Source organism: Thalia democratica, chromosome 2 (genome assembly GCF_965202585.1).
Source record: "Thalia democratica chromosome 2, ktThaDemo2.hap1.1, whole genome shotgun sequence".
NCBI classification, from domain to species: Eukaryota; Metazoa; Chordata; class Thaliacea; order Salpida; family Salpidae; genus Thalia; species Thalia democratica.
In genome coordinates this window covers 9,155,069-9,227,157 of record NC_139166.1, presented here as the reverse complement: position 1 = coordinate 9,227,157, position 72,089 = coordinate 9,155,069, and positions in this window count along the sequence as shown.

The following is a 72,089-nucleotide window of genomic DNA, read 5'->3' as shown; positions in this document are numbered from 1 at the left end:
GTGTAAAAGTAAACCGTCGTGGAAAGCGTCTCGTGCAAAGCATCTTGTCCCTTCGTACGTGTCTAATTCTTACCCATTTACAAAAGCTATCTTATTTAAAAAAATTTTAAGTAGTTAGAAAAATCTGTATACAGACTCCGCAAACGAAGTAGTAATTAACATAGTTTTTAAATAGATTACTTGTATAAAAAATAAACAATCTTTAAGAATTATCATTTTAAGCAAGTGAATGTATAAAATTAGATAAAGTAAATAATAAAATGAACTAATGCCCTAAACTCCTTACTTATCAGAAACAAACTTCAAATAGTTTATTTGATCGAAGTAAACAAAGTTTTGTAAATTAATGTAACTTTAATCTGTTATTCACTACAAAATAAATAATACTATATCTGATATAAACTTCAATGGTTTTTAATATGTTAGGAAAAATCTTATTATATCTTTATAATTATTATAAAATTATTTTTTTAAACTTTTATAAGCGTGTTTATACGCTAAAAATATAAGACCTATAGACAAATAATTTGTAGCTAATCCTACATTTTTTCAAAACATTTCATAGAGGTGAATATTTGTGTTCTGATATAAAACGTAACAAAAAGTTTTTCTTACATTTTCACTACTTTGTTGAACATCTTGAGAGTTATCAAAATATTTTTGTTTTCAATCTGAAGCATGTTTTTATTATCAAAGTAAATAAAACAATACTTTCCAATATATATTATTTTAAAAACTTATAATATCAAAATTGAGTATGTAGTTTTATTCAACTTTCATTAATAACTCATGATTTTCTTAAAAAACCTTTTTATTATATATTTGTCTCAAAATTTAAACAGTAATTTAAAAGTAATATTTACTCTTTTTTTGATAGGAATAACTTGATGTTAATTATTTATAATAAAGAGAGTTAAAAAAAAATTATATTGTAAATTCATATATTTTTGGGGAAAAAGTAAAACACAGCGAGTATTTATTTTGATATTTTAGAGGTACTTTTATATTGTGGAATTAAACTTTTGATTATTGTTTAACAACTTTTTAGTATGAAATATTTATAAAAAAACCAAACAAGTAGAACTAAGCACTTACTTAAAACAACTTATTATTATTCAAACAAAGGTTTAGTTAAGTTGTTGGTACAATAGTTTATTTTTTAATAGATACTGTTTTTTGCCGATAAATTTCTCGGTTTTTTAGACAAGACTGACTGTTAAATACTTTTTTATGTATAAGTTAGTAATTTGTGCGTTAACTGCGATTAGCAAGTTACGCCACTTAACTTGTAAGTTCAAACCTGTAAAACAGAAAATCTATTATATTTTATACTAAAATATGAAGAAAGTTAAGGCTTTTGCAGTTTATATTTAAGATTGTTGAAAATAAGCTTCTTTGATGACAGAATTATGATAAAAAACAAACAAACAGTATAAATATGAAAATGACTTTTTAAATTCTTAGTGAATGTTTATTTCGATATATTTTTGTTTCAACACAGACTACTGCAATTAATTGTACAACTTAAAGTATAAAGCTCGCATAATTCAATAACCTGTTTAAATAAATAAGGTGTTTATCAAAATCAAGGTCAATAGAAATATTATACACGCTAAAAATTGCTTAGTTTTAATAGCTTTAAAGGTATGCGAAAAAATTAAATTTATGGTTGTTAAAAATCATTTGTTCTACTTGTTTAGGTTAACTTTTGTTAAAGTTTTAATAGTACAACTAATTTGTTTAACTATACATTTAATTGTAAAATACTTATAACTAGTATAACAGTTTTCGATATACATATGAACATATACATGTAAACAGTAAGTAGCATGGTAATACAATTGCATTAAATACACAAAGCTTTATTTTAAAACTTAAAATGATAAATTAAAGAGCTTATATTTGAAGCAACAATATAGCATTACAAAACAACTTTTCAAGTGTTTTAATTTAATTAAACATAATTTAAGTTTAATTCTATAAATTCTACACAACTATACAATTTTATAATGTTACGGATTGTGATAATAATGTAAATAATTAGTGCAATAATTTTCATATTGTCATAATGATTCAATATTCCTTAATAAAAATGTTAAGCTTAAAATAGTCTAAAGACATACAAGTTTTTCTGATATATGTATTAAGTTTTACTTGCTTTTTGGTATTTAAATTAAGTTAAGTTTCTCACTTACATGTAGACTATATAAGTTATTAAATTATACGAATAGTTTAAATTTTTTAGAACTTGATTTATTGTTAGTTATCTAATATTCAAAACCTGTAAAATAATTCTAATTTTAAACAAGTTTTGTTATTTTGTTTAAAGTGATATTTCAAAGTTTTAAAAAAGGCTGGTTAAATAAATTATAACTTAGAGAGTTAATATAGAAAATACGGTTAGTTCTATACGGAAGGTTTAACCTAACAAGTTTAGAACAAATACTCTAGTTATATAAAGCTTGAACTTTTTCTTATACTATGTTATTTATTTATTTAATCTGAAATTTTGATTTTTTTTCTAAAACTTCTAAATAAAGTTTAACGCTTGATATTATTTCTTTTTAATTAACTAAATATTTTTTAAGCATCGTATTTGAACCTTATATTGAAAAAATATGTTCTAAACTGAATAGCCTAACTTAGCCTACAAAACCAGTAGACTATAAGAATTTATTGAGTAGTAATAATTTCAAAGTTGTTTAATTTTAAGCGCTAAAATGTTTTAATTTCTTTGTTCCATTTTGTGTTTAAATTCTGCTATATAAATTGAGGTTGAAAGTGGTGAATTTTTAAAAACGTTATAATTTATATTTATAAGATGTAACGTTATAAGGCGTTAAATCCTGGAGATCCTGATAAGCTAAGCTTATCGGAATGTATATCACAGATGTTCTTGTGCTAAAACTTTATTCCGACTAACGGCGTTTCACTGCTCTCAAATAAATTTAAGAACAGATCTACGGAGTCTATAAAATGTTAACACACATTAGAAAAAAAGCAGAAAAAAGCATGTATAATTATGTATAGTGTTTATCTAGGTAGTAACTATAAATGGACTTTATGGTTTAAAAACAAAGTTTGGGATAAAAGCGTAAAATTATAAAATTGTCTACAAAAAAAACAAATTTAATAAAAGTAGGCACCAACCTCAAAAAGCTCTAAGAATAGGCAAATTTTAAAAATGAAAATTAAATTGAGTTGTGCAGAAATGTTACGTCATAATAATTTTAACAAATTATTCAATAATTTATACAGCTTGAAAACATGAAGTATTAAACTTGCAAGAATATATAAGTTTTGTGAAATAAATTAGTACATAAATAGACAGAGTTATTTAAAGTAGAATCGTCGGTTATGGGGACAGATATTCGATAAATCTTGCCGCTTATTCAGAAGTAGGTCTTTATCTTCTGCTGCAATTACTGCTCTTTCTGTATTGCAAGTTGGGCAAATTCTACTTACTCCGTTGGATGTATGTTTTATCTTTGAAACAATACTCCACTCCATGTTTGGCCTTTTCCCGTACCTGTGAAAAAAGCTCCAGACATAATCCGATAAACGCGTGCTTTGTTTTTTATTTATATTTTTAAAAATATGTTTATGATTAGCATATCTATCCTTGAAACTACCTGCTGTACTTCCGATATAAATTTTATCTGGGCCCTTACTTTCAACTTTAACTTTATAAATTACATTTTTAATTAAGCAATTACCTTTTAATGGGCAGTTATCTTTGTTTAATTTACGGCAATTACATGTTTTAGGCATATTACTTAACTTATTACTATTAGGGTTAGCTGGTTTTGAATATTTATTTATAGTTTTATTGTTATGCATTTTGCTTATACTTTTAGCGCTATTATCACTTACTTGTTCTAAGTTTTCTTTTATCATTTTAGAAATACTTCTAGTTATACGTTGATTATTATAATCTACATTATTGTTAGTATTATTGATATCGATATTTTCATTATCATTAATATTAAAGTTATCATTATAGCTTATATCTTTAATGTTTAAAGTTTTAATATGTTTTACATTATTGTTACCATAATTAAAGTTTTTACTATTAGGATTATTATTATTATTACTGTTATTAAAATTATTATTATTATTATTATTACTGTTATTATTAATTTGATTAGTATAATTAGAAATATTGTTCATATCTACGTTATTACTAACTTTATTACTAGAGTTATTATTTGTATTAGCTTTGATATGTCTATTTATAAAATTTGAAATTACTGTTTTGTTGTGCGATTGTATTAAAGTTTTAACATTACTCATGCAACTATAAGAAATTTTAACTGTCTTTCTATTAAAAATTTTGTTATAAAAGTGGCTATCGGGGAAGTGTTTATCGACTAGCTTTAAAAATTCTTTACCTAAGTTTATATTAACTGAAGAGCAATATGGAGGATTATACCACATTATATGTCGGTTACGCGGTTTTTTGCGTTTTTTATCTACATCTAATTTTTCATACTTTAATTTACATTTAAAACCTCGATTTTTTAATTCATTTTCGTACGGTGCTTTTATTTCGTTAAATATCTTTTCGTTCGAAGAGAGGGTACTTAGACGTTTTTGTGTCATTACCGGGAGACATTTTTTTACATGGTAAGGGTGGTCAGAATTAATATTGATAAAGTTTAATAAAGAATTCGGTTTACGGTACGGACGGTAAGTATTATTAGATAAATTTAAAGTAACATCTAAAAAATTCGTTATTTGCGCTCCTATTTCTAAAGTTATTTTAAAACCGATATCAGACATCAATCTAAACGTTGACTTTTTAATTTTTTCGTAAACAAGAGGTTTTGAAAGATCAATAACACCGAGTCCATCATCTCTATACAACCCACAATTATCAAAAATACTTTTGAGTTTATCTAGGATGTATAAGCCTACAAGATCGCATACCTCCGCTCCATGAAAACTACCCATTGGTATATCAAAAAAACTATCGGTATCATTTTTCTTCCATACATCATCACCCGAAAAAAGCAAAGAGTCGCACGAATGGAATATAATGTCTGTATCAGATTTATTAAAATTAGAAAATTGGGATGCATAATCTAGTGCGTTAATTAAGTGCGCTTTCGTAATAGACGGGTAAATTTCTTATAGTTGCATGAGTAATGTTAAAACTTTAATACAATCGCACAATAAAACAGTAATTTCAAATTTTAAAAATAGACATATCAAAGCTAATACAAATAATAACTCTAGTAATAAAGTTAGTAATAACGTAGATATGAACAATATTTCTAATTATACTAATCAAATTAATAATAACAGTAATAATAATAATAATAATAATTTTAATAACAGTAATAATAATAATAATCCTAATAGTAAAAACTTTAATTATGGTAACAATAATGTAAAACATACTAAAACTTTAAACATTAAAGATATAAGCTATAATGATAACTTTAATATTAATGATAATGAAAATATCGATATCAATAATACTAACAATAATGTAGATTATAATAATCAACGTATAACTAGAAGTATTTCTAAAATGATAAAAGAAAACTTAGAACAAGTAAGTGATAATAGCGCTAAAAGTATAAGCAAAATGCATAACAATAAAACTATAAATAAATATTCAAAACCAGCTAACCCTAATAGTAATAAGTTAAGTAATATGCCTAAAACATGTAATTGCCGTAAATTAAACAAAGATAACTGCCCATTAAAAGGTAATTGCTTAATTAAAAATGTAATTTATAAAGTTAAAGTTGAAAGTAAGGGCCCAGATAAAATTTATATCGGAAGTACAGCAGGTAGTTTCAAGGATAGATATGCTAATCATAAACATACTTTTAAAAATATAAATAAAAAACAAAGCACGCGTTTATCGGATTATGTCTGGAGCTTTTTTCACAGGTACGGGAAAAGGCCAAACATGGAGTGGAGTATTGTTTCAAAGATAAAACATACATCCAACGGAGTAAGTAGAATTTGCCCAACTTGCAATACAGAAAGAGCAGTAATTGCAGCAGAAGATAAAGACCTACTTCTGAATAAGCGGCAAGATTTATCGAATATCTGTCCCCATAACCGACGATTCTACTTTAAATAACTCTGTCTATTTATGTACTAATTTATTTCACAAAACTTATATATTCTTGCAAGTTTAATACTTCATGTTTTCAAGCTGTATAAATTATTGAATAATTTGTTAAAATTATTATGACGTAACATTTCTGCACAACTCAATTTAATTTTCATTTTTAAAATTTGCCTATTCTTAGAGCTTTTTGAGGTTGGTGCCTACTTTTATTAAATTTGTTTTTTTTGTAGACAATTTTATAATTTTACGCTTTTATCCCAAACTTTGTTTTTAAACCATAAAGTCCATTTATAGTTACTACCTAGATAAACACTATACATAATTATACATGCTTTTTTCTGCTTTTTTTCTAATGTGTGTTAACATTTTATAGACTCCGTAGATCTGTTCTTAAATTTATTTGAGAGCAGTGAAACGCCGTTAGTCGGAATAAAGTTTTAGCACAAGAACATCTGTGATAATTTATATTTATATATTTTCACATGCGCTAGTTATTTAATTTTTAAAATTTCTTAACAAACTAATGAGTTCAGTAGAATAAACATTTCAGAGCTTTTCAAAAAAAATTTTATTTAAAACGACTCCAGTTTTTGTAAAACTGTGAATGATAATAAAATGATTACATAGTAGTTTTACAACTTTTTTTTACAAATCGTAAGATAACTATAAGCTCTAAATCAACTAAAACATAACACTTTATTAGCATAAACTTCGATATTTATTGAAATGAGATATAATTTTGTACCATATTGAAAAAGTACATGGAATTACCTTGCAAAAAAAAAACGTTTTTGAATTTAATTATTACTAACTACTTACTACGTAATTAGTTGATACTAAGCAGTTAGCTTCTTTAAACTATATACACTATATATGTATCTTTTTAAAATAATGTTAAAAAGTAGTTATGTTATTATAATAAGTATCGTAATAAACAAATATTATAGTAATTGTTTATTTATGTAGTAAGAAATATGTTTTAAAAGATAAAAATCTTAAACAAATAATTCATTTACTTAAGTTAAACAGTAATGAACTTAATTAAATTGTCATGCTTTAAAACTGCTAAGATAGGTAGGATAAAATAATCAGATTTAATGTTATTTTTAATGAGTATATTAAAGTTTTACTTCATCATTTTGGTTCTATCTCTTATTTTTAGTTATTAATTTTAAAATGTGAGACCTTTTAAAGAAATACCACTTAAAGTTTAAACAGATATTCAGCATTTGTATTAGCTAAATTAAAAAACGATAAATAATGTTCATTGTTCTCAAGATTATTCTTAAAACGTTGTTAATAAAAACTACTAAACTGTTAACCTTTTTTTTAATTTTTTTTTATTGATATGTTTTACAGAAAAAAAACAGTTGTTTATTTATAAAATTACTTACTTGTTAGTCAATGGATTTAATAGAATAAACTGTAATAAAAAGTTTATAAGTTCTTTTAATTTAGTGACGCCAAATATATTTCTGAAATTTTATGAAATAATGTTTTAACTTTTGAAACTATATTTAATTTTATTTTCTGCATCTTTGTTAATAAGACTTAGAGTACTTTAGTAATACTGCAATTTAAAAAAAATAATTCTACACTGGTAAAACCCAATTTAAAATATTTTGAGCACATAACTAAAATAAAAAACATTCGAAGAAACTTGTGTCGCCTTAAGTTAGGAAACAACAATTACAAAGTTGAATTTATTTTACAAGAACCTAGTAAAATTTTCAATTAATGTTTATAAGCGCAGTAATGCTCTATATAATAAAAAGTTCAAGAAATAGACATTAGCCTTTGACTATTAAATTTAATAAAAAATCAACAATTTAAACTTTTACTTCAAATCAATACGTACGTCACTAAAAATATCTTTTTATAGATAAAAACTGACTACACATAAAAAAACTTCAAATAATTGTTTAATTTAAAGTTACAATCCGTACATTTTATATAAGCGCCTAAAAATTAAAGCGGATAAAATGATATTTAAATTTTTCTATAATACAATAATTTATCCACATAAGCAAGTTTTAAGTAAAATGTTAAATTTTACAAGTTTACTCAATGCATTGACTAGTTTTTTTTTAATTTAAAAGCTTGAAAATTGGATTATAATATAACAATAACTGTTTTGTAATTTAAGTCGTTTTGAGTCACAATTAATATTAAAAAAAAATTTGTTTAACTAAAAAGTAAAAAAATTAAAGAAAAATTACTGATTAAAACACTTTAATATATCGTTAGCATGCATCTTTGTGACGCTAAAAATTCATGCGAATATTACTATGTAAATTTTAACCTTTACGCTTTATTAAGTTTATACTATTAAAACAAATGTTTGCAAAATAAAACGTGCGACACTTAAATGTTTTTAGTGTTTATCTCAAAAATTTTAGTATCATTTAACAAGATTTACAAGTATTTTACATGCTTACTTGTTTTTTTAGCTTTAGCAGTTAACTATTTTATTTTGATAACTTTTTATCAAATTATAAAACAATTGGTTAATAAATTACCCTTAATATTAAAAATCAATTGTGAATTAGTTTAAACACTTTTTTACTAACTTTTTTATTTTTTTTCCATTTAACTTTAAACTAGATTTACTTTAAAACAAAGAAAACAAAAAACTATTTATTGTATTGTTTATTTTGTTTATATACTATATATCTTTTACAAAATACTATATTTAGTAATATATTCTAATTAATTTTGTTATGCATCTTTGTTACGCTAAAAACTCAAGCAGCTCTTGTCAGTTTATTTGTCTAAAGTTTTACATTTAGCTGACATTTTGCTGAAATCGATGGTAAATTTCTGCATACTTTGATTTATGCTTTTTCTGCGGCAAAATTATACCCATAAAAAAACTTACCCCGTGGTAGGTCTTTTTATGGGTATGCTTTTAAAAGTTGTACAATTTTATATCGATGTGATGCAGGGAGGTGGCTTGGTACGTTTCTGCAAATCTACAGAAACGTATACTTATGTGCGAAAAAACTTTCTTTTATTTCAGCTTGAAAAGTCTCTGCTTTCTTAGCTTTTAGTATTCATTTATGCTTAGTTATGCACTCCTGAGAGATAATTTTGACATATATGTACTCTTTAGCACTTTTAGTGTCGTAAAAAAGTTGAACGAATTAAATACATCCAAATTGTAACATTTAGCGCGTTATAGCTTTGTTGTGTCAAAAAGCTACAATGCAAAATTATACCTATTGGAAGCTGTAGCTTCAAAGATTAAAATCATACAATTTTATGTTACAAAAATTTGCATAAATTGTTGTTACTATTGACTACGTTAAATGTTTGATTTTATACGTTTAAATGTTTGAATGAAAACAATATTAATCTTTGAGTTAAATTGTGATTTTTTTTAATGAATGTTTTCTCGATTTACACCAGTGGCATGACGTAAAGAGTCATATGGGGTGTGGAGCAAAATAAATTGCTTTTTATGCAGTTATCACTCGTACTTCAATATTCAATTTTTTGATGTATTAACATAACAGCATATTTTCAGATTAAATTTAGTAATATTAGAAGTAGTTTAAATTGCTGTATTCCCGCTAGGACGTGTTATTTCAGATGTTTTAGTTTTTGCAGATTCGTAACTTTTTTGAGCTAGCTACGTCCCTGATGTGATGTATAATAAGTTTAGTAAAACATTAGTTAAAAACTTACTACAAGTCATAGTGTTTTTAAGCGCTTTCAGCGCTGAAAACTAGAACTGTTATTCTTGAGAGCATAACTTTAAACTCTGCATTAATCTATACATAAAGTTGATTCTAACATTTATGAGTTTTTAAAAGCGTCACTTAGCTTAATATCGCAAAAAAACCTAAACTATGGACTTTTTATACATATTATTATTTATTTTTTTCTTGAAACAAGTAAATGAAACTTTTTTAAACTGCATAGTATTTTAATAATAAGTATTAATGTATTGATATAATAAAAATATTTTATTTAGAATTGTATCTGTGAATATATTAACCGTAAAACTAAAACAACTCTTATATTTTTACAAAACTACTATTTGTAGTAAGCATTTCATTTTTTTAGTTTGCATAAAATAGTTCTCATAAATAAATATAGATTTTAGGTCTTTTATTTATACTATTTTCTTTATATTTTTACAACTGCTTAAGGTTTTTACAGTAAGTTAATCTTTTTAAATGTTAGGATATTTTCCATGCACAATATAAATCTATTTCTCAGACTCTTGTGTAAGTCTTACATTGGAATTTTTAACTTCTACTAATATGCACGAACGTAGCAAGTATCCTTTTTTGCTAATAACTTTTTTGTTTATTGATCTGATTGAAATTGGTGTAACTTAATACAGTACACCTCTTATTAATTATAATGCTTTTTTATTACAAGTTTAAAGTTATATTTCAAATCAAAAAAATTGCAATTTGATCACATCGTTTTTCGATTAATTGTCCGTACTATACCGGAAGTTCGTACCTAGTAAATGTGTGTCTAATTGCCAGGTTATTGTATTTAGAAAATACTTTTTCAAGCTTCTTCTATACTTTTTTACTAGTTTACACACTAAGTTTTACATTTTGCCGTAGTTAATTTTTTATATTTAATTTCTATTGTTTAATATTCAGTTGATGGTTTGAATGACTTATGTTTCATTAAGGTAACGCTATTGTTAACAAATAACATTGCAGCAACGATATTGAGTTACAATTTATCTTAGACAACAGTCATAAAAGTATATTGACGTCATGTAACAACTGTTTCCTTAATTTTATTGTATATAATAACAATTAAGTTCAAATAAAACTAGAAAGCAATATATTTTTGAAATTTTCAGCGACGTAGAGCGCTTACAATTAAATGATCTTGATCACTAAAATATAACCAGTTTTCAACAAATTTTAATAACTTTAAACCAAACTTTATAACAGACTTTTATAATTTTATAACAAACTTTTAAATTTTTAAAAATACATACAGTGTGCACACAAAACATTTAAATACAAAACCAAAATAAAATATAAACAACTTATGATACTAACAGCTTTGAACAACCTAAATAATTTGTTTTTGCAAAAATAATTTTAACTGCGCAAGTATTTCAATATTTAAAAAAATGTTTTGTTGCAAAAAAAATGATTGAATTATGATCCTTCGTAGCATTATTTTATTAAAATAACTTAAAGTCGTTATAGAATATTTACATTATTTCAGAAAATTTGAATTAATTTGTAAAGTTTATAGTTTAAATCTTTAAAAAGATAACGAATTACGACTGTGGAAATAAACAAAAAACTGTTAAGTACTTTATTGTAAGTGTTAAAATTTTTTAATTTCTTTCATTGTTAAAAAAAAGAAAAATACAACTTTCAATATATACCAAAACAATGCAACTAAACTACAGCTCCGACTACAATTTTTTTTTAAAGTATCTTTTAATCGATAGTATGTTAAAATGTTCTTATTCTTGTTTTTAAATAGTATGTTGAAAGAATAGTAAAAATGAATGTGCTTTTTAATAAATAAAAACTAGAAACTTCGTTTAGGCCAATTTAGTAATTATGTATTAAGTTAATATACATACAAATTAAATTATTTTTTGTTGTAACAAGAATTAAGGTGTCACTTTAGATTTTATTTCAATTTCACCTTAATACAAACTAGTTGTAAAACACTTTCATTACCTCAAAACTATATTTTTCACCAGAAAGTTTTTTAAAATTTTTTTCAAGTTTAAACCTAATACCAAGTAAGGAGTCTTAGAAATGTCTTAGATTTTTTAATTGCTTAAACTTCATATACAACTGTTTGAAATGAACAAATAAAATTTGAAAAAAAATAATAAAACAAGTTTATTTTGTAGATTTTTAATAACCAACTGAAACTTTAAAATTTTTAGGCTAATATTTATCAAAATAAGCGCAAATAAGTTAAAACAAAAAAGGAGCGTGTTTCTTCACTATCTTTTAAATGTTTAGGTTGTTTTATATACAACTATCTTTAACTTTTATTTTCTTAATCATTTAAACGTTCTTCATTCAAGTTTTTACTAGTTTACAAGTTTACATGTCTTACAATTTGCTGTAGAAAATTTTAAAAAGAAAATCTTTAATTGTATATTTACGAAAACTTATGTTTTATATTTCAATTAAGGAAACACCCTTGTTAACAAAGCTGTAGTTTTTTAAATATTGAATAGATAAATACATTTTGAATAACTATGAACGTTTACTGACGTCATGTCACAAAAGTTCGCTTTATTTTACTGTATATAGAAATACAGAGTTTATCACATAAGCTTAAGGGGTAATCATTGGTTTTTAGCGCAATAATGTGCTTAGAATTTATTAACTGTTAGGTTTTTTTTTTAATAAATTTATTTTGATACTATAAGTTAATTACTTGCTGGTTGGTTGGTTGGATATAGCGGAAGCTTTTAAGTAAGGTATAACTTTGTAAGTTTACCTTAAAAAATAGGTTTTTATAGAGTAAATACAGACATAAAATACAATTCTTTTTAAACTGTAATAAAGATAAAAGGTTTGATTGAGTTAAATAAAATAAAATTAAGTCCTAAACAGAAGGGCATAGGGGTCTACCTTGAGTTTTGGAGGTTGATTTTAATTTTTAAAAATAAATATGAGCTATCAGACGTCTTGAACTACTTAACAAATCTCAAAATAACTTTAAAGATATTAGCGATCAAAGTTGGTAACCTTAAATAGTTTCCTAATAGAAGGCTCAAACTAAAAATATGGTAAAAGATAATAACACTAAACATTTATTATCTCATCCGTTTTTTAGCCAATCTTCTAGTATTTATAGATTTTATAGTGAATTTATCACCAATTTCTAAGTCGATTTATTTCGGGACTGTATATTTATATATATATTTTTTCATAATTTTTTTAATTTTTTTTATATTTTTCTAAAAACCTAAAACTAAAATTTTATAAATTGTTAAAGTACTTTTTTTCCTTTAACGTACTTTAAAGGAATGTAAAAGAAAGTTTTAGGTCTTAAATTCCTATAAAAATGATCTAAACTTTTGTAAAAAAAAATGTCGACCTCCCTTTATGCCCTATAATGTTTATTGAAATGACATCTCAATCTTAATAAATTAGCTGTTTTATCTTAAAAAAGTAGCTAACATTTAAGCAAAATGAAACCTTTGTTTTTTGTTAAAATTAGTTATTTAACCTTGTTGAAATTTAAGAAGTTTTAAAAGAACGAACTTTTTTACAAAGTGTAAAAGCAATCAATTTTGTTATGTGATACTAATTTACAATTGAACAAATATTTTTGTCTGCATTTTTGTTTGCGATTAATTTAATTTATTCGAAGAATGACCGCTTTATAAAACTAATCGTGAGTATATGTATTTTCATAGAATAATTGTTTACGGGATACATTTTGCTGATAAATATTATAATTCATTACGAAAACTAGTTAAGTATTCTAAATTCGATTTTTTTATTGCTAATAGTTTATTAAGGATCAAATATATAAATATAAAATATGCTTATTATTTATAAAAATCAACTAACAATAACTTAAAATCGGTTGCTTAATGATTGCATGTATAAAACGTTTGTAAATTAATGGCCGCAAGTTTTCAGTCGTAACTGACTGAGAAACCCTAATCAGGACGATACCAGACTCAGTCTACCGAAGGCTGCTTAAGGTTTGATGATGAAAATAAATGGTTAATTCTGTTATTAAACTTGAGCTTGTCTCACGGCATACGAAAGTCCAGACTTCTGCTTTGATAACTTTCGCCGATTTTTTTTTGATTGAAGATCACTTACAATTATATTTTACTTTAAAACTTTTATGACAGTCGTAGCATGTAGTCGATATAATACGACCCAATGATATTAAAGTACATTTCTACCCAATGCCAGTATACATTGTGTCCACAGAAAAAGTGCGTAAAGATATGAGAGATCGTAAAGATACGAGAGGTACCAAATATACTTACTATAATGGTTGTTTTTTTTTATTGCTCCTAGTTACGAGCAGACTTGGGATTTTCCCACTTTTAATAGTTTGTTTACTTAAGTTATAAATATGAAAACAAAAGATAAAACTATATATATATATTTATAAAAAAGATGTAATTTTATATAAAATAATAATACTTGAGGCATAATTTTACTAATTTTAATAATAAATAGAGTTTTTCTTTATCTGACTTATTTGATACTTAACATTTATATACTATTCTACTTAGCAAATTCAATTTATAGTTAAGCATTTGTTTACAATCAAAAATGGTGTGGTGTCTAGATTATTTTTTTTTTCTATAGCCTTCTACAAAAATATGCATTTGGTGCTATAACTAATTTCTTTTTTTAAACAAAAATATGTAAGATATAACAAAAATGTTTAAAAATTATTGTTTATGTTACTACAACTTTTTTACAAAATGTAAAGATTGAGGTGAGTTAGCATTTAAAAACATATTTTTAATTAAAAATATACAAAAACCTTATTTATGCAATAATGAAAAAAACAAGTTTTTGTTTTTTGAAATTTTTAGAATTCTAAAATGCGTAACTAAACGAGAGTGCGTAACGTCACGAGTGCGTAAAGATGCGAGAGGTTACTATATTATTATATGTAAGTTTGTAGGGTTTAACTTTATGATTTACGTCATTAGAGTTATGATGTTGTACGTTTAAATTCTAATATCAATGCCTAATATATTTTTTAATATTAAAATAGAAATTCATAGTCTTAGGAATATGTTAGTTTTAAAACCAGTCAGTTTTCTAACAAAGGGTATATTAAAATTAAAATAATGTGAAATAATGAACTGCATATTTCTTAAACAAATCAGTACCAATACAAAACTAATTAAAGTTATAATTTGTTAGAAATAGTAATAGATAATTCAAAAAGGGGTAAATAATTAATAAGATTTATGTAAGTGCTAGAAATATTAAAACGTTAACAAAGGTAAGTTTTCGTATTCTTTTAAGTAAAACAAAATCAACTTAATATGCTTTGAAAAGAATATAATTTTATAAAGTTTAGTCTGATAGACTAGTATTTTAGTGATTAGTTAATTATCATTTGTTAAAAAAATGATTTTACACTATAATTATCATTACAAGAATAGTAGTACTTTTAAATAAAAGTTGTACTATTTTATTGTGCAACATAGTTTTTTCATATGCTTAAAAAACAAAGTTAGCAATTTGAACGCCACAATTGTCCATTTAAATTTCTCGTATATATAAATTAAATATATTAAAGAGGCATGAGTTGACATCGCAGTAAATTTTCAGTGCGGTAAAGCGCTTACAAAAGTATATGCGAATCACACAGTGTTTAAAGTTTATAGTTTAAAAGTATTTATTTAACTTATAAGTAATGGTATTTCATTGTGTAAAGTAATAATAAATATACAATAAAATGCGTTATTATAAAAAAAAACTGTATATTATTTTACAGCAATTTGATGCTCTATACATTAAAAATTTTGTTAAAGCAGTTCTAGTAACCAAATACTGGCATATTTGTATATTAGAAATTGAATTGAACTTTTGAGTGAATGACAATTCAAATTCTTGGAAAAAATTTTAAAAGGCCACAACACCAAAAATAATGTATACTTGAATAAGATAAAAACACGTACTTAGATCTTATTAATACCTACAAGCAATTTTTTTTTTCAAAAGCTTCAAAAGACTTTTGGATATGGCTAAAATAGGTTTTAAAATATAGCTATATTATATATTTTCTAATTAATTAAAAAAATATTTGAATTTTTTCAAAAGATTATGAACTGATTCTACATAATATTGAGACTTACAAACGTATATTTTTCTTCTACTGTCTATATTACTTTTATATATATATTTTTTTAATATTCTACGTGGTCTCTTATATATTTAATTAAGAATTTGAACAGTCGTTATATATGTTGTCCGAATTTAGATTGTCATGTAATTAAATGTTTACTGTAATTTGCAAGTGACGTAACTTTGTTAAAAATCTACTTTGCAAATTCTCATACTAACGAAAATTTTAGACTGAATCATTTAATAGAAAAAATGCTAAAACTACACTATTTTAGTGACAAATCTAAGATAAAACAGACCGAAACAAACTATGAATATGGTTTATTAAAGGTATAAGTGTCTGTTTTTAAGCTGAATTAAAAATATGTATTTTAGGTTTATAAACTTATTTCGTAAACTTTTTTTTGGTTTTTAAAAGTAAAAAATTAACTTAAATTGTTCTACTAACTCTTAAAAAAATATTGATTTTTGACAATTTTTTGTAGTATATTTTATTTCTATAGATACTAAAATTAAAGAATTTGTCTTGTAAATGTTTTATAATTGTCAATTGTTTTATTAATTAATTGACTAAACTATTAAACGGTAAATGATGCTAAAGCTTAGTAGTTAAATATTGTTGTCTAATAGTTCTAAAGTAAAACTTTTCTTATGTGTTGCTTGCTGAAAATGTTTTAAATAAGTTTTGAATTTTTAATAAAGTCAGTAACAAACATTTCTACAACTTTCAGTGACGTAGCATAAGACTGTTAAATGTTTTGATACACTTATTTGTTTGTAATGATGTAACTTTATAAAATGCTTTAAATATTCTGAATTGTAACTTTTTAGTACATGTAAAAGCGTTTAAATTGTATTCAAATTCTAAAAAGAGAGTTTTTTCAACGAGTTAGTTTAACACTTAGAAACAGGAGAGCAGATGTTTTGTAATCAATTAAATAGTGCTACGTATTTTAATCTTAAACTTTTTATAGTAATAACAGAACTGTAGAAGTAAGTAAACTAACAAAAACATTCAAGTTAACAAATGTTTTAATTCTTTACATGATGATTGTTGGAGATAGATGTTATGTATATGTGTTTTTAGTACTAAAAACTTGAAGTTAATTTCTAAAACAAGTCTTGTAATTTAAACTCACTTAATAAATAAGTATTTGTAATAAACGATTGCAATTTAGAATTAAGGCCTTAAAATGGTTTTTAGTTAAAGCTAAACCTCAAATAGATGTTTTTTATCACTCATATCAAAGTATATTTTTCTCTTAGTGCTTTACCATGAACTTTAATAGTTTATAGCATTTTTATAGTTAAAGAGAGCGTAGGCACAAAACTTAATTTCTGCAAGTTTTTACATCCTGTAATATACTTATTTATGGTTTATTTCAAGTTAAAAAACTTTAAGGACTCGACTTTGTTGCTTCTGCACTCATCAGCTTCAAAATAGGTTCAAAATAATCTTGAAATAAACATTTTTTATTAATAAAGCCCTTAAGGTGGGCTCAGTGTGAAAGATTTGATTTATCAAGTTAAATAACTTAATTTTATACATATATCAGAGGCGTGTCTAGACTTTTTTCGAAAGGGGTCACAATTTTTTTTTGGTTTTTAGTTTGCTACTTAAGTACGCATTTTTTAGGTATGCAATGTTAGTTAAGTACGCAATATTTAGCCGAAAAACTTTGTGTTTATAATGCTTTTTTTCTGCTTAGAAATAAAAAAAAAACATATAAGTAGTAATAAAAGAATAATATGTTTTCTATTTATTATACTGAATTAAATTTAGATAAATTAAAACTTTAAGAAACAGAAAAACGTTATGTACAAACAAATTGTCGATTAAAATTCAAATCTGTGATTTTTAACAAAAATATTACAGATATAACTACCTTACTCTATAAAAAAAATTTTTTTCATCAGGAAACAGCATTATAAAACAATTAAAACTAAAAAAAATATATAAAAAGAATTTCAATCTTAAATTAAATCTAAATATAGATGGAGTTCTTACGGATTTGTCTTTTTAATTTTAAAATATTTTCATTTATATATCAATTTTTAATAAAAATATTTCTTTAAGTAACTTGATCTATAAAAATTGAAATTTCATTAAAAAAATGTTTAGACTTGTACAATTAAACTAAAACATTTTTATAAAAATTCATTCTTGTTTTAATTTTAATTTTAAGTGGTTTCCTGATAAATTTTTTTTTTATAGAGTAAGTTAGTTATGTCTGTAACAGGGGCGTGTTTTGACTGGTTTCCTATTTCCTGTGAACCCCCTGAAAAAAAAAGAAAAAAAAATCTCAGAATATGACTAAAAACATGGTTTATTGACTTTGTTTTGGTTATTTGATAAACTTTGATAATGAGTGTTGAGTTTATAACACTGGAAGATTAAAAAGTTTCCTTAAAAAAATGCCTGTTTTGCCCAGCTGAAGTGGATTTAAAAATAAACTTTAACTCTGACGTCCTAATAGGAAGTTTTAAAGTAGCATTTTTTCTAGGAAACTTTTTACTAAGATACTCTCAGTTCCCACTGTAAATTGTTACTTAAAATAAATAACTTTTGATACAGTATTTTTTTGAACTAGTAAGTACAATTTTACTTAAAAATTTTATGTCCAATATAATCACTAAAGCTTAATTTTACCGAGTTGGTTGTATATAGTAATGTTGTGTGAATCTTTTGTACTTTAAAATTTATATTTTTTGTTTATGTGTCAACCAACTTAGTTTAAACCTTGAAAAGTTCAATTCAAAGAGTTTTTTAAAATTATCTTCAGACCACTACACCACCTGGAAATTTATTCTTTTGTTATTTAATGGTATTTTAATATTTTTTATTTAAGTTGTTTTAATTTTGTATATTAGTGGCCAAAAAGTTGGTTCTTGATTTTTTTTAATTTTTTACTCAGAGAGATTTCAAAATCATTATTATAGTTCCTGCACCATCAGGCAAACATTTAATTATAATTTAAGATATTTTAATTTAATTGCAAAAGTCTAAATATTGTTTGGTAATTACCTAGGATGATGTCGCACCAATATTAAGTTTTATTAATAATAAAATTTTGTTTATTTCGTATCAGAAAGATTTAAAGTAATGCATATTTTTGTATAAATCGTTTGAGTTAGCTTCTCTGAATTGTAAGATACGTCACTAAACTAATTTGGTGGTAAATTTTAAAGATAATTCGCTTTTTAGATATCGTACTAATACAACTACTTATACTTTACGGTCATATCAATTAACCAAGAAATGAACTTCTGCAGTAGCTTGTAATAACGAAGCATTCGAATGCTATTGTTTTGACAGATTCATTATGAGACACAAATAAGCAATTCTACTGACGAATATTTTAAACTTGTAAGTGTATACTTTTAAATTCTGTAAAATAAACTACTGCATTTAAAATAACATTTTAATTTATGTATGAAGCTCGTATCGGAAAAAAAAATTGCAAAAAAAAATATTAAAAGGTATTAAAAATGTTGAAAAACCAAAATTGCTCTTAAACTAATAAACATTTTGTTTTTTTATAACATTCAAATAAGTATCTTTTTTAGTTTTAATACTATTTAGATACAATTTCTACCGAAAATTTGTAAGATCTTTAAACTTAAAATTAGAGTCGAAAAAATAATGTTCAAAAACGAATAAATTAACACATAAAACCATAAAATATCTTCTTTTAAGCTGCTCGTAATAATTTATTTTTTCGTAATATAATTACAGAAAACCTTATTTGTTTGCGCTTTTTTACGCACTAAATATAAAGCAAACATTCTATGTTTCAATCTTAACTATAAAACAATTTTAAATCTCTTTTCCTATACTTTAATACTTTTGTGTTCAGTAGATCTCTACTTGGCGGGTAATATGCATTTCATAAAACTATATAAAATCTATTAGTACTAGAAAAAGCTACATTTTACTAAAAATGTTTTCCAATGCTCTAAACATCAACTTAAGTGTTTAACAGAATCTATTTAAGTTAAGTTCTTAAACTAAACAGATAATACACAACTTTACTCATTTTAGAATTGTAAGCGTATTACTGCGCTGAAAATTAGATTTAAAGGTAGAACTATAGTAAAAAACTCTGTATATTTATGTAAAATAAAAAGAAATGAGCTATTGCATCGTGATGTCAGTAAACTTTTGTATTCATCTTAAAGACAATTTTCAATATCAAAAACGTTATAACATTGGATAGTGAATAAGTTTGTTCAATTTAAACAAGAATAATATTGCAATATTAACTTATTATTAGATTAACAAATAAATATGTTAGTTTTAAAAAATTATACAGAAAAGTGTTAGAGTTAACTTGTACATTAGCAAACAAAAGTTTAAAAAAATTAGGTGTTTAAGCATTAAACTGAATAAAAAGTTTTATTATTTTTAGAATGTCAGCTTTGAAAACTTTTAAACTGAAAATTCAACGAAAAATCTTTTTTTTAATGTTTTGTTTTTATAAAGCAAAATATTATTAAGACATATTTAATAAATCCTTATATTGCTTTATTATAATTCGTGATGTTTCCTTCACTCTTTGTTTATTTTGTATTTAAACTCTTTGTGTATTTCACCAATCTGAAGTTTTGTTAACTTTTTAAAATAAGTGTATCTTAAAGCGATTTTTGTACATTTCATTAGTTTTTTATGTTCTTATAACATTCAATACATCATTCCAATATCTGAAGTAACTTAGCTAGATAACGACAACCTTAAGTTATTAATTATAAATTTTAAGTAAAGTACTATATATTTTCATTTATCTTATTCAATTTTTAAAAATTGTTTGCTTAAATAGTAAGCTTTGCTAAGATAGGTGTTTATTGTTTTAAGTTTAAAATTTTTTATACATTTTAAAAACTAACTAGCATTTAAATATTTCACATAGTAATTTCTTTAACATAAATAAATTTCCACAACTTTATTTTTATTTGAAAACTTAAGCATGTATATGTTATTAACTAAAATTATTGAAAATTTAATCTTTTGTTAAAAACTTTTTATACATATTGGGTACCATGAGATTAAAAGCGCTTTACAGCGCTGAAAATAAGAAGGAAAGCTTTACGTTTTTAGTTCAAATTTTGCACTAATATATAGAATAAGATTAAACGACCAGTTGTAACGTGACGTCAATAAAATTTTATATACATTGAAAGTGCAGTTATTATTTAAATGTTTTAAATCCAACAACTTTTGCTAAAAATTTTTATAGAATTCACAATAACAACAATTTATTGAAAAACAAAGCACTTAAAAATCTTTAAGAAGTAGGATGCGCTGAAAACTCTAGTACTATCAAATACTGTTTGTAAAATTTAATCAGTCTTCCAATTAACTATTTAAATATACTATGTAAAAAACATAAAAATTACTCATGATTTATTTAAGGGTTAATTAGTTAGTCCAAGTTATACATCAAATTCTCACAACTATTTCATTATAAAATACAAAAAAGCTTGGTTCATCATTATAACTAATTCATAGAGTACCATCGGACTCATTGTTCTTTTTTATTACAATTAATAGCGCAAATTAAAGCGTTTTTTACTTCTAAGCAACAAAAACTACCATAGTTTAGTTTTGTTTATGAGAATTGTGAAATTCTACAACTTATTTATATTTTAGTTTTTGAGTTTGTAACTTTCAAGTGGAGGTAGCACAGTAAATTAAATTGTTCTAAGCATTTTCGTTAATCAAAACGACTTATTATTGTTATAACATTTATAACTAGTCAATTATTTTTAGTTTTAAAATTTATAAATAAAATCGTTTAATATTACTATTACTTTGATGTAAATGTTGATGTAAAGACTACACATAAAGCTTGCTTTCTTTATAATATATGGTTCTTGAAAGCTTTTTGTTTTTGTGGTTAGCTGGATAAAAATAAATGCACAAATATAAATTTTATAGAATAATTTTTATATATATATCGCGTAGTAGACTAAAAAATCTTTAAAGTTTTATTATAAATCATACACTTCTGTCAGTTAACTGTATAAAAACTCTTTTTAAATTTTTTCCGGAACAAACATTATTAACTCTTAAAACTAGTGAATGTTAAAGAACACATTATACATCTTAAACGGATTTGTATTTTTAATGTATCTTAAATACTTTGATTTTTAATAATAATGTAACTTTTTTAAATTAATGTATTAATGTTTTGCTTAAAGTTGTAGTTGTTTTTGAAATAATTAGTTTTGGAATAAAAAAATTCCTGACTTTATTTTAGAAAATTTTACTTAGCTATTACTCAAAAAATTTAAATGGTTATATTTAGCAATTTAAACTTGGTAAAGTAAACTGCTTATTTACAACCTTAAAATGATAAGTATAGCTGTTTCTACCTTTTAGAAAAAAAACGTTCAGTTTTATGAAGTTTTATATAAACGGAACAAATTAAAAAAATAATTTATAAATACTCTTAAGCTAACAAAATACGTCTTAGTATAACACTAAACGATATATTTGTTTTAATTAGGAATTTTCGTAACTTACTGTGGACTTCAATGTTTCTGTTTAAGACTTAAATTTTAATTTAATATAAATTATCCCGCTTTTATGTTACCTACAGTTTTAAACAAATTAAAATTACAAGAATTTATTCATATTTAAAGTTTTTAAATCATTTAAACATCTAGCTAGTTAAACTTTTAGCATCGTTTTCATTTCAGTTTAATACTTATAATAAACAATATCTAATATATAACTGTAAGCACATTAATGTGCTGTACAATTTCAAAACTCCGTACATTACCAAATATCTGCACTATTATATGCATTAAACTACGTAAATAATTGCGGCGTGACGTCAGTAAACTTTAATTTGTTCTTAGTCAATAATGTTTTATCCTTTGTTACTAAAATTATTTAAAAGTGTGAAAAATGGTTGAAAACTAATTTTATTTTTGTTAACATACCTTTTGAAATAAATAAAGTAACTGGTGTAAGTAAATTACAAAAAATATACACTGTATACAATTTAGTGCTTCCATTTATTAAATTGAAAACATAGTTTAATTCTTGATTTTTTCCTATGTTAAAATAGTACATATTTAAGTCATTTTACGTAAAATCAAATAAAACAGTACTTTATAAAACGTATTAAAATTAAATATTTTATTTGAAAAGTTAATATATAGTTCTAAATTGAATATCTTGGTAAGATATATATGGTACAAGTTAAACTTTTTAATTAAAACTTATACTTGTAGTTATATTTTATAAGTGTACGCACTTTAATGCGCTTTTCTTTTCTACATATTAAGCACTATATTTAAATATAACACTTAGTGAAGCAAACAAATTTTAACTAACTTATTAACTTTTATTATACTAAACATATTTTCAAATGTGATTGTATTTTAAATATTAAGAACAGTGTGACATTTGTAAACTTTTTTTTTCTTTTTCTAGTTTTTAAAATAAAAAGAGTAATTCTTGATAGTTTTTTTATTTAAATTAATTAAAACAATTCTTTTTAGGATGTATCGTAATTTTGGATTAAATTTGATAAATTTTTAGAAAAAAAATAGTTAACTCAGCTATAAGAGATTGAATACTATTAATCAAAGTGTTATGTTTAAAACTATTATTTGGCGAAAAAATATTATTATAAGCGCTTTGACGCGCAGAAAAATTTAAAGCCAATGAATGAAGTATAATTGTTGAGAACTTGCTGTTTTATATACAAATAAGAGAAGCGAAAATTTGTGAGTTTTAATTGAAATATTTGTTTTTATTTTTATTTTCGCTTTAAAAAAAAAATATCTATGTAGGTTCGTTACGTGCATGTAGCAAAAATTTAATTTGAATACTTGTTTACAAAAACACAGTAATAAAATATATATAGAAATCAGTTAATATGTTAGCTAATAACAGCTTCTACATAAAAAATGTATAACAAGTATGTTGTAAGATCTACAACACATTAAGTATATTTGTTAGTATTTTTTCAAACTTAAATGACTTTAAAGAAAAGTTTTATTTTATCAAAACTTTTAAAATTTTATAAAGATTTGTTTACTACTTTATAATAAAAAAAACTTGAAAATGAACATTTGTTATAATGATAGTTTAATAGGAGTTTGTTTTTATAAATCCTTAGTAATTGAATAATACATAACGAGTACATTATCCTTATTTTTAAAAGTTGTTTTGATCGCCTAATTAGACTATTGCTTTTTGTTCATGCATATTTTAATGTACATGCACAATGAATAGAACTAAGTTCTTACTTTGAAGTGAACTTGAGTATTTTAACTACATATTTAGTAAAACTTGTTAATAAATTAAAGCTTACTTCAACCGATGGCCTATTTCGCTAACAAATGTCCAATGTACCAAAATATAGCCATCAAATATAACTTGTTACTAACTCTGTCGTTAACTTTGGTTTAATTTTCAGCGTATGGAAGGGCGCTTTAATTTTTGTTAGAATATATTTAAAATGCAATACAAATAATCAAATATTTAGTGGACAAATAAAAGTCTAAAACTATTTTGTAGCTTGTTACACTATAAGTAGATAAACTTTATATTCAAATTAAAAATTACAATGCAAAACATTTTAAAAATATTATGTAAAATCAATTTTATTTAATTTAAAAGCGTAAAATAACACTGAATAGATTTGATTGATACTTACAATTTACCCCAGTTTTAAATAACTAAACAACAATAACTTTATGAAAAAAGCTTGAAAACTTTTTAAAAAAAAATATATTAACCTTGACGATAAGTAAAATAGGCTAGACAATTTTTCTAGTTAGTGTAGTTTTCACTGATTTTTTTATCATTTAAAGGAAAATTATAAGTTAAAGTTATAAAAAGCTATTTTTTTTTTATAAATGTGTATGTGAAATATGTTTTGAGCAATTTTAGAAAATAAAGTTCATAAAATTTACAAATAAGAATGTTTGTCGAACAGTTTTGATTGAAAACACTTTAAATATTTCTCTATCTTAAATACACAACTGTTTCTGTTTTTTACTCGTTTGTAAATTGAGTCTTATATTATGAGTTGTAGGATTTATTTTATTGTAGGCGCATTAATGGGAACTGAAAATTAAAGAAAACTGCCTTTTAAAATAAATGAAAAAAATTAGTATATGCAAGTTTATGACGCTAAAGCTTACGGTTTACGTCACTACGATTATAAATATTTTATTATTTATTTTCTGTATCAACTTACTAGCTTTCTAATATTATAACACTCTGCGTCGTAAACTTTAGTGTTTGTTAAAAAATTGTTCCACTAAAGTTTACTATTTATTATTAAAAACAACCTTTCATAAAATGTCAAATAAAACTTTTAAAGAGTACTTTGATTTTATTTAATTTTAAAGAAAATGAAGCCTTAAATTACATAAAGGTTTCTATTTTTTTTTAGTATACTTATAAATAGCTAGTAAAAATTTATTTGTAACATAAAATTTTTTTTTTACAGCCAAAATAAATTAATAACTACAAGCAAATATTATACAGATCTGAATCATAAATATACTGCTTTGACACGTAAAGTTTTATAAAAGTGTGTTGATACGAAGAAAATCTATGGATTTATCAAATTTTTTTGACTCTAAAATTTATATAAGAAGAGTAGTTTCAAAAGTGTGCACAAAATTTATTTTGTTGAGCCCGAAATATGTTTTAGGGTTCATAGAAAATTATCTTTTAATTTTAAGTATTCTGAAGTTCTTGATGAAGAAAAACAAATAATGTTTAAGTGTTTTTAAGGTTAATTCGAAACATTACATTACACACTTTTGATGAAGAGCACATTGGGGTGCACAATTAATTCGATAAAACTTATTTATTCAATACTTCCAATGGTGTAACAAAAGATTGACAGTGTAAAGTAGTTTAACACGATAAGGAATCTAATTACACAAAATTAATTTGTATTAACAAAAATACATACTTTTAGTAACGTGGATTGCAAACTATTACATCAGTTATTTTTATTAAATACGTAATTTGTCTCAAAAAAACGTTTAGGAGACATTTTAAATTTTTAAGCGCATTTAAAGGCGCCATCAACATCAAACGCTTTTATTTTTTTCTTCTTAATTGTTTAAGTCTAAACATGCATAGCTGTATTAAGCTGAACAGTATACAATAAACTATTCACGAACAACAATAGTTTAACTAAGCAATCTGCGTCTTAGAGGCCAACTAAAGCATTCAAAGCCAAAGCCTGCAGCCTGCAAGGCACTTTTCAGCTTAAAATATAATTTTTCGAAAACAGTAATAAAAGATGTTTTTGTTGTAAAATTACAATAAAACTTAATTTATTAATTTTTCGTTATAAGTGCTCTACTATTGTTTATTTTATCATATGTTTAGTTTAAAGTTTAAAGTTTAGTTTATGTTGATTACTTCAGGTATTTTGAAATAACTGCAGCGCTCGGAGTACCTAAACAGTGCGGCCAGCAAGCAAATTTTTTTAAGAAAGTTGACAAGCGAATTATAAATTGCTGTCGATTCTGCGCTAAAATATCACAAAAATACTAAAGACACATAATCTTAATGACGTAACTCACAAATGTTCGCTTCACTTTCTCGTACTTATGCTTGTTATATTTTAAGTTAAATACTTTTTTTGAATTTTTGAAATTTTTAAGTGCATGTAAAAGCGCTATTACAATAACTTGATTTTATGTTTTGATTTTCTAATAATAGTAATGTTTTTAGTAAATGTTTAAAAATGTAAAAGATAATTACAAAACCTATGTTTCTTCGAATTTTTAGCGTATGAAAAGGAGCTTATTTAACTAAGTCATTATATAACAAAAGCTTATACAAAAGTTTTTTTTTTAAGTATAAAAAATAGTTTATTTAAAAAGCAAATTTACTAAACAAATTCCATATATTTGTTGTTTTATTTTCAAATAATTTTATTTATAAAACTTCATATCTTAAAGAAACAATGACACATAATAGTTAAACGATACTTAACATTAAAAATTAAAACTTTGGTGTATAAAAATATTTGAAATAAGATATGACATTCTAAATGTTTTATTAAATTCAGTATGTCTACAAAACTAATTAAGTTGCTATTAATGTTTCTGTGTATTTGTGTATTGTATATGTAAATGGCTAATTTCTTTTATTATATTTAATGATTTTATGTTATATTTAAGTTGATTTGCTTAATTTTTTATAAATTATAGAAGTGATTAATTTATAATTTCAATATCACTTTAAGATATTATCATACACAAATATTGATTAATATCACTTATTATTGAAGAGTGTGTAAAAGCGCTGAAAGCTATTCTTATATTAAAATAAATAAACTAACTGGTGTTAATTTATTTTAAAGTTAAATAAACTATAAACTATTGTGCTCTTAAACTTATTAAATTCGATTTTTTTTTTTACTTTAAAATATATTTTTAAATTTTTATATAAAATTAAATAAAACAACACTTATTAAAGTGTATCAAAATTTTAAATTCAATTTGAGAAATTCATTCGTTTTACAAAACTAAAAATCTAACTCAGCTAAAAGAGTTTATACTAATTTTTGATTTTTATTGCAACTACTACTTTGTAATATAATATAATTTGAAGCGCTTTGATGCGCTAAGAATTTAAACTATCATAAGAACAACATAATTTATATATTGTAAAAGATGATTTTAACAGTGTTAGTACTTAAAAATTTCTAGAACAGTGTGATAGTTGCAAAAAAGACACTTATTTAATTAAAATTTTCTATTATATTTATTTATTAAAATGCCTTCAAATTTTTAAAGAACTATTTTAAATACTTATAAAAAATAATCATAATAATAAAGACTTTTACAGTTTTAAACATGTAAAATAAATAACACAATTTTAAGTACCAAATAAGTCACATATAAATAAAATAAAATCTACTTATTATAAAATTATTAAGATTTTTTTACAAGTTGTATTACTTTAAACAATTTAAATCCTGTTTTTATAATATTCGTATAGTTTTATCTTTTTTTTTATTAATAAATAAAGCAAACAAATTGTTATATATGCGAAAGTCTCCAGTCAACTTTTAAATAGAATCAATATCGAAAAACAGCCATTATAGTAAGTTTATTTGGTACCTCTCGTATCTTTACGAACTCTCTTATCTTTACGCTTTTTTTTCTGTGGACACAATGTGCATAAATAAGCGAGAGGTACATAAACATAACATTCTTTATCAGTTTTAATTAGAGCAACAATGTTCAGTTCAGTAAAATAATTATACCAAGTCAATAAATTTCATGACTGAATGCAATTATCCAGACAGTACTTTCAGCGTTAAAACACTCGTACTAACAACTATAAAGTATTATATTAACTTGTAAAACTTTTTAAGTTACAAAAGGCTTAAGAATTTTTACGTTTAGTTTATTTGTAAAAAAAATTCAGCAAGTTATTTAAAAGAACACAACGAAACAAGGGCAATAGTTTTGTTTAAAATTGTCAATCACATAAGTTTAAAAACTTTATGTTTAGTTTTATATGATTTAATAGCTTTTAACTTTATGAAAATACTCTGCAGAGTTTAGATAAAACTTGACTTATATAGTTGAATTGAATCTGTCGTAGATATAAAAGTAAATAGGTTAATAATTTTATTAGTGCGGTCTTTTTTAATACAATAAACATTCGTTTTTCAACTTTATACATTAAAACTTACCTCCGATCGAATGTTTTCATCGTGTTGTAGGCGATTATAATTCATCTGAATTTTAAAATAAAATAAATTAGTTCTTTTATAGTACATATTCAAAAGTTTAATAAATAACAATGCAAGAAAAATTTAGTCTGAATTCTTTTTAATTTCGTAATAAAGATAATTATTAGAACACTAGCGTTTGTTTTTTATTTTGTCCGTAAAAAGTAAGTTTATAGAACACTCCCACTTGACCCGCGTTAAAATCTTTTTAGTGTGTTTTAGAATTTAAAATAAATTTCAGTTAGCATTATAAATTAATAGTGTATTTTCATACTCTTGGTTTAGAATTGTTTAATTTTGTTTTTGTAATTGTTTGTACTTACAAAAAGTATAATATTTAACACTTGAAACCTGTTAATAATTGTCTTTGAAGAAATTAAGTAATGTATAGTCTTTATAGACAAAACAATAAACAAAAAAGTTGAATCAAAAAATAACCACCATACGTAAGATTAATTTCATACATAATTATATAAAAAGTAAAACTAAAACAACAAACAAACAAAGTTGTATCTTAATATTAGGTGACTTTTGCGAAGTAAAACCTAATTCCGGAATAACAAATCAACATTTTTGATTTTAAGAAACGTACGGACCTGAAAAACTAAAAAAAACATAGTACAATTTAAAAAAAGAGCTTTATCTAGAGCTTCAAAGTTATTTTAGTAATAAACAGTATTAGTAACAATACTAATTTTAAAGTTTCTATTATACGAGTAAAAAAATAAATAGAATACACACATACACACATACAATACATATTTATTGTGCTTTATTTGTGTAAACAATACAGTATTTAAAGTGAATTATTTAAAATAAAAGACTTTATATTTCATTGAATTTTAAAATCAACATATTGCAGTATTAGTTTATATCCTTTAGGTGTATTAAAACTATAAGTAATACAATACTTTAATATTTATTATAATGCATGGTTTTTACTAAACTAATACTTAGAAATATCATGCGTAATATAATGTAAAAGTTAGGCAAAAATTGACCATTTAATAAAATTTGTCCTAGAAAACAAATAGATAAAGTAAGTTGTAAATATTTAATTAATCTTAAAAAGTATTGTACAAAACTTTCTTTTGTTTGTAGTTAGTAATAAAAAATGATGTTACAAAGACTTAAATAGTATTTATATTGAAACTTAGTTTTGAATTAAATAGTTTAGAGAAACGTCTAATTAAAGCTGAAGAAACATATATTTTGTAAGTTTAGTTTGTAAAATTCACCAAAACTATTTATTAATTAATAAACTTAATAGTTTTTTTTTGTAGTAATATTTCAGCGAACATAAAACTTATATATATACTTGTTATATTATCTGAATGGTTTTGGTATTAGTTAATTAAGCGCTTGTACCTAAACTAAGTTTGTAAAAATCAATAGTATCATAATAAGATCAAAATATATGATGATTTAAAAGTATCTTTTGATGAAGTACATGAATTAGTTAAATATATATCGTTAACTAGTAATTTTAGATTTTTAATATTACTATAATAGCTTTAAACTTACAGAATATTCAGTTGTTTAAATTGAATGAGAAAAAATAAAAATTGTGCTTAATAGAAGCAAGAATTATAAATAAAAAATATTGCTTACATAAATTTTGAGCTAGTAGGTTACATATCAGCTAAAATAACTACTTTTATAATTTAAAACAACTAACTAAAATTAGTTGTTAATCACTGTGTTGAGTTTATATTTAAGGACAATTTAAAAATAAATGTATTTATTTCTTTGAACAATTTACTCGCATATAGTTTTTAAGAAATCAAAATGATAATTCTAAAGACATTTTCCACAAAAACTACTACTTAGATAACTTAAATATGTATTATTAGGAAAAATCTCTGCATTTCATGCATGTACATGATAGCTAAATAAATTTATTCATTTTTTTTGCAGAAATTTTTTAGTTAAAAAATGATTACAATTGTTTTATATACCATACAACTGTAAGCACTTTACAGTGTTAAAAATTTAGAAAAATAATGCCAAGGCGTTAATATTGAAACTGTGCAACAACATGTATTACTAAGTGAAGCAAACAATTATGAGGTGACGTCAGTGAACTTTAAAAATTGTAATATACTGAAAAAAAAAATTTAATAGTTGAGATGTTATAGTTTTGCTATAAAGGCATTATTTTAAAGAAAAGTTAAACAGAAAAAATATCAACTTATTGATTTAGCTTTTTATTATTATTATTATTATTTTATTAAAGCTAACAAAAGATTTAGCGGTTTCAATTTAGGGGAAAAATAAACTTATTTATATATTAATAAAAAAGAAGAATTATAAAGCAAAAGCATTGTTAACATATTTTTTATGCTAGTAGATTAAATGTTATCTAAAATAGCTACTTTTATAATTAAAATAGAATTAATTGATAATCACGTTTGATTTATGTTTACGGTAAACTTATAAATAAATGTCTAAAGTTTCTTTAAATAATAAAGGTATAGATGAAAACATCTAAAAGAACTTTTTACAAAGACAAGTATTAAGATAACATAAACTGTTATGCCTTACTTTTGTTTTGTCATGCATTTACCTGATAACTAACTAAAAATATTCAAGAAGTAATTCTTTTGTTAAAAAATTATTACAGTTATTTCCGTTTACCATATTATTGTAAGCGCTTTACGGCGCTAAAAATTTAAAATGCGATAACTTTGAAATTGTGCAACAGTTTATAATATAGAGTAAAGCAAACAATTATGAATGACGTCATTAAAATCTTATAGTTGTCGGTACTGTAAAAGTAAAATGAATAATTGGAATGCTATAATTTAGCTAACAAAAATATTATTTTAAGAAAAAGTAAAACATTCGCATATTCAATTTATAGGTACTGAAGAGCAAAATATACTAATTTAAAAAGTTATAAAGATAATTTTAAACTAAACGTGTTAGTTAATAAAAATAAAAAGTAAAAAAAAAACTTGTAAAAGTACATAAAAATATTTGTTAAAAAATTTACTTAAAAATATATGCTCTTTAATTCTATAATATAATTACTACATGTTAAGTACACTATTACTACATTAATAAGTTTAAGTCGGAAAATCATATTTATCTTCTGATTTAAAAAAAGCATTTTTTTTAAATTATTGCTTTTGTCAGCATCCTATATGTTTTCTCAATAATTAGTTTAGCATAATTTTTAAATTATTGCAAAATTTAATATTTTGATAGTTTTTTAACATTAAATAAGTTTAACTGATACATAACTATTTGAATTAACATCTTGTAAATATACTTTATTTATTGTTTAATAAAGTTAGGGATGAATTTTCATAATCGTAACAGCTCGGTAACTTAAAACTAGAAATAGTTTTTTTTTTATAAAAATAACTTTTTATTATGTAGAGTATTTAAACGTTAAAAGTATCTTAGTTTTAATAGTTTTTCAATAGTTTCTAATTAGCATCTTAATATAAGTCAACCAAATTTAAGACAACTAACAGAGTTATATCTTGCGTTATATTCATTCAAGTAATTCAAAAATGTTTTCAATTATTAATTTGATTTAAAAATCATATTTTTTTTAGTTCCTGGTTTCGTACAATTTTGTACAGTATACATATTGTAAGCCAATTAATGCGCTAAAAATATAGAAATACAAACTCCCGACACTTTACTAGATTTTACTTAGTAATGTAAAACATATTTTGGCTAACAATTCTGGCGTGACGTCAGTAAAGTTTTATATTTATTACAAAGGCAATGACAAGTATACTATTTAAAACCAGACAGTTTTTATAAGTAAAGACGTTTGTTCAGATTGAACAAGAAGAATTTTACATTATCAATATATTGATGAAATAATTAAGTAAACAACAAAAAAATTTTAGTTTTAAGTTATGCGAGAAGAAACTTTAGACATGTGAACTTGTGAACTAGTAAACTAAAGTTCTTAAGTGGATAAATTTTAAAAGTTTACACAGTAAACACTATAAGAATTTAGAAATACAGAAGTTTTTCAACCTCAAATTAAACATTTGTTTTTATTAAACCATAATAAAAAATAAACCTTCATGTTATTTTAAATAATTAAATTAAGCAAAGACATTTTATGTGTATAACAAATGCTTATATACTTTTATACAATTTTTATCTATTCTGTCAAATTTGAGCTTGAAAAAGTAAACTTATTTTAGTAGTGCTAAACTAAAACTTACAATTTATAATTTAACTAAGTTATAATTATGATTTTACTAAACGAAATGCTTCTTAGTTTTTAAATGTTTTCAATTGTCAAGTTTAAATTAAGTTTGTGAGTAAATTAATTAAAATTTTAGAATAATAGAATACGTAGTTATTTTTAGCAATAATTATGAATAAAAAACATTTTTCTATGTATTTTTATGACTTATAAGTTTCGTGTCAGTATATCACTAACTGTTGTAAAAAATAAATTTTAATAAATTGTAAATTTCTATGCTCATAAAATACATTAGAGGCTATTGTATGAAAATTAAAGTTCAATATAAATTTGCTTTTATATAATTATTTTTTGTTTTTGTTTACAAGTTATAGATTGATATGATACATCATTTATTTTTTTTATTGATTTGATATAAACCAAACTACTCTACGAGATTATTAATTTTCTGAAAGTTTTATAATAGTTTTTGTTTTTAATTTTAAAATCACTTTAACTTAAGTTTTTTACTACGTTATAAAAAACTGTTGCATAACAAATAATTATAAGCGCTTTGATCACTGTAAATTTCCAAGTATTCAACAAATGACTTTAAAAAAATGCTTAGTATATAGAATTAATTGAAACGAACAGTTATGGCGGAACTTCAATTAATTTAAGTATATTTAAAATTTAACTGATTCTGTAGCTAATCATAGATGTAGTTATAAAAAAAGTAAATTGTAAAATTTATTGAGCTACTTGGAGTTTTTTTTTATTTAAATACTTTTTTAATTCTGTTGTAAGCACTTTTAAATTTTAAAAATTAAATAGTAACAAAAAATCTGATGTTTATAATAGTTATTGCATCATACACAAATATGATTGCCCCATTAAGAGATTTTATATTATGTTTATTTATTTATAAAAGTAATTATTGTCTTAAGAAAAACCTATTATCATTTATATCTATTTTATCTATAATGTTATATGTTTATGCCAACAGCTAGTTTAGTATAAAATTTGTTATGTATGTTTTTAAGTTGAATTTTAATTTTTAAACGCCACTAGTAAATGTTTCAAAACTAACTTCACTAACTAATATACAATACGCTGCCCCTGTCGCTTAATACAAACTTTAAGTAGTCCCTAAACTATTAGATAATCTTGGCACCTACAAATAGAAATTTAAATACTATTATTATTTAAAAAGTTACTAAGTTAGATACGACGTACTTCTTAGTTTATTTCAATATTTTACGATTTTAGTGACGTCACAAGCAAGCTGAAATTAATGTTCACAATAAAAATTTGTACATAAAAATCCGTTATTTAAAAGTTGTATTTCTTTTTGTACATAGCCAATTTTCAGTGCATCAATACACTTACTAGTTACAAGTAATATAAGTTTACATTAATTTGTTAAATGTATTACTAGTTGCACTGAGTTTGTTTGACATGATTTAATTAAAAGTGAAATTTAACTCATAGTTTTGATCATAAAAGTATAGAAACTAAAACCGTGTTCATTGCAAAAAATTCTCTCCAACAACAAACGTTATTAAATTTTAAAGGTTTTAATACTTTATTCGTTGAAACTAAAATTAAGATAACGTACTATTAACTTTAGCATTTAAAAGTTTTTAAACACTATATTTTTAGTTAATAGAAACTCAGCTTTTAAATCAGTCAAGGTTTGTTTGATATAAACTTATTTATACTCCTAAAGTTTTTTAATTTTTTTTATGAACTTCTTTTAATATAAAACTTTTGTGGTTGAACATTTCACAAGTATTTTTAAAATAACAATCATTGTTTAAAAAAATTATAAATTGTTATTAAGTTTTACATTTTGATTTAGGTGATTTTGGTTATACAGGTTAGAACAGGGGTCGGCAGGCAGTTGGTGGTCGCGGGCCAAATTTCAAGTTTACAAAGTCTTCGCGGGCCGCAGTTTTAGTTTTAGTGACATTTGAATAACCTTTTGGTTTTAGTTTTAGTCACACTAGAGAAAAGTTTTACTTTTATTCACCTTATCATTTTAAATAACTTTTAGCTATACCTAGAATTACTATTTAAATTAAATAAAATTAGAATAAAATTTACATTGACTAATATACTTAAGTGTTAATAAACTATGTACTTTTATAAGCACTTACTAAGTTAAATTTAATACTTTTGTAAGTTTACATACAATTTAACTCTCTACAAAAACCAAACTTAATAGACAATTTATTAGTTACTTTTATATATTTGTTATATTATCAACCCCTTTTTTCATATTTCTAAGAATATTAACTCCAAAAAAAAGTTTTTGCGTGTTAAATATTTTAAATTCATTAAAAAACTTAGTAATTAGTTAATTTAATAAAATTAATACCTGTTTGTATTATAGAAAGCTAGAACAAATTCTTTAACATAATTAATTCTCGAATACTTAAATAAAATATCTTGTTAGTAACTAGTCTTTTACATGGTTGTCACTTAAAAAGCAAAAATGTCTGAGTTGTATCAAACCAGCCTAAGTTCATTAAAAGTTTAAAAAGCTAGTAAATCGTCGTAATTCAAGCTCAAGTACCTAGTAAAAATATCATCATCATTAAAAAGTACACAAAGTGTAAAAATCAAGAAAAAACTACAATTAGTAAACTACACTACAGTCATAAAAACTATTCTGGGAATTCTAAGATTAATTTAAAGTGTTTGAAATAAAAGTTTCACTCACATCTGAGTTTTCAAGCTTTCAAGTTTTCAAGCCTGTTTGTGTAACAACCCATTTAAAACAAAGTTCACAACATAAAGAAATAACGAAACTTATTAACGGTAAACAAATTACATGCCAAAAAAATATAAGTCAGCTGGAATGGACAATTAACTTTCTTAAACAATTTTAACAAAAGTATAAAACTTAATTGAGTCATTAGCGAAAAGAAAAAACTCTTTTTTATTAAGCATTACAGCAATTCTTTATCTGCAATAAGAATTTAAAAATATTAGTTGTAAAATAAAAGACGAGCAACAACAAAAAATGTTAGTTAGGAGTTATTGCGAGACACAATAAAAAACAAATTACTGAAGTCAGTTCCAACAAAGCACATGATTATCTTCAGTAACAACAGAATTATCAGAAAAAAGTTGTTAAGGCAAGTTATAAAGTAGTAAAATTATTTACTAAAAATAAAATACTGTTTATAATTAAAAACTTTTTTAAAGAATTTTTATTGGCAGTAATAAAAAACTTTTGTTTATTTCTTCAATGACAACAAGAAGTCTTATTTAGGAAATGCTCTAAGGTTATAAAGTCACATAAATCAAATTATGACTTTAATTAATATGTTAAGATGAGAGCACTGATAGAAAAACTATTGCTCATCTGAGAATTTTTATTAGAGATGTTTTTTTAACTTTGACACTTTAGTATAATTTCATGGTTTAGTTCAAACACGAAGCACAACAATCGGTGAAATTTTACAAGTAAAGATGCAATGCACAAAAAGTTTTTAGAAGTACAATTCCTTCTTTTATTTTTAGTATAAAGTTTAATTAAAGTTTAAAAAGTGTCTTATAAAGTATATCAATATTAAAAAACACTGTTAAGCTACTTTAGTATATTTTTTAATAAAGAAATGTTTATTTGCTAAATTTTTTGTGTCAAATCGAAATTTCACTACTTTACATGTAAAAGTTGTTTGAATCTCCAGGCTTTTTCAAAAATTCTCAAATTCAAGTTTTTTCCAAAATTTTTAAGCATAAATTTTCAAGTCAAAGCTTGAACTTGATATTTTATAACATATATTATAACTGAAACTAACACTTTGGGTTGAGCAAAACTTACATCATAAGTTTAATTTCCCACTCTTTTAAGCAAAAAAGCCAGCCTGAATTAACAAAAACATTCCTGATATTTTTGTATACAAAAAACAATTCTAGCCAAAAACTTATAAAATGACTTATTTGGCCTGTGATTTGAAGTCTTCAAATAGTGATAGTCTGAGTGTGTGTCAATGTTTATAAACTATCCCTAAGTCTAGTTTATATTAAATAGATAGCTCCAAAAAACAGCAAATGTGTGTATTGATATGCAAAGCATAAAAGTTAACTTAGTTTGACAAAATCAATGTTTGAAAAATGAAAATGTATACCTAACAAAAACTATATTAGTTTATGTCATATATATTGTTTTAATTGTGTCTGTACAAATTTACATATTACATGCATAAAAAACAAACTTAGAAAATTATGCATAAACTAAACTTAAACTAACTAAAGTATTTTATAAAAAGTGGTTTAAAATATGAGCATTTTTTTAAGTTAGTGTGCATATAAATTAGTTCAAGTGCAAAGAAAACTTTTAAAAAATCAAAATGTGTCAAAACAAAACTTAAATAAACCTTTTTTTCTTATTACAATGTTATTTTAAATGTTTTTACACTAAAACATAACATTTACAAATAAAAAATATATAAAAGAAATTTAGGTATAAAAAATATTGGAAATAATATCTAAGCTATAAAGAAATGACACTTTAGTTAATACTGTGCATTACTTTTGTACAAAATGGAAAACATTTGCAATTAGTTTATTTGATAATTAGGTATATTATCAAATTAATAATATGACTAACTTATTAAATTCAAGCACTCTTTTTTCAGATAATTACTTGCTGTTGTAAAATAGAAGTTATTATGAAACTCAGAAAAATATCCTGTTAAAATGCTAATCTGTCTTTTTCACATTTTTAAGTTAAAGTAGCAACTTCTTCTAATTATTTTTAAATGTTATACAGAGACTTAAAACCAAACTAAACAAATTAAATCGAATTACCGAAAAAAAATTTACTTAAAATATATTTTTGCTCAGCGGGCCACTTTTACATGCTCGAGGGCCACAAAATTTTCTTTCGCGGGCCGCATTCCATTCAAAAAAATAACGTGCTCGCGGGCCGCAGATTTACCCTTCGCGGGCCGCAATTGGCCCGCGGGCCGCAGTTTGCCGACCTCTGGGTTAGAACTTACTAAAGGAAACGTCTGTCTGCAAGCTTTTTGGTTTTTAAAACCAAAAATGCTCATGATTTTTTTATATGTAACCTATATTTTATACTTTAAAAACAAACATTAAAATAGAAATATTCTAAAATTATACAAAATGTTTGAAATATAGATAAATTAAAAAACTTATGATTAATTATTTTTCACTAATAATATGGGTTGAAGTTAAAACATTTTTATTCTTATACTTGTTTTTAAATATTTGTACAAATATCTAAACGAGACGCATCAGGAATTTATTTACATTTAACAAATATTGTATAGTACTCAAAACTGAAAGTTTGTAGAATACAATTTAAACTAATTTAGTGAATAGATAAAACCTTGAACCTTTAGAAAGTAAAAGTTTATTGATAAATAACAAATAATTATAAGCTCTATGATGCGCTGTAAAATTTTCAAGTATTAAACCGATTATTTTATAGTTATGCCTTATATAAACAACTAACAAAAGCGAACAGTTATGGCGGGACTTCAGTAAATTTTAGTATATTTAAAATTTAGTTGATTCTGTAGTTAATTATATATGTAATTATCAAACACTAGTTATTAAAAATAATTCTTTTAAAATTGATTGAGCTACTTGTAGTTTTTATACTTAAATATTTTTTTAGTTTTGTTGTAAGTGCTTTCAGGCTTTAAGAATTAAATAACTACAGCAAATCAGATGTTTATAAAAGTTAACACATCATACACAAGTATGATTGCGTCATTAAGATATTTTTTGTTCTATTTTTTTATTTTTTAATATTTATGATTATTTTTTAAGAAAATTTATTTACCATTTATATGTTATATATCTATATCTTTCCAAATTTTTTAAGGTTTTTGCCAACAGCTAGTTTAGTATAAAGTTTGTTATGTATATTTTGAAAATTAATTGTGATTTTTTAAATGCCAACAATTACTGTTTTAAAACTTACTTCACTAACTAATATACAACACTCCGCCACTGGTATTTAATACAAACTTTGTTTAGTAATTGGGTCCAAGTTTTCAACTATTGCGTCTTAAATCGAAAAAAGTTTACTATAAAATATGTAGTATAATTTTCAAAAAAAAATTTTTTAATGATGTTGAAAAGGATTAACACAAATTAGTAAACAGGTATACGTTTAATACACAAAACTAGTTGACTTAATTTGAATTAAGAAAAATGATAAATCCAAACTAACATCGCTTCCAACAGGTATAGTTTCAATTGACTCTAGTTTGTCCCAGTACATGATGTTCTAAACTCTTAGTTTATCTAGGCATTAAAAAATAAAAAAGTAAACTATACTCCGAGTTACAAAGTTAGATACAACGTACTTCTTAGTTTATTTTAATATTTTTACAATTTTAGTGACGTCACCAGCAAGATGAAATAAATATTCACTTTTGTAAATATTATATAAAATTCTGATAATAAAAGATGTTAGTTCACAAAAAATAGAATCAATTTTCAGCGCATCATTGCGCTTATAAAATCCAAGTCAAATTAAATTTAAATTAACTTCTTAGATGTATTACTAGTTGCATTGCGTTTGTGTAACTCAATTTAATTAAAACTTACACTTTACTCTTAATTTTGAACTTAAAAGTTTGAAAGTTAAAACCATGGTCATTTCAAAAAATATTTCCAATAACAAACGGTATTAAACTTTAAAGATTTTGTTACTTTATTCGTTGAAGCTAAAATCAAGCTATTAACTTCTGCATCAGAAAGTTGTTAAACATCAAATTTTTAGTTAATAGCATTTCAGCTTTTTTTTATTAAGCAAACTTACCAGTTTTTACTGAAATTACTTTAATGTTACAGAGTAAACCCATTTTTTATTAATACAAAACAAAATTTTTGTTAATAGCTACTTGATGACTGTTAAAGTTAATTTAAAAAATTGCAAGTAATACTAATTTTTTAGGCGTATAACTTAATGCAATAAATGAATAGTTTTAAAAAAATACAAACATTTAAAATTAAAATATTTTGTCAATTTTTAACATGTAAAATTTACTGATTTTATAAAGTACCATTATAACTTATTTTAAAGAGAAATTTAAGCCAACATTCATTTAAAAACATTTTACCTAAGCAAACAAATAGTGGCGATTTCAGCTTACATTTATCAATTATTTTTGTTAGCAACTAAATTTTGTTGGCAATTAAATTACTAGAATTTTGACCTATATTATGGCGTGACGTCAGTAAAGTTTTATATTTATTATAAACGCAATGGCAAGTATACTACTTAAAACCTGAAAATTTTTATAAGTAAAGACGTTTGTTTAGATTGAACAAGAAGAATTAACATTATCAATATATTGATGAAAAAACTAAATAAACAACAAAAAATATTGGTTTTAAGTTTTGCAAGAAAAAACTCTAAACTTGTAAACTTGTAAATTAGTAATATAAAGTTCTCAAGTGTACAAATTTTAATTAATTTACACAGTAAAAATTATATTAACTTAAAAACACAAAAATTTGTCAACCTCAAATAAAAAACTTTGTTTTTTTTAAACCATAACAAATAATGAAGCTTCATGTTATCTTAAATAATCAAATTAAATATGGATATTTCATTTGTATAACAGATGCTTATATACTTGTATACAAATTTTATTTATGCTGTTTAATTTTAGCTTAAAGAAAACTTATTTTAATAGTGCTAAACTGAAACTTATAATTTATAATCTAATTTAGTTATAATTAGGTTTTTACTCAACAAAATATTTCTTAATTTTTATTTTTTTTTATTAAAAATTTTAAATTAAGTTACTGAGTAAAATTATTAAAATTATAGATTAATAGAACATTTAGTAATCTTTGCAAGAATCATAAAAAAAAAAGGCATTTTTATATGTATTTTTATGAGCTTATAAGTTTCGTGTCAGTATACTACTAACTGCTGTGATAATTCTCTTTTAATAAACTGTAAATTATTATGCTTATTAAATGCATTAGAGGCTATTATGAGTTAACTAAGAGTCAATATAAATTAGCTTTTATATAATTGATTTTTGTTCTTGTTTACAGGTTATAGATTGATTTGATACGTTATTTGTTTTTTATTAATTTGGTATATTCCAAACTACCTTACAAGATTATTAACTCTCTGAAAGTTTGACGATAGTATTTTTTTTTATATTTTAGAATCACTTAAACTAAAGTAACTTACTAATAATAAAATATTGTATAACAAATAATTGAAACGAACAGTTATAGCGGAACTCCAGTATATTTAAGTATTTTTTAAATTTAATTGATTCTGTAGCTAATCTTAGATATAGTTATAAAAAAAAGTCAATTGTAAAATTTATTGAGCTACTTTGAGTTTTTATCTGAATATTTTTTAATTCTATTGTAAGTGCTTTTATTCTTTATAAATCAAATAGTAACAAAAAATCATATATTTATAAAAATTATTACATCATACACAAGTATGATTGCCTCATTAAGTTTTTTTTTATGATGTTTATTTATCTTTTGATAAAAATGGTTATTGTCTTAGGAAAAATCTGTTATCATTTAAATCTATTTCATCTATAATTTTATATGTTTTTTTCTAACAGCTAGTTTAGTATAAAGTTAGTTATGTATGTTAATTAGTTGAATTTTTATTTTTTGACGCCAACAGTAAATGTTTGAAAACTAACTTCACTAACTAATATACAATACGTTGCCCCTGTCACTTAATATAAACATTAAGTAACCTCTAAACTTTTATATAATCTAGGCACCTACGAATAGAAATTTAAATAATATTATAAGTTTAAATATTCCAAGTTAGATACGACGTACTTCTTAGTTTATTTTAATATTTTTACAATTTTAATGACGTCACCAGCAAGCTGAAATAAATGTTCACTTCAGTAAGTTTTATTTAATATTCCATTATTAAAAGTTGTTAGCAATTTTAAGACGAGGTCAATTTTCAGCGCTTCTTCGCGCTTGCTAGTTCCAAGTAAAATAAATTTACATTAAATTGTGAAAGGTATTACTAGTTGCGCTGTGTTTGTGTGGCTTCTATTGAATTGAATCTAAAATATTTCAATTAATTTTGAACTTAAAAGTATGAAAGTTTAAAACCATGGTCATTGAAAAAAACACTCTTAAACGACAAATGGGACAAATGGTATTAAATTTTAAATTTTTTATTACTTTATTCATTGAAACTAACACACCGATTAAAGTATTATTAACTTAAACATTAAAAAGTTCTTAATCATCAAATTTTTATTTAACAGCACAAAGCTCTTAAATCAGTCAAGGTTTGTTTGGTATAGATTTATTTATACGCCTAGATATTTAAAATTACGATTTACGACTTTCTTTTGTGATTAAAACTTTTGTGATTAAAATTTCACGACTATTATTCAAAATAATAACTATTATTTTAAAAAGGTGTTGTTTTTAATTGTTATTAAGTGTTACATTAGCTTTTCTTTTGATTTAGGTGGTCTAAAATTATATAGGTTATTGTTTACTAAAGGGAATGCCTGTCTACAAGTTTTTCGGGTTGTTAAAAACAAAAATGCTTATAATTTTATTTATATGTGTTTTTGATTTATTAGTTATAAAACAATCATTAAAATAAAAATATGTTAAAACTTTACAAAATGTTTGAAATAAATATAAATTTTAAAACTTATAACTGTTTATTGTAGACTTTTATATGAATTAGAAATAAAGGAATAATAAAATTTTACTTGTGTTTGAATATGTAAATACTAATATCTAAACTAGGCGTATCAGGAACTTGCTTTACATCTAACAAATATTGGACAGCATTCAAAACTGAAAGTCTTTAGAGTGAAATTTAAACTTGTTTAGCAAATATAATAAAACCTTAAGCCTCTTTAAAGTAAAAGAATAACAAGATTCAACATGCTGTACAACTTACGTTATAAAAATGTTTGTGTTTAAGCGCTTTATTGTGCAAAAAGATATTATTATAGTTTATTTGAATGTCAAAAAAAGACGCTCAAAATATTTGGTCTTAGGACCTGGTGCGCAAAGAATCTTTCAGTTATTGACTCGCACACCACGGATACCTTTTAACGCCTTGTCCAGGACTTGTCCAGGACTAAAAACTAAATTAGTGAAGTGTGGGAGATTATCAGTAGTATTGAATATATAATATAAGTTAGTAAAGTAAACGATTACGACGAGTTGCAGGTGACGAAATTAAAATTGTAAATTTATAAAACAAATCTATTTAAACAATTTCTCACAAAATATATTTCATAAGTTGGGTCTTTGGCAGTTCATAAGGATATCTTCAGTCAAAAAAAATCTGATACTTTCTTTAAGAAACTTTGAACACTAATATTATTTACAAAATAAAACTAATATATTAGTTGATTTTATTTTAAATACATATTATATATAAACAAATTAAAAAATTTATCTAACTTATACTAGTTGTTTTTAAATAATTTGAGTAGGATTCATCAAGCTTAAATAATTAAACTTATTAAAGTTTATTCACTTAAACTCTTTTTATTAACCGTTTAGTTAACTTTAAAAGTAGAAATTACGTAGAACTTATTAAACATATAAGCATATTCTATTTTCTAAAAAACTACTTTTTAATATTTGATAATTAAATCTTTGTTCGTTTACTTTTACGCTTTAGTAAGTTTCTAACTTTAATAGGAAATTAACACCAAGATATAAGATTTTATGAAGCAAATGTTTACGGGATTACGTATCGATAAATTTTAGTTTATATTGCACTATGATATTTTAACCTATAATAAAGGTATTTTAATAAAAGTTTATTTTGGATTCAATTAAAATAATTTTCTCATATAATGTATTACACTGTAATTTAATTTGAGAAAATTGTTTTTTTTTTTGTTTTGGATGTTCACTGTGTTCAATAGAATAATATCTTATCTAAGTATTGAAATACAGTTATTTCATAAAAGTTTTAAAAACATATATTTTTTAACATAAATATAATTACTAAGTAAAAGTATTATCACTTATTGTAATAACAAGACATTTTTTACCAAAGTATTATTCTATAATTGACTAAACAAAAGATACGAGATTAATGTTTTGTTTTAAATTAACAACTATAGTTACGAAAAGCTTATACTTTAATTTAAAGTTATATAATTTATTACTGTAGCTAGTCTTTAAAAATTATAAATTTTCAAAATTATAGTTTTAAAAAGTAATACGTTGTTGTTGAAAATATAGTTTTTTTTTGTAATTCGATATAAAATAACTAAAATGCAATTCTATCTGAAATAGGATTTACGTACTGTTATGTTAATGTCGGAATTCTAAGCTTTATAGTTAATTTAGTTTATTGTGCTGCATTTATCTAATTTAAAATATTTTTTTTTATCAGGAAGTTCTCTAGCAAGCATAAAAACTACAGTATATAAAGATAGCTAATTATTGATACCGACAGTTTTAATATAAAAGTGTTTTAAACAATATATTTCGATTTAGAAATTATGCCACAAACCATTAATAATCTAGTACAGCACTTATCATGAAAGAAAAAACTACAGGTTAAAGGTTGTACAAAAATATAATTTACAAATTGCTAGTCTTTTAATAAAGCTAGCGTTTTACACTTAGTTTATAAAAATAAATATTTCAGAAAGTGCTTAAGAAAGCACTACAAACTAAACTACAACTAAATCAACTTTTTATTCAAATCGACTCGTTTAATATAAATTCATTTGAAGTGAATATTTGCGCTTTAAAAGTGACATTATTTACCACAAATAGTAATAAAAAAATTAAAATCAACAAGTCAAGTTTAGTATTTTAAAATTAAAAAATTTAAAATTGTCTAAAACCATTAAAAATATTAAATGCATCTTATAAACTCTAATTATAACTTCAAATTGCAAGTCTAGCTTTTGTTAATGTTTAGAAGAAATAGCGTTCAAATATATTAGTTTTAAAAAAAACGGTAATTAAAAAATAAAATACAAAAACTTTTTAGCTAACTAGTTACAGTAACCTCTCGCTTATCTAGGCACATTGAGTCCACAGAAAAAGTGCGTAAAGGTACGAGAGAACGTAAATTTACGCTAGGTACCAAGTATACATACTATAATGGCTACTTTTTAATATAAATGTTAAAATCAGACTGAGGAAATTTCCACTTTTAAGAACTTGTTTACTTGATTTACAAGTATGAATACAAATGATAAAACTATACATATATTAGAAAAAAATTATAAAAAATTGTACTTGTTAAAAATTTTTACTAATTTAAATATTAAGTAGATTTTAACTATACTTATATGTGACTTATTTGACACTTAACATTTATATTCTATTCTACATAGCAAATTCAATTTATAACTAGGGCAAGAGTGCTGTATTATTTATTTTTGTTTAAACTTTAATTATTTCATTATACTTTCATTATTTTACACAGTAATATTTCTTTAAGAATTTTAATTTAATCTTTTATTATTTCTGATATATTTTGGACAAAATGTTTATCAATTAATAAAGGAACATAAGTTTACTAGGTCTAAAGATATAGAGAGGTGAGTTAGCATTTATATCATATTTTAAACTAAAAACATACAATAAACCTAACTTGTGCTATATTTAAAAAATTAATAATAATGTTTATAAAGTTTTAGAATTCTAAAATGCGTTATTAAACGAGAGTACGTAACGTCACCAGTGCGTTAAGGTGTGAGAGGTTACTGTAGGTGTCAATATTATAATAAATGACATAACTATTTAAACTAAGAATTTATGCAATTTAATGTGTGTTTTGATTTTTCTGTTTAAGAAAAAAATTTAATTTAGTATAATTTATCTTTTTTTTTTGAATTCCAGTTTAAAATGAGATGAAATATTGTATATTTGTTTATTTTATAAAATTCAGTTCCTTTAAAAAATTTCAAAGATAATATTCTACTTTTAAATTTCTTAATAATTCAAACATCTAGCTAGTAGTTAACCTTTAGCATCACTTTAATTACGGTTCAATACTTATTAGAAACTATATCATTTATTGTATAAATCTAAGCACATTAGTGAGCAGCAAAATTTCAAACTACTAAGGTCTTCTACGCTTCTAAATATCTGCAATTTATATGCAGTAAAATAAAGTATATGATTGCAGCGTGGCGTCAGTAAACTTTTATTTTGTTGAAAACCGAATAAAAGTTCATAGAAAAATAACGAAACGACTTTTGTTAAGAAAGGTGTAAGGTTTATTGAAATATTTTAAAAATCTTTCGAAATATTAGCTTGGTATAAAATATTCAACAAACAATGTAGTTTTAAAATGAAACAAGGCAATATATGCGAATCGATTTTAATCAAGTAGTAAAAAAAATTTAAAAACACGTACATACTTAATTGTTATTTAAAACATAAATATTAACTAAAAGCTACTTCTTAAATCTTTAGCGTTACTACTTAGCATTGAAAATTTAAGTTATAAATGTAAGTAAAAATCCAATTTATAATCTAACTTTTTCAAAAAAATTACTTTTTTATTCAGCATATTATGTTTCTCTCTTTTATCGTTGAGTATTATGTTTAAAAATTTAATTACTTGCAAATATTAATTTTAAACATTTTTCTAGATTTTTTTAAATAATTTGAAACGATACATGGTTATTACTACAAAAATACAGTAAAAATCATACAGTTACAGTTAAAAAAAACTTAGTTATAATATCACGAGTACTTAAAACTAAGAAAGTGTTTCTTTAATTGAGTTTGAAGAAAAAAATGTAATGTTTGTAGCAATAAAATGTTAAATTATATTTTTATACCTTCAATAAACAAATATATTCCAAAAAATCAAACCTTCGAACAAGAAAACAGTTTCCAAACCTTTAAAGTTACTGAACCGTACAAGTTCCTAATGTTTTTTTTTCACACAAAACCTGTATTGATATAGTTAATAATTTTGTTATATATTTTTATTAAACATACCAATTAAATATTTACTAACCTTTATTTATATCATTATAATATTTTATCTAGTTATAAATATGCCGAACATATTGTATTAATTTATGTCTCAAGTTATAAATGGTTATACATGTTTTAATTGGCTAATATTGAGAAAGTTTTTAAATGACTACCTACATGTTGTTCGTTTAACAACACTAACAAATTAATTTAGCAAACTATATGTTTAGCAAGAAAAAATTAAATAAAATAAATTCTCGGTTATGATCAAGTATATAGGTAAAAAAAACTCCTATAAAAAGACATTAGTGAGTTTTTTTCAAAGTATAGTGTATTGTTTCATGTTAGAAAACTGTATTTTTCTTTAAAACTGTTTAAAACTTTTAGATATTTTTGAGGATTTTAATTTTTTTCTTAAAGAGTAACTTAGCAATAAACACTTTACGTATAAATAATAGAAAACTAAACTTACTTATGTTTAAAGTTTGAAAAAAAGTAGTTCATACAATTTGTAGAAAACAAATACTAAAAGCACACACTCTTAATGACGTAACTAACAAACGTTTGCTTCACTTTCTTTTATTTATTTTTCAACCTTTTAAGATTATTGACTTTTTTTAAAATATTACTTTATTTTACTAAATATAAACATGAAGCTTTTCTTTTTAATAGAACTTTCGGTATAATTAAAAAGTTTTTAAGGTTACGAAGTAGTTACAGTGATTAAACTAATTACTATTTTTTAAAAAAAACCTATTGTTGTTGGTTAAAAATTTAGTATAGTCACTTAACAACACTTTTTTTTAACTTTATTTATATTAAGTAGTTTTTTCTAGTATATTCATTACATTACATGGTTGAAATATAAAAAATCATTTATATAAGTTTTCTAGGATAGTTTCATCTTTTGATTTATGTATAAACTGATTTTAAAGTAATTAAGTTTAAACTTATTGTATTTCCAACTCAATTTGAAAAAGTTTATATGGAACTATTTAGTTTACTTTATGTTCGTTAGAAGTTAAAACTTACTTGCAAGGTTGCATTCCTATGTTATCTATAATTAATCCTTAAGTAGTTTTTTATATAAATTTGTTTAATTTTTGTGTTTTTGTTAAGATTTTCAACTAGGTTTTACTCATGAATAGCTTTTAATTTTTTTCAACTAAAAACTTGAAAACTTAAAAAAAAGGATTATTTATTTGCTTAATTTAAACTTTTAATTAAGTTTAAGAAATCGTACTAGTTTTACAGTAAAAGCGCATTGCTGCACTAAAAATAAGAATTGAATCACAGAGATAAAACTTGTAAAAAAATCTGCACTTTTATGTTCAAGTATTTGAAGCGAACATATGCAAATAAACGTCAGTAAACTTTAATATTTATCAAATAGGCAATTATCAGAACAATATTGAAAATACTCTAATTTCGTTAAAAAACACGTTTATTTGGTTGAAAAATATTTACAATATCGATTTATTGATAAATAGAAATTAAAGAAAATAGTTAAAATCTATACATAAGTATTTTTTTACATTCAAATTTGCAAACTAATAAAAAAATTCTTGAGTTGTAATATACTTGGAAAATTAAACAGTATATGTTAAATTATTTTATATAACAAACAACTTAATTAACCTAATTTTTACATAATGATTTTGAAATATTACTCCTTAGATTTAAACAAAGTTTTATTTGATATATAGTTTTGGTATAAAAATAAAATAATCTTAAGTAGTTAGTTTTAAATTTCAAGAACTTTTATACAAACTCTTTAAAAACTTAACCAATCAGAATTGTTGTTAGCTTTTAGTTTTTATCGCCCTTTTGATCGTTAAATGTACCTTTTCTATGTTTTGTGACATCGGTATAATAGATAAAGCAGTTTATAATACTTTTAATGTCTAACATAATAAACAATATTTAACTTATAAGTCAAACACTAGTATACTTTATTTTACTTTATTTATGGTTTAGAATTTTAACTTCAACTAGTAAGATTGCTTCATTACCTGTATATACTGCTGTTTTTAAGCCTACAGCTTCTATCTTAGATAAGTTTAGAATTATTATTTACAAAACAAAAGTTTAACTAATTTATAATTTTTTTTTAATGAGTTTAACTTTGCTAGCCTTTGTTTTTCATATTTCTATAGTTGCTATGCTTAATTTTAATGTTAACACACTTTCGCAATAGGATTATGAAAGAAGTTATAAAATTTTGTTTTAATAAACTATTAAGTAGTAATCTACTAACATACTAACACTGGTGTTTATGGGATTGTTAAACATATTAAACATAGAACAAAAACTGTTTGTATAATAAATTTGAATACTATTTGTATTTTTCTTTTATATTTTGCATCTTTGCGATGCTAAAAACTGAAGAAGGGACATAGAATCAAAATTCATACATTTACATTTGTTTTAATTTATTTTATTAAAGCAAACGTTTGCGAGAAACAAGTGACGTAACTAAAATTATATCATCGGCTGTAATTTATACCAAGCTGTTTTTTTTTCATTCTTATTTGAAATTATTTAAATACTGAACTTTTGCAGATATAGCTTAATATTTTTGAATCAAACTATAAAAAACTTATTGAACAAGTAAACTATAGAAAAAAAGTATTCTAAACATTTCATGGCAAAAACTAACTAACTTTTTTTAGCGGAACTTAAAGTATAATTTTACCGAATCTACTTTTCAAATAAATGATTAACAAATTGCAATTTAATCTGTAGTGAAACTTATATGTTTTAGTAAGTCAATTTAGTACTGTAATGCGATGATAATTAATGCTTGCACCAACATCTATCTATTAAAAACAGTGCATGTTTATGTACAAGCCTAAACAGTTAAAACTGTCAATTATTTTATTATAGAGCATAATTATCTTTTTACTTGTTTGTATACAAACACTTAATAATATTAATCAACATCACGTGGTGTTAGATCCTTATTTTAATCTATTGTCAAAGCACTTTTTGAACATTTTAAACGATATTTTTTTCTTACTATTTGTAAAACAGCTTTTTAAATTTTAATAACTAAGTTTAAAAAAACTATGTATGTATACCATAATTACTTATACTTATCTTGTTTGTAGTTTACTCCATTTATCGTAAAATGGTAGTTTTTAAAGCTACCTAATTTTGACGTTAAAATATACTTACAATTTGTATTTTAATCAAGTGTAGGGTCAGCTTTTACTTCAAGGTAAACAGTTTTATATTATGTTCACAACTATCAAGTTAAAGACAAGATTATTAAAAAAATTGTTAACAACTTTTAATAAGGCTTAAAAAATTTTACTCAATATTTTATACGGTTTTAAGCGCACTACTGCACTAAAATTGAATATTGAATAGTGAATATTATGTAAAACTAAATTACACTTATTATTTTGCTTTAATTTACAGCGCACCACAGCGCTTACAACTGAAAAATTCAATATCAAAAATTATAAAATTTTTATTTTACGTTTTTGTTAACATTTTTTTATTTAAGCAAAGTTTGATTTTAGTCTTATTTCACAAAGAAAAAAAAAACCTAGTAACACTGTCGATAATTTGCAAACTTCTCATTCCCACAGATATCAAACATAGAGACTAACTTCAAAATTCTTTAACTTGTGCCTGAGAAAAGATTTGTAGCTAATTATGAACACGAATAGATGTAAGTTTTTGTAGAAAAATTTGGTTTTAGATGATTAATTTGTAAACATTGATTATTGTAATTTTTTTTTAACTTTTTGGCAAAGAAACACCATTTTCTTCTATAAATTTTAACAAATAAGTTTTCACTAACATGTTTAAGCGCTGTGATGCGCTGAAAACTTGAGTAATTCTATTTCAGAAATATTTGAAGTAATGCATATTTTTGTATAAATTGTCAGAGTTAGCATTTGTGGTTTGTAGGTTACGTCACTAAAAGTAATAAATTTTATAAGATTTTTGCTTTTTAGATTTCGTATTGATAAAACAACTAATATTTAAGGGTCATATCAAATAAGCAGGAATTGAAGGCTACCGTAGCTTGTAATGACAAAACAGTCAAATTAAGCTATTTTTTTGACAATAATGATTTTGAATAAGGTGTAATTTTAATAAATAATACGTATTAATGAATAAGATATTATAATAAAAATATTTCATATAAGAATTGTATCTGTGAACATATTAAACGTGATACTAGAAAAATTCATACATTTTTACAAAACTAATATTCGTAGTAAGCATTTTATTGTTTTTAGTTTGCATATTTGTGAACATAAAAACTTAAGAATTTTAAGAATCCAGACTTCTATGTTTTAACTTGGTAGAAAAAACTTTATTAAAATAAAAGTTTCAAAAAAAAAAAATTATATGTTAATAATCGTTTTAAGATATAATAGCGTTAATTTTTAAAGCATTGATGTTTTTTAGTTTATATAACTAGTTATTATAACTTAGAACTTTATTGTTTTTAAGTTTTTATTGTAAAAAAATGTTAGTTATTTTATTTTTGAAACAACTTTATTAAGTTATCAATAACCAAAAAAATTGAAGAAGTAAAAATATTTTGAAATTGTTATGCTTAAACTTTTTTTTATTTTAGTGTACTAAAACTATTGATCTACTGTTACAAATTCTAAAACAATTTAATTTCTTATAAGCGATATAATGTATTCTAAAACTTATAAAAAATTATATTAAATCTTTTTAAGTGATGCGAGTTTCTCATAACTAATGATTGTAACAATACGTATTTATTAAAAAAAAAATCTATTTATATAAGCCTAAAAAATTTGAAACTTTTAGTTTTTTAATTATTGATAATAAATTTACTTTATTTATTTTCTTCGATAAAAAAAAACAAAACATATAAAATAACTAAATCGATTCCTTTACAATAACAAAAAACGAAATTTTTCGTTTTTTACATAAATATTTAAAATCTATTTGAATAAAGTTTATTTAATTTTTTTAATTTATTTATTTACAAGGCAACAATGTTTCTCCCCTAAGGGATCTTCAGGCAATAGATGATTTGTTCTATATAGATTTTAAAAGTCTATATAGATTATAAAGATTTTAAAGTTTATTTAATGTAAATTTTTTCTCGGGTATTATCAGGGTTTTTTTTACTTTTATCACTTTTAATAAACCATACCACAAAGTAAATATTTGTTTTTGTGCTATTAATTTTAATGTTTCCCTAATGTTTTTATAACTGCTTAAGGATTGCGTAGTAACTTAATCTTGTTACACTTAAGGGTAATTTCTAAGCACAATATAAGTCTATTCTCTGACTCCTGTGTAAGTCTTGTATTGAAATTTTTAATTTCTACTAAAACGCACCAACATAGCAAGTATCCTTTTTATTAATGTTCACTTTTTTGCCAAAAACTTTGTTGTTTATTGACTTGATTGAAATTGGTGTAACTTAATACAGGACACCTTTTTTTAAATAGAATGCTTTTGTATTACAAGTTTAAAGTTAATTTTCAAACCAAAAAAATTGCAATTTGGTCACACCGTTTTTTGACTAAAAAGTCCGTACTATATCGGCAGTTCGTACCTAGTAAATGTGTACCTAATTGCCAGGTTATTGTATTTAGTAAATACATTTTCAAGCTTCTTCTATACTTTTTTACTTGTTTACACACAAAGTTTTACATTTTGCCATAGTTAATTTTTTATATTTAGTTTCTATTGTTTAATATTCAGTTGATGGTTTGAATGACTTATATTTCATTAAGATAACGCTATTGTTAACAAATAACATTGCGGCAACGATATTGAGTTACAATTTATCTTATACAACAGTCATAAAAGTATATTGACGTCACGTAACAACTGTTCGCTTCATTTTATTCTATATTTTTACAAATGATTTCAAATAAAACTAGAAAGCAATATACTTTTGAAATTTTTAGCGACGTAGAGCGCTTACAACTAAATGGTCTTGATCACTAGAATATAACCAGTTTTCAACAAAGTTTAATAACTTTAAATCAAACTTTATAAAAGACTTTTATAATTTTATAAAAAAAAAATAAATATTAAAAAATACATACAGTGTCCACACAAAACATTTAAGTACAATACAAAATAAAATAAAAACAACTTATGATACTAACAGCTTTGAACAACCTATATAATTATGTTGTTTTAAAAATAATTTTAAATGCGCAAGTATTTCAATATTTAACAAAATGTGTTGTTGAAAAAAAAAATTATTGAATTATGATCCTTTGTAGCATTATTTTAATAAAACAACTTTATGTCGTTATAGAATATTTACATTATTTCAGAAAATTTGAATTAATTTGTTTACAGTTTAAATCTTTAAAAAGATAACGAATTACGATTGTAGAAATAAACAAAAAACTTTTAAATACTTTATTGTAAGTGTTAGAGTTTTTAAATTTCTTTCATTGTAAAACAAAAGAAAAATACAACTTTCAACATATACCAAAACAATGCAACTAAACTACAGTTCCGACTACAAATTTATTTTTAAAGTATCTTTTAATCGATAGTATGTTAAAATGTTCTTATTCTTATTTTATGTAGTGTGTTGAAAGAATAGTATAAATGAATGTGCTTTTTAATAAATAAAAACTAGAAACTTCATTTAGGCCAATTTAATAATTATGTATTAAGTTAATTTACAAACAATTGAAATTATTTTTTGCTGAACAAGAACTAAGGTGTCATTTTAGATTTTATTTTAATTTCACCTAAATACAAACTAATTATAAAACACTTTCATTACCTCAAAACTATATTTTTCACCAGAAAATTTTTTAAAATTTTTTTCAAGTTTACAACTACTACTAAGTAAGGAGTCTTAGGAAATGTATTAGATTTTTTAATTACTTAAACTTAATATACAACTGTTTAAAATGAACAGATAAAATTTGAAATAAAATAGTAAAACCAGTTTATTTTGTAGATATTTAATAACCAACTGAAACTTTAAAATGTTTAGGCTCATATTTATCAAAATAACTGTTATACAAGTAAAAACAAATAAAGAGCGTGTTTCTCATCTATCTTTTAAATTTTTAGGTTGTTTTATATACAACTGTCTTTAACTTTTATTTTGTTAATCATTTAAACGTTTTTCATTCAAGTTTTTACTAGTTTACAAGTTTACATGTCTTACAATTTGCCGTAGAAAATTTTTAAAAGTAAATCTTAAGTTAATTATTTTCTAAAAATTATAATTTTTATTTCATTAAAGAAACATCTTAGTTAACAAAAATGTATTTTTTTAAATATTGAATAGATAAATGAATTTCGAATAACTATTAACGCTTACTGACGTCATTTCACAATAGTTCTCTTCGTTTTATTGTATTTAATGATACAGCGTTTATTGTATCATCTTAAGGGGTAAACATTAGTTTTCAGTGCAGTAATGTGCTTAAAATTTATTAAGTGCAAGGTCCTTTAAATTAAACTTAATTTGATACTTTATGTCAGTTACTAGCTAGATGTTCGTTGGATATAGCGGAAAACTTATTAAGTAAGATATAGCTTTGTAAGTTTTTCTGAAACAAATAAGTATTTAAAGAGCAAATTAAGCTATGCAGTACACTTCTTTTAAAGTGTAAGAAAGTTAAAAAGTTTGATTAAAGTATATGAAAATAATACTAGTTTCTAAACAGAAATTTTTAAGATCATAGGGTAGGATATACCTTGAATTTTACAAAATGATCTTATTTCGTAGAGTTAAATTCGAGGTTTCGGAAGTTTTTAATTGATTTATTCAAAATAACATTTAAGATATAAGTAATCAAAGTCGGTGACCTCAATAAGTTCTTAATGGGACGCGCAAACAAAAAATGCAAAAAAAAAAAGACTAATCACTAAATATGTAGCTAATTCTTAACTTTTTAACTACTATTCTTCAAATGTTCACAGTAAGTCCATTTCTGATATTTAAGATATTTGAATCAATTTTCTGCAGGAATGTTTTTAATTTTGACAAGGAAAAAAAATTGATTTTTTTTGTATTTGAAACTTTTCAAAACCCAACATTAAAAGTCTTTATAAATTGAAAAAGAAATGGTTTTTAAAATATTTTGGTTTCTTGCTCAAACTACAAAGGAGAAGATAGATTTTTTATAAATTTACATACTTCCGAGAAAGTTGACCCTGAAAAATTTGAGGTCTATACGATGGTATTAGAAACTTTATAGATCATAGTCTAATCTGAAAAATTAATGTAAATATTTATATTTAAAAAAAAACTGACTCGTTTTTTATAGTTTAAGCTTTTATATAAAAACTAACTATAAATTTTATTATGCTAATATTTTAAATATCTTTAAATTGAGTACATTTACATCGAACTCACAAACACTTATTTAGTAAAATATGCTTAGTTTTATAATAAAATGGCAGTCAAAATCCAAAAAAGCAGTTTTAAACAAATTTTACATAAATAATTATTAAAAAATTATAATTATTTTGTTATAAAGAACTGAAATGCATTTTGTAATTTGCAGTTGACATCAAAAATTTACACTTTTAGATTAAATAAACTTTTCACAAATTTATAATAAAATTTGAATAAGATTGCTAGGAAAATGAAGAAGAAGATAGTTTTTTAGTGATTTAAAATTGTTTTAAGAAAATTGACTACAAAAAATTTGCTGTTCAGACATTTTTATCGGAAACTTTTTACAAAAATGAAATATCTCAAAAGTTAAGCGATATTTTTGAAATCTATAAAAACTGGCTTATAGTTTGTATATAAATCTTTTATATTAAAGCAAAAGTTAATTTTTGTGAGAAAAAAGAGAGTGAACCCCCCCTATGGCCCCCTCGCAACTGTTTGCTTCAAAGTTTTGTACAAATTAAAACAAAATATATAGAAATAGCCTAACTATTGTCGGTTTAAATTTTTAGCGCAGTAAAGCGCTTACAACTAAAGTAGAAGTATCAATCGATTTATTAATAATTAGACTTTGATAGATTAAATATACTTTGTACAACATTTACTCAAAAGTCATTACTATAGGGAATTTTTAAACAAAACTAATTTTTTCAAAAACCTAAAAATAGAATTAGTTTAATTATCTACCCTATTTTTAAGTATATTTAAACCTAAAAATACTTTTTAAGTATAACAACTTGAAACAGTCGAAAACCTGTTAACGTTTGTTTGGCTAAATAGAAATAGTTCTGTTAGATTACAGAATGTTAAGTTTGTAAGTATTAAAACTTTTTATTTGATACAATTAATTTAGACAATTTCTTCAAAAAATACTTTTAAGAAGTAAACAGTCAAAAACCTGTTAACACTTGATCGTAAAAATTAAGTATATATTTTATCAACTATAAAAACTATATTTAGCAATTAAAAACTAGAAAGTAATCAAAATTTATGTTTGTTTAAAGAAACAGGTGTAAAACGTTCAAAATTTTTGTATATATGAAAATAAAAACAAAAAAAAAACTACTTTTTTAAACTGAATTACATAATTAAAGAGAAATATAATCGGTTTATATATTTCCAGCTGATTTGCCTGTAGGTATATAATCGAAAGGTGAATTAAATCAATAAACCTACAAAATATTGTGTAATTAATATTTCCAATGCTGTATGTGTTACATCAAGAAGTTTAAACTACAGTCAAGGTTACAATTCTTTTCGAAGCATTGACTGATTTAATATAAAAAAGTTAAATAAATTTCTACTAGTTAGAAGTGACATCAATAAAAGTTTAAACTTTATTGTTTACAAATAAATCTCTTTATGACAGTTAAAGAAAATTATGTTATAAGACTAGTTTTCCGTTAAAAACTTTCTAGTTTATTCTGTATGTTACAATTGAATAACAATTTATATTCATTTTAAAATGTTGTTACATAAAATCAACAGTACAAATAAACTGTAGATTATTTAGTTCTCCAAACTATTTGTTCAAAGGTATTATGTAAAAAATAAAAACTAACGCTTAAAGTTTTTTCTATTGAACCTAACTAGAACAATGATTTATAATATGTATCGTAATCTTATATTGTATCTGATAAGTTATTCAACTTAAAATAAATATATAGCTACTTAAATAAATAGATACTTACGTTTTGAATAGAAGAAATAAACAAAAGTATGAATAACTTTTAATTTATAGGTCTTAAACATTTTAATGAAAGCTTTAAAGTTTACTTAAATGAGCTATTGACCAGGAGATAAAATTATGAAAGACAAATACAAGATTTTAAACATTGTTGTTATGACAACAATTATTTCCCTAGACAAAAGGCAAAAAATATTTTTTTAAAGTTAACTTAACGTTAACAAACACTTTAATAAAGTTTTAAAAATCTTAACTAAACTGTGATAAATATGAAGAAAAATAAACACAAATATCGTTTTATTAGCATAACAAAATAATTCAGTATGTATTACTTATTATATTGTCATAGTTATAAGAAATTGTCTAAAATTCAAAAAAATCAATTTTTTTTTGTTAGTGAGCATTTACATTAAGTTTTAAGATAAAAAACAATCAAGAAAGATGATTAAATGAAAATTCGCATTCCAAAAATTCAAATTCTTTGAATAACGTTTAAAGGGCAACAACTCATAAAGTAATATATTTTTTTAAAAATAAAATAATGTATGTTTTTTTAAACAAACACCTACCATTTTTTTCAAAAAAAGTTATTAAATAAGAGTTTGATTAATTATTAAAAGTTACTACATTTTAATACTTTAACTAGCAAAATCTTTAATTATTTACATAATACATTATTTAAATTTTTATTTGTAAGTTAACATTTTTTTAATTTAATCAAATTTTAGTTCAGTAGTAAGATAAGTTAAGTACCATTTTTTGGCAACACATGTTACATATCATTGAAATAAATATATTTAGCTGGTGTTGTAAATTATCAATTAGCAATAACAAGTAAAGTATATGAGGTATAGTTTCCCTAAAAAACTCCTATACTAATGAAAAAGTTACAACAAAACAAATTTCATCTGAACAGTTGTGGACATTTTATCTAGAAAAAATAGTAACGTTTTGTTTAAGTAGAGTTTAAAATAATGTATTTCAACTAAAAAATAAACATATAATGGGTTCTCATCTGATTGTTTTTAACATTTGCAGGTCATTTCTTGATTTATATTTTCAATTTTAAGATTTTTCACATTATTGTATAATAAATTTTATAGAAAGCACGCAAGATGTTATAATAAATAAGTCATTAAGTAAAGAAAGTAATAATGTCTACATGTTAATTTTATACTTTAATATAATAAAGCAAACAACTTCCACCATAGAAAAATAAAATGGTTTAGAATAGTAGTATACTAATAAAGATCTAGAAAAACTTAAAAATCTTAGCTTTTAAAATACAATGATATTTTTTCTAGTCAAATTACTTGCAAAGCTGTATTTGTGTTATTGTACCGGCCGACATCTTATTGTTTTTGTTACTATTTCATGCTTAGGGTACTAAATTTGATCTAGTTAACTTAAATAAAACAATCAAGTGTTTAAAATCATGAATATTAAAAACATATTTTTGAAACATACTTCTTAAACTTTAACAACTTGTTTTATATACAACATTTTTTTGTCTAAGTTTTTGTCTGACAAATAAGTTATACTTTAGATTGTTACCTATATCATTTAATCAAACTATTTGAGTTTTAGAAGTTTTTACTCTGTAAAAAATAGAAAAAGTCGTTATGATTTTGTACCAAAATAATGTAACTAAAACGTAATGATTAACTTTTATTAAAATAATTACTTAAACGGTATATAAAAAATTCTTACTTAATAAAGAGTTGTACGTCATCTCTATATATCTATCTAGGCAGAATAATGCTAGTGTATGTGCTTTAATAAGCACTTTAAAATAATAACTAATGTTTAAAACAAATAAAACGTTCTGTATTACGATAACAAAGCAATAAAATAAACTATCGTTTGTGGTAATAAAAAGTGACGTAACAACTTAAATTTTGTTTCAATTTCAGCTAAATGTAAACTAATTTTTGAAACAATTATTTTGTTGCTTATATATACATACGCAGCATGTAAAAACTTTTTTGAGCAGAAAATTAAGCATCATATTGTGCGTTGTTAAAACTAATTTGATAGTAATTTTTAGTTATAGATTAAAAAGTTCTTCTATAAGCATAGTTTACAAATCCGCCATTTCAGTAGTAATTATTATAAAAAGAAATATCAAACTAGTTTACTAAAAATTTATTATATTTGATTATATGGATAAAACGTATCTGTAAATACGATGGAATATACCATTTTACTTAACTTGTAGAGTTAATAGCATATATTTTATAGTTAACTTTCCTTGTAAGTTCATTAAAATTTTAGTAAAATACTAACTTAAAGTCATAATTATTATAATCAAAAGCGCTGAAAAGTAATATAAAACAACACCAAGTGTTTAAATAACCTGTCAATATGTAAATATAAGTATAGTTAATTTAAGTAAAAAAAGTTATGCAAAAAAACAAATAACAGTATGACGTAAAATTGTGCATTACAAAAATTCAGTACAAAAATCGATCTACCATCTAACTTTCAAACAACTAAAATTAACAAAAACAGTTTATTGACTGATGTTGTTATTTTTGTTAATTTTAGTTGTTTGAAAGTTAGATGGTAGACCGATTTTTGTTGTTTGATTATTTTTTTTGTATAACTTTTGCATCTATGATTAGTAAAGTGTTTTTTATTCTAAATTTAGCTGGCTGATGATTAAGGCGTCTAGTCTTATGAAACACGTGTACAAGTATTTTTAAATCTTATTTTTCTAATAAACTATTTAAAAGCCTTTCAAGTGAGCTCAGTAGAAAGTGTTCAAATTTAAATAATAACCATATTATATATATATATATATAAACAAAGGTTTATTTAAAGATGTAAAACTCAAAGGACTCGAGTTTCATGCTCATGCACTCATCAGCTTCAAAACAAATTTAAAACAAAGCACAAAACAAAATCACAAATGAAAGTTAAAATTTTTTTACATAAATAGATTATGACGTAATTTTTAAAGTATCAAAAATCATGCAAAACGGCTGGTTCAAAAATTAATTTACCGATCAAGAAAATAATTTAACGAAATGATGAGTGCATAGGCACGAAACTCGAGTCCTTTTAGTTTTACATCTTTAAATAAACCTTTTTATTAATAAAGCCCTCAAGGTTCGCACATTTTTAAAAATTTAACTTATTAAGTTAAATAACTTAATTCTATATATGTATGTATATATAATTTATTGAAATGACGATTTTAAAAATGCTGGAACAGATGTTTCATAAAAACAATATAGATTTTATAATAAATCATAATAACAATAAAGATTTTATATTTATGCTCAAAGTTTTTGTCGAGCACAGTAAACAATAACACTTTTATAAAAAATGTCAGATTTTAAAAAGTTTTATATCAAGCACTCGACTAAGAACATTCCTTGTGCTAAACAAGATGTGTATAAGAAAGCATTAATTCAGAAGACTCAACACCTAGTACGTCATATTGTTTTTGTTATTTTGTAAACTTTTACATCTTTGTTTACCAAAGTGCTTTTTATTTTAAATTTGAACTGGCTGAAGATTAGAGACAATCTATTTTGTCTTTATGAAACATATGTTCCAGCATTTTTAAAATCGTCATTTCAATAAATTATTTAAAAGCCCTTTAAGTGGGATCAGTAGAAGGTGTTCAAGTTTGAATATTAAGCTTATTTTATATATATATAAATCATTTGAAATGCGCTTTTACAAATTTCTAAACACTTTAATAAACAAAGACGTATTAGCAAAAACATTAATGTAATAAATACGATTTTTGGTATATAGGTGCATTTTAGTATAAATGAAAAATACTAATATTCAATTTTCATAAGAGTTTGACTATAAATTTATATAGTGCATAGAAAAAAAACTAAAATGGAACAGGATTAATTAATTATGAAGAACACTATCAAATGTAAAACTATAATTAAATAGTACAATTAAAAGCATTGTGAAATGGTCTGTTACCATTGCTAGAAATAAAAAGTCCTAAATAAAGAGCAATATATTAAGAACAAGTAAAAAAAAAACTATACATCAGATATATGTAAAAGTATTATAGAATACTAGTTTACAAAAACATATAATCAACAAAAACTTAGTTTTAAAACTTTTTAACAGTAAAAAATCATAATTAATTTAGAATTCAAAGTCCCTACAGTTATGCTCGAGTAACTTTATTTTGTTAAATCAACCATTAGCCGGATGAAATCGACTTATATATTCTTATTAATGAATTGTTTATAAGTATTTTTTTGAAGTTGTTTCTAATTATCAATTTTTGTGGAAAATATAAAAATTTGATAGTTTAAGTACTAAAACATCTTAGCTTAAGCTTTTTTCTACTATACTACCAAGCACTTAATGAACAAAAAATGATGAAAATAAAAGGAATGTAGGCATTTTTGATCAAAAATTACTAATTTAATTTTAATTGTACTATGAAGCACTAACCTATCGAGTAAAATTTTAAATAAAAGTTGTAATCGTTATTATACATGCTTGATAAATTGTTATTTGTTACTTATTTTCTGTAAGCACTGTGATGAGCTAAAAATAAAAAACTACCAAAAATCACTAAATATCATTATTTGAATATTACTATATAAATTGTGAATAAATTTTTGCGACAAATTTTAAAATCACTAAAATATGTATACATAATATTTAACAATTTTTGTTTCAAAAACTATTTTTATTGAGTTTTATTTTATAATTTTTTTTTTTTCTTAAAGACTTCTGATAACTTCTCTGACAGAAAATATATTTCTTAAGTTTTGAATTCTAATCTAACTACATTCTAAGCATTACTACCTTTATTTAATCTATATTTTTAATAACTTAGATTAATAGAGTAAAACAAAGTAGACTTAATTTGAAGAAATATTGTTATTTTATTTCAGTAACCTTAACATTACTATTCAGGTCAAAATTTAAGTATGGTCTGTAGTAAGCTTTGTAATTTATGATACAACCATTCAAAGTCTAAAATTAAATTGTTTGCTTGAAGTTTTAATTGCTGCTAAAATATTTATTTTTGCTAATAAAAAAATCTTACACTTTGTATTTATTTTAGGTAAACTTAGACTTAAGTTTTATTGAAAAAATTTTTTAATTTAATCAACAAGTTAAGTTTGGTATATTAAAATGCATCTTATAACTTTAAATTGTAGAGTCTAGATTTTGCTAACGTTAAGAAGAAATAGCGATCAATTATATTAGTTTTAAAATAAACGTTAAACTAGAAAAAAAAATTCAAATACTTTTTAGCTAATTAATTATGTGTCAATATTATAATAAATGACATAATTGTTTTAACTAAGAAGTTTTGTAATTTACTGCGTATTTTTATTTAACTGTTAAAACATAGTTTTTAATTTAGCATAATTTTTCTTTTTTTTTCTAAAGTTTAGCTTAAAACATGATGAAATATTATATATTTGTTAATATTAAAAATTTAGTTCGTTTAAAAAAAACTTAAAAAGCTATACCTACTTATAAAGTTTATTAATAATTCAAACATCTAGCTAGTAGTTGACTTTTAGCATCAATTTTATAATAGTTAGATACTTATTAGAATCAATAAAATTTGTTATATAATTGTAAGCACATTAATGTGCCGAAAAATTTTAAAATTCAAAAGTCTCATACATTATTAAATATCTTAAACTTATATGCAGTAAAATAAAGTAAATGATTGCGGCGTGACGTCAATAAACTTTTATTTTGTTGAAAACCGAATAAAAATTTATAGAAAAATAGTGAAACAGCTTTTGTTAAGAAAGGCGTTAAGTTAGTTGAAATAATTTTTTTTAACGAGTTTAACTTTGCCTGCCTTGCTTTTTATATATCTATAATTTTAATTTTAACTTTTTTTTGCAACAGGTTTATGAAAGAAATTATTAAATTTAGTTTTACTAGTTAGCTAAACTAGCTAACTAGTAAACATTTACGTATACGGTAATACGTACTAAAAACTTGTAATGTACTTAAATAGTATTACATACTATATATACTGTTTTATTCTGTTCAAATAATATTTGTTAATGTTGTTTTGTTTGTGTGCGTTTTTGATTATTTAAAACTTAAAGTTTAATTTTGATGTTTTTATTAGTATATGTGAGTGTGATTTGAAATATTTAACTAGTGAACATTGATTGTATTAAATAGATAATGAATTAAAGTGCTCACCACTTAAAAATAAGAAAGTAAATGTTTGATAAGCTTTTAACTAAAAACGACATCTAAAATATGTAAACAAACAAATAATCTAGTTCTCTTTATAACGGTTGTGAGAAATAAGTGTTCTTTTTTTATAACTAAATAGAGAATGTGCTTTACTTAAAACTAAAAGCTAAAAGTTTCGTCTGAGACTTATTTATTATTTAAACACAAAATAAACTCGAAACAAATTTAAACACAATTTCAGTGGTTAAACAGTAAACTATTTAAAGTTTTAGATTTAATTTTATTTCACAAATATATAAAAAAATTGCTGAAATATTTTTATTTGAGCTTTTGTAAGCGTTAAAACTAATTATAGGGCATCCAAACAAAAATCTGAATTTTTCAATGATTAAATCCATTTTAATAAAGCAAACGTTTACGGTAATACATCTTTTTTTCTCAAAATGAAGCATGTACTTTTTTATAACCTTAGTGAACCGGTTATAAACATAAATTCTTTTACTTGATGAAATTATAACTTTTTAAATAAAAAAATATATATACAATGCATTCTTCAAGTCCTCAAAAACATATTTTTTTAAGTACTTATTAGTAACATTTATAGTACATACTTTAGTACTTGCTAAAATTTCGTATGAGGAACTTTAAGAAATCTGATAAATGTTGTAATATACTCAAAACTGGAAGTCTATAGCAAACAATTTAAACTAGTTTAGATTATTGAAAAAACATAAAACACTAAAGGAAAAGACTTAAAAGGTTCAATGTAGTGTACAGCTTACGATATAGATATTGGTTTGCAATAGCTGTATTGCGCTAAAATGTATATAAATAAATGTCGAAGTTAAACACTGAAGATTTAATTATTTTATGTCAAATAGTAAAATAAGTGTTTAAGGCAATTTACAGGTGACATCAAAGACGGTGTAAACTTATTAGAAAGATACCTATTTGTTCAGTTTCTTGATAACAACAAAGATAATTAAAGCATTATTAGGTTATCTTCCGTTACCTTTATAAGTTAATCTTCAATCTATCTATAACAGCATCTACTAAAGTTTTTTAAAACAGCTTTCAAAATAGCTAAACTTATTCACAAGGTGATTTTTTATATTTTCCGTTCATAAAATATACTTTTAGCTGAAAAACTTCAAGCTACCGTTTTTTGTAAATACCCTAGTGTATTTTAATACTATAAATAAAAAAATATTACTTTTGAAGAATAATAAATTTAAAACTGTCAGTTCGATAACAAAACGTAGGTAATAATTAGAATTATATGAATTAATAAACTTAAAATTAAAAAGATTAATAGCAATACATATTTAATTAAACAATTAATTTAATAGAAAAATAACAAACTGGGTAAAAATTCTAAAAAAGTCTGCGTAAGTGCTATAAACATTAAAACATTGAACAACGGTAAGTTTTTAGGTTCATTTAAATAAAATAGTATCAATTTTTAAAACTTTAGCAAATAGATATACTTTTGTTCTAAATTTAGTATAATAAGCTAGTAATTTAGTAGTAAGTTAATATATAATAACTAAAAAATTTATTTGCAGTATAAGTACCATTACTAAAAAGGTAGTATTTTAAATCAAAAACCGTTATACTTTACTGTAAAACAATTGTTTGTATAATTGCCTATAAAATAAAGTTAGTGACTTAAACCTCACAATTGCTCGTTTAATTTTCGTGTATATTCAAATCAAATCTATTGTAAAAACATTAGTTGGGAGCAATTCAAATTTTTAGCGCGGTAAAGCGCTTGCAAGTATATATACCAATCAAAGTATTGTTAGAAATTAATAATTAATAAGTATTTAACTAAAGTAAAAGTATTGTTAATTTGTAATGTTAAAACTATCGGAAGTATATTTAAGTCAAACGTAAAAAATTAGTTTGTCAATTAAAGGAAGGTATAATATCTACTTTAACTTTTAGTGACTACATTAAAACGATTTTACACGAACTACCTTTTTGCACGAGCAGACAATGTTGCACGTGAACGAGTATTTTTTTTTTTATTTTTATTTTTTAATTTATTATATTTTTATGTATTTTATTTACATTCACTTATACCCTTAACCCTTATCCTCGGTCGGTAAGTAATTTATTTTTTTTTTACTATCACTTTTATCCTTAACCCTTACTCTTGATCACTAATTTTTTTTTATCTCTATATTTTTTAATCTCGTGCAAAAATGTAAATCGTGCAAAATTGACTCTTGGTGCAAAATCGTTTTCGTGTTATTTTGTTCTCTCGAGTATTTTCGTGCCCTCGTCCAAGTTCGGCTTCGTGCAATTTTTGCTTTGTGCAGTTTTGTGCACTCGTACAATTTAGTAACCCCGTGCAATTTTGTCTTCGTGCAATCAAGAGACGTCCTATATTTATAGGTTTTGAAACATTGTTGTATTAAGTGAAGCAGCTTTATAATATCTATAGTTACCATATCAATTAATAACAATTCATATTTTAGACAAATACTGATATTATTAAAAAAATTTATTTGTGGTTTAGATAGTTAAGTTTGTTTAGCTATTTTTATTAGACTAAATTAAAACCAATAATTAATATTGTTTCAGTGCAATATAAGTAGCCTCATTTGTAATTTTTGAAAAAAATTTATAAGACTTCCTTAATTCTGAGATTTGTTAATTTTTTCAAATAAAGTAATACATAATTTATTCCTTTCTTTAAATTCTTATTTTATCATTAAGTCAAAAGCTCATGTTAGATTTCAATTTAACTTAAGTCTTTTTTTTTCTAGAACAAGATGATAGTAGGTACCGATAACCGAAAGGTTTTTTCGTGCACAAGGTCTTAGGACCTAATATTTGGAACCTAATTTATTAATGATAAATAGAGTACCGCAAAAAACTAGTCGCGCATGATACTTTATAACTAAACAAACACCTTTAATAGGTATTCACTATTCAGAATTGTTTATTTCTTGTATCCTTATTTTCACTAGCTTGAATAATTAACTAATAAATCCTAGTTAAAACTATCTAAACTTTTATTAGCAACTACTCATTTACAAATCTAAATTTTCAAAAGTCCCATTAAAGTAAAAAAAAACACTAATAATATTAATTTAAGAGTTATAGATTTTATATAGAGCTACAAGTTAATAGTTTTTTGTTTTTCAGCTTATTATGTTTCAATTTTTTTTATTACCTATAAAATAAACTACTTACCTGTATTTTCTTAAGATAAAATAACTTAGATACTTCAAAAAAAATGTTTTAAAGTTCATACAAGAAAAAAAACAAAAAAGTCTCAACACTAGACTTATGAGTTTCAGACTATAAAATACATAATATAGATAATACATAGGGGTAGCTTTCAAATTTGCACGAGAGTACAAAGTTGCAAGAAGGGTCACTTTTGCACGAGCAGTATATTTTGCACGGTTTTTTTTTAAATTAATATCTATTTTTTTCCTTTCACAATTACCCTTAACCATTACAATCGTTCAGTGGCTTTTATTATTATTTTTTTTATAATTTTATTAGTTAGTTAATTTATTTTTCTATCACTGTTATCTCTAACCCTTACTCTAGGTCAGTAACTTTTTTTTTTAAATTCAATTTTTATTTATTTATGCGATTTTTTTGTGTTTTTTCTCGTGCAAAAACGTAACTGGTGCAAAATAAACCTTTGATGTAAAAATTTCTAAGTACAATTTTGTTCCCTCGTGCAATTTTTTTGCCCTCGTACATATTTTGCTCCGTGCAAATTTGGCTTTGTGCTATTTTGTGCATTCATGCAATTTTGTTTTCGTGCAATTTAGACTCGTTCCCAGTATATAGATAGAGTTATTACCTGAATTAAATAACATAAATCATGTGTTTAAACAAATTAGATCAGAATATGTGGTTTATCAGTGTTAGCATATATAGTTTATGATTGTGTTCGAGTATTAATATAAGTATTAATAGTAAAAAAACTTGTAATTACTTACAAAAAGTATCATTTAACTTTAGATAGAAATATTTTTATTACCTACATCTTTATAATATAAAAAAGTTTCTTTTTTAAAAAGCTTGAAATTTTCTTCCAGGTTTTCTGAGTCTTCTTCAAAATATTTAAACATATATCTTATTAGTACAAAACATAGCTTAAATAAAAAATGTGCTAATAAAATTATAAAGTTTCTGAAATGATACAGTGTTGTTACTTATTAAGTGTTTATAATAACTAAACTTCAAATGTTAAAAAAAAAACCATAGTAAAACTAAAACTTATAATTATTTATATATAAGTTTTCAATAATTATTACTTATGTTTTTTTTTGGTTTTTATCCAGTAAAGTTAGTTGTATATAATGAAATTAAATATATCCTAGTTTAGTGAAATTTTGCAATTGGTTAATTAGTTTAAAAAAATTGACGGTTTTCTTTTCTAAGTGTTAGTTATTAGTAATACATAGTTTTCAATAATTAAATAAACTTCAAATAATTATTAATAAAGATAATTAAAGTAGTTTTAAAAACAAAACTTAGTATTGATATTAAAGCTAATAAAATTGATTTATAAATACATGCACTTTTAGTATAAAAGCTTATAGTAAAAAAATAAGTTACCTTATTATTCTATTTTTAGTCTCTGGCTAGTTTTGAGATAAATACTAAATATTTCTATGGTGCAAAAAAAAAGGCCAACCCTGATATTAATTTTATATTTTTCATATTTTTGGCTATTATAAATTTAAATTATGCTAAATTTATGTACAAAAAAATAACTAAGACAAACTCTAAATCAATAAAAACAAAAACAACTTGTTATATATAAGTTCAGGTTTTAAAGTTTGAAACTTTAAAACCTGAATTTAAAATTGTATATTAAAAAAGCAAGTTGTTGTACTAAACCTAATTTTTTACATATATAAATCTTCTTGCTTTGCATTTTAATGGACAGTGCACCACTATTTAAATTAAAAGATTATGTTTATAGAAATAAACTATCAATGGCAAAACTGAAAAATTAATATTTATTTTAGTCTAATTAATACATTTATACATCTATTTTCCGAAATTTAAATAAATGTTTTAGTTATTGTTTAAGTAAGTTTTTTAAACTATTAGTTTATACATTTTTTTCTAAATTTTGTAAATAAACTTAATTATTTTAAACTGTTAGTTTACTTTATTATTATGAAAAAACTTATGTCACTTTTCTTTAATAAATATATGTTACATTTGGAGTTCCATTCCTTAAATATATTTATAAGAAATTAAACTTAAGATATCAAGTTTTTTAAACTTGAATAGTTATTTAACTTGTAATCAACCAGCGGCATTATTGGCATATTTTTATAACAAAAAGCCACATAAATTACTCCAGCGTAACCCTTTCAGTTAAAATTAAAAAAAAATCTTGATTTTTGAAGATTCTGAATAGCAGGGTCGTGTTTAAATTGGTTTCCTTAAAGCTGTGTAGCCCAAAATTTTTTAAAAGCTGTATTTTTTTAAAGAAAGTTTTACTAATTTTAGTTTATTTACCTTTTTGCTAAGTTTTTAAACTATTATAACTAAGTATAACAAAATAAACAATAAAAATTTATCAAAACATAAATAGTTACAGAGTCGCAAAAAAACCTAAAATCTTTGAAAAACCTTGATTTTGACGATTAAGACTAAAAAATCTTGAAAATATTAAATTTGAGAAATTCTATAAAAAACCTGAAATTTTGAAAAAAAATCTGGTATTCTAAAATGTATTTGTATGTTAAATATTAAAATGCTAATTTGACACATAAACTATACCATAAATATAAAAATATTTTCATCATCAATTAAAAAAAGATATAATATCATCAACACAATATCTTTTTAATGTTTTAAAATAAAATATTTTTTAACCTAAATTTTAGCTTTAAACCAAAAGTAGACCTAAAAACGTGTACTTTTAAAATCCTGAAAGAATTTTTTTATTTAGCAGAAGTTTAGCAACCCTGTAAATAATTCGTGTTAATTAAATAAGCTAATTATGTGATGTACATAAGTTAGAATTGGTTTATATTAGATGGTTTTTATTCAAGTACTTAGGACGTTATAATAGTTTTATAAGTTTTATAATTAATTCCATAAACAATAGTTATAATGTCACAAATATTTATAGATTTTCATTATAACTGGATGAAAACTTTAAAATGGGTAGTATGTGTAATCAAATTAATATTATGCACCTTTTTTTAAATAATAAAAGCTTTACTCGCAGTTACATAGCTATTAAATGTGAACTTTTCTTTTTAGTTGTAAAAATAAGTTTGTTTATTGTTAGCTTCTGTTTATACAAAAAATACATTAATTTAAGATTAATTCATTCTAAAGAAAATTCTTAATGTTTTTTTAGTACTAGTCCATCTTTTTATCATTAGCTTCGTTTTAATGTTTCAGGTTTTATATTATAGTTTACAAAAACTGACTAATCCATGTCATTAAAAATAATCAAATATGACATTAGTGTAGTCACATTTAATTTTATTGAGGTTTTTATTTAATCAAGTATTTAAACTAAACTTTCTGTGATTTTTTTTATATATTAAAGTTATTTGAATATAACTAAACGACAATTAAACATTTACTAATTAATATAAACTATTTAAAATGGTATAACATAGTTTTAAAAGTTTATCAAGAAGTTATTACATATTGTCTTGTAGTTACTTACTTAATACATCTGATTATCTTTAAAGTTTTTATTATTAGTCAGTATCTATTATCAATGTCAAAAAAATGTTGAAGTTAATCTTTAATTATTTATTTCCTGTTTTTAAATCAATTTTTTATTGTCTTCATGTAACATCCAACTATAAATGTTTACTGTAAGTATTTGTATAATAGAAACCCAGGCTGACTCAGGTTTTTTTGTTGGAAACCTAAAAAAATACTTATCAAATAGTCCTTCAATAAAGAAAAAAGGATCATAGCCAACCTTTAATTTCCTTTTAGTATTTTCTTATTTTCAGTCATATACATTTGAAAAAATAAAAAAAAAACTTTGGATAACACAGACAGGTTAATCATAAGTAAAAAGTAAAACTAATATAAAACTAAAATTTATGATTAAGTATTTATAATTTATTTAATCTAATCTAAACTTCTATCGCTAATAAATAAAACAAAAAATATTTTAATGATAATAAAAACTTTTGGATATTAACAGCAAAAATGCATATAAGTTAGTATCCCAATATTCTTGTTTATTATAGATAGCGGACTCCAGGTTAGGAATCATTAGTCTTTAAAGTACCAGCTAAATAAGTACAACCATAAAACGTTTTAATCAGTATATTACTTTTTACTTTATAGCAATTAAAGATTAAAATTAATTTGTATTCTGTTCTTTAAAGCAGTATATACTAAAATTTTATTATATATTAATATACTTTTGCTGTTTTGATTTCATAGTTCATTTAATTAATTTGGGACTCCTTCAAAATCTATCTGCGAACAAAATACACACGATCAAAATACACCCAGTGAAATTAGGGTATCGCTTACCGATCGATGGTAAGAGTTAATGATAACAGTATAAGTGAAAAAAAATAAAAACTAAACGAAAAAAGTGTATAAAATAAACTAGTAATTACGGAAAAATAATCGGGTTGAAGTTAAACGCGGGTCGATTTTTCTCGCAGTTGAAGTCGAATATTAACTCAAATTAGTCCAAAATGGTATTGTCCTAGACGGCTACGTCATTTAGAAATGGTTAAAAATATCATACAACAAAATTAAAACTATTTATAATCTTTACATATTTAAATGTGAGAATTGTTACTTTAAAGAAATTGCTTATATTTTTCAGCCTTTAACAATTTATATGTCAACTTCATTTATTTGAAAATATAAAAGTATTCAGATTTGTTTCTAATGGTCAGTACAGCTATTTAGTACTGAAAGTTAAAACAACCAACAGTGCTTACTTTTATAAATGCAGTAAAGAAGTGTAAGTAAAATAGCAAAACAATTTGTTAAAAAGTACAAATCGGAGTACTACAAGGAAAAAATTGTTCAAGGTTTTGAACAGCTGCGTTTAAGAAATGTAACAAATACAGTTTCTGATTTTATGGAAATTCCTGTGCTACCAGAACAACATTAACACAATTACTCATGTAAAACAAATAATGCTGATTTTTTCATGAAAGATCTACAAGAAAACGAAGTCTCTCAGTGTGAACTGAAGCGAAAGTTAACAAAAGTTGACAAGGACAGTGAAATAATGAAGTGTTTTGATGATAACAAATGTTCTGTTTGCCTCAGTAATTACAAAGAGATAGTTGATGAAGACCTTCATATCGTAGTTCCATTCTGTGGACATCCGTTGTGTTGTAAATGCGCTGATAATATTTTAGTTAGTGAGAAGAAAGATTGTCCAAGTTGTAGAGGGAATTTTACTGCTCAGTCGTTCGACCTGATGAAGTTCAACGAAGATTTGACGATAAAGTCTGATAACCGAAGATTGTTTTTGTAACTTTTTAGAAATGTGATGTATAAAAAGTTGATTATCATTTTATTACATTTCTTAGTCTAGATATAATTAAAATTTGATAGTCGTTGAAAATGTAGTGTATTGAAGTTTAACTAGTTTCTTAATTTGCTATTAAACTAGACTATATTTTAGTTTTAGTGAGTTTCATTGCAATAAATTAAAAGCTACTGAAATAAGTGTTGTTTTTTATGTTATTTAATTAGAACAATTTTTAACTAAGATTTTTTTATCAAACTTAGCCAATAACTTCATAACGAATAAAATAAACTTCATAAAAACTATTTTATTTATTTTACCTGAAACAAGTGTTCTTTTTGGAAGATTTATATGAAAAAAAATTAATTTAGAAGAAAAAAAATATATTTATATTATTTATTAGATATATTATATTTTAATATGACTGTTTTATCATGTAGTAGTAAAAAAATATTTTTATAAGAAAACCCATTTTAATAATAAACATTTTTGCTTTACTTATTAAAGAACATTATTACTTTTTTCTTAATTAAATTTATTATATTTTAAGTTACACAATGTGCTTTTAATAATTGAATAAAAACTTCTCGTCCTACTATATACATACGGTC